The sequence below is a fragment of the Pyrus communis genome, chromosome 15 (genome assembly GCF_041283825.1).
Source record: "Pyrus communis isolate YQ-2024b chromosome 15, ASM4128382v1, whole genome shotgun sequence".
NCBI classification, from domain to species: Eukaryota; Viridiplantae; Streptophyta; class Magnoliopsida; order Rosales; family Rosaceae; genus Pyrus; species Pyrus communis.
Window position 1 is genome coordinate 9450635 of NC_142579.1, and position 66330 is coordinate 9516964.

The 66330-nt window shown below is 35.4% G+C and overlaps 4 protein-coding genes and 1 pseudogene across 10 annotated transcripts; 3 read left to right on the forward strand and 2 right to left on the reverse strand.

Moving 5' to 3' along the window:
* Nucleotides 1–16155: 16155 nt before the first annotated feature.
* LOC137718049 (WAT1-related protein At1g21890-like) lies at nt 16156–18642 on the forward strand. The gene is made up of 7 exons (XM_068457564.2): nt 16156–16448; nt 16611–16673; nt 16821–16937; nt 17121–17355; nt 17552–17710; nt 17824–17975; nt 18116–18642. Exons 1-7 carry the CDS (start codon nt 16237–16239, stop codon nt 18348–18350), a joined length of 1173 nt encoding a protein of 390 aa, XP_068313665.1. The 5' UTR covers nt 16156–16236; the 3' UTR covers nt 18351–18642.
* A 22293-nt stretch (nt 18643–40935) lies between these two features.
* Nucleotides 40936–43049, forward strand: LOC137726173 (gamma-glutamylcyclotransferase 2-3-like; annotated as a pseudogene). Its single transcript, XR_015956103.1, has 4 exons — nt 40936–41227; nt 41322–41398; nt 41766–41841; nt 42734–43049. The product of XR_015956103.1 is annotated as a gamma-glutamylcyclotransferase 2-3-like (transcript).
* A 170-nt stretch (nt 43050–43219) lies between these two features.
* On the reverse strand, nt 43220–50397 carry LOC137712400 (DNA ligase). Its single transcript, XM_068451488.2, has 9 exons — nt 50132–50397; nt 49074–49179; nt 47175–47479; nt 46839–46944; nt 46255–46746; nt 46094–46173; nt 45887–46011; nt 44260–44529; nt 43220–43680 (listed from the first exon to the last, which is right to left on the reverse strand). Exons 1-9 carry the CDS (start codon nt 50242–50244, stop codon nt 43658–43660), a joined length of 1620 nt encoding a protein of 539 aa, XP_068307589.2. The 5' UTR covers nt 50245–50397; the 3' UTR covers nt 43220–43657.
* A 1379-nt stretch (nt 50398–51776) lies between these two features.
* LOC137745427 (elongation factor) lies at nt 51777–53764 on the forward strand. The gene is made up of 6 exons (XM_068485394.2): nt 51777–52102; nt 52225–52336; nt 52442–52653; nt 52739–52766; nt 53075–53183; nt 53454–53764. Exons 1-6 carry the CDS (start codon nt 51848–51850, stop codon nt 53533–53535), a joined length of 798 nt encoding a protein of 265 aa, XP_068341495.2. The 5' UTR covers nt 51777–51847; the 3' UTR covers nt 53536–53764.
* A 74-nt stretch (nt 53765–53838) lies between these two features.
* Nucleotides 53839–58393, reverse strand: LOC137745406 (basal transcription factor complex subunit-like protein). Of its 6 annotated transcripts, none has more exons than XM_068485366.2 (12): nt 58174–58393; nt 57992–58080; nt 57617–57890; nt 57315–57361; nt 56646–56683; nt 56503–56548; nt 55996–56049; nt 55814–55882; nt 55539–55615; nt 54785–54880; nt 54259–54363; nt 53839–54170 (listed from the first exon to the last, which is right to left on the reverse strand). In XM_068485366.2, the coding sequence occupies exons 1-11, from the start codon at nt 58202–58204 to the stop codon at nt 54291–54293; spliced, it is 894 nt and encodes a 297-aa protein (XP_068341467.1). In that variant the 5' UTR covers nt 58205–58393; the 3' UTR covers nt 53839–54170; nt 54259–54290. The 6 variants fall into 6 exon arrangements, with proteins under 6 accessions (XP_068341467.1, XP_068341461.1, XP_088541023.1 ...); XM_068485360.2 differs by having other exon boundaries at nt 54290–54363; nt 58174–58379; XM_088684897.1 differs by having other exon boundaries at nt 54290–54363; nt 57617–57842; nt 58174–58359.
* Nucleotides 58394–66330: the final 7937 nt, after the last annotated feature.

Below are 66330 nucleotides of genomic sequence, written 5' to 3' on the forward strand. Positions count from 1 at the left end.
TTGCTATATTAAGTGAATTGAATATGCGTAAATAAGCAAGAAAAAGAAAAAAAAAAAACCCTAGAGCTCGAGTTGTGCCTTGAAACATGAAAAATATGTTTAACATTGGGTCTGACCTAAAAGCCCAGCACTTGAGCATGCAATTAGCATTGGAACTGCTAACCTAAAGCTCGAGTCGAGCCACTTAAGCCACTGAGCCAAAATCATTCCAAACATTAGGTCTGGAAAACAAAGCCATTTTGCACGTCTTCCCCCCTAGACCACGAGCCGCCACTTGGGATAGCTTGCCGTCCACCCCAACCTATTGCCACTCATGGAAACTAGTGAAATCAGTCTCCCTCAACAAGTTAATGTCCTCATATGGCAAAATGTGATGATTAAAAGTCGTCTGTCAAGCCAACATCGTCATCTCTAACGAGAGACTTGAGTTTTCTGTCGAAACCCCGAATGATTCAGATTGGAAATCACTATTGCCAGTAGCTCCGTGTACTTCTTCCCTCGACGATTGCACACCTAGCCTTTAATAGAGAGTCTCTAACCCGACCCAATGCCTTGGGCCTCCTCTTGATACTCAGCCCGCTTGTGCTCAACTCACTGTCATGGGCCTAAGACGTGTTTTTATTTCAACTCGGCCATTTTTGGGCTAACACTGATAACATACCATAATAAGAAAATACAAAAATGCACAACACCTCAGTTTGGTTTTTTGTGTCGTTTTGGGCTTTCTCAGCTCACTTGTTTTCTCCCATTAGACCTGCAATCCAACGCATGTGTGAGAAAAACATTATTTTATTCGGGCAGCATTTATTTTAGCCCCCATGAAAAACAGACCCATTTAATAACAGTTGTTTTTCACTTTTTCTTTCTTACCCAATATTTAGGTTTGGGTTCTGTAAACCCGAATTTTCTCTCGTTAGCCCGCAACCAAGCCGATTAAATTAATAATTTATTTTTATACCTAAAGCTTCATGCTTTTTAAGGTCATTGCCTAAAGTTTCACACAAAGAGTCACGAAGCTATCCACTATTATTATATTTGTTTTCAATTGCTTTGTATCCTTTTCTTATATATAATGTGTTTGTTTGAAGGTATTATGAACCTGAAGTTCATAATTCCAAACTAGAAGCTTCGAAAAAATGCCATAGAAACCTGAAGTTTCTTACATGCACCACTTATGTTGAGATTCGAAGTTCTCTAAGATTAAACCGTTTAAGCCTAAACATGTCTAGAATCTGACTGGTCTAACTTGGAAGCTTATGGAAATTTTATTTTCCATAGCACCAATGACATTCATGTTCCTTTTATTCAGTGAAATGTTGAAAAATAACAAGTTCGATTTTCTTGGTTTGGACGTTTTGAACGTAAACTACTAGATACAAGATATACTGCTACACTTGACTATGAAAAGTTGCGAAACGATTGTAGCCAACTATGGTGTGGAAAAGAAAGCTTCCGCCATTATCTTCATTCCCAGACTTATGCTTGGAGTATTTCAAATGGAAGTATCTTACCAAAGAGTATTCCATGGTTCTTTGACCCACTCATCCGGACTATTCAAATCATGAAAAGATAGTTTCTTGCCTAAAGAGAGACAAGATTGAAACCTTTACGTCCATGAATAGGTACAATTCTGAAGTTTATATCCGATCGAATTTCTACCGGAAAATATTTTTTCCATGTCTTTAATTTGCTCATGAAGCAGTATTATAGAGAGAAGAAATTTCCACAACTGTGATTGCTATCACAACTGTGAGAGAATGATACCCTAGTGATTTAGCTAGGTGGTATCTGACAGTATAGATCCAATTTTTTGCTAGAGTCTACCAAATGGTGGTACCATGCTTCGACAAGGATACACCAACATGCATGCTTTGCTTCGGCAGAGGTGCACTAAAGGATATGCTTTGCTTCAACAAAAGTGTATCAAAGAGAACCTCCAACTTCATCTGGAACCTCCAAAAATCAAGTGTGGGTATGTCTCTCTCACACACTTAATTTTTTTTGTTTTACAACATATGGTAAAATCAAGGTCTGCCAAGATGTGGCATCATAATCAGAAGCGTGATCCTTAAGACCTAAGACCTAAACTTTAAGAATAAAGGACAATCTTCCTAGACCTCAACCTTATAGAATCCACTTCCGTTTTGATGGAAAAAATCATTGGTTATGCACTTATGTGTGCCTTTAGTAATGTTGTTGAGAAGTACCATTCATGTGATCAACCCGTGAGACTAATTTTACTCCACCCAACACATTTGGAAGAACAAAATTTTGACATGGAAGACCATGTTAGTTGACCCCCTAGTACATTTGGTTTACTTTGTGAACAATTTCCTATGCTCCCGAATTGAAGGCTGGCATTTGGAATACATTATTAATCTCAAATACGAGTTAATTAACGAAAACTAATACATGTGACAAATCCAATTACTCCTACTTAGGTATGTTTTGTGGGGAAGTTAGCTGTCTAGTTCTATATGCTAACTTGTTACCTAACCACCCCTTGACAATTCTTTCAGGCCTATCCAACCAGATTCTAGGGCATGACACTACTCTATGTTGTTTGATGGTACTAATTTCACCATAAGGAAGCTTTGTACTTACCTCATTCTAGAAGAAAGCTTTTGAGCTTAAGGATATTCAGATTATTATTACCATACTGAAACCACCGTAGAAAATGGAGTAAAAGTTCTTTTTTTGCATAACTTCCTACGAATATAGCCAGAAACACATTCTAGAGAAAATGGAACACCTTCAAAATGGATTACAACTATTCAGGCCCACTATGTCATCGACCAAAAACCCGAGATTCTATAGAAATTTTCACTATGGCACGAATGTTTAGGACATCTAGGATGATCAATGATGCGTCGTATAAGGCATCCCCTTACCAGAAGTAAGGATATCGTGCTTACTAGCGTACCTTGTTAAGCATGCTCATCGATCTTCACTGGGCAACCTATTTCCTAAGCTACCAAAATCATTAATAGCAAACCAATTACTCGATTATGTATCATAACGATCAAAGGTAGGTTGCTGCACTTAGTGGTCAATCTAATACTTCAACAGCTAACCAATCAATCTTTATGTCCATGGAAGCACGACGAGTCACTCGATTCTAATGATTCACCTCCTCGGAAGTGGATGAATAATGGCACAAACGAATCCCTTCTTTGATTGTTGTCTCAATCATTTCCATCTCATGAGATTAAAGCAGGATTACTCCTGAGACTTGAAGTTCTTGGTCTAGTATACTGGTTTGGATGAGATATGGAATTGGAGTGTACATAATTTGTTTTCACTCATATGGTAGCTACCGATATAAATGAAAAGTATCCATTTTGAAAAGCATTTCGCTAATTATTAACAATGTAGAACTGATTGGTCAACTGGAAAGAAATAATCCATGTTGAATGAGACAAATGAAATAGTGTGATATAACACCACCTTATGGCGCAAGGCTTATCTCATATGCCATGTGAATGATTCAAGCATTATAAACGTTGTTGTATCGTATTTCAGGGATCATGATACGAAATCTACATGTTAGTTCCCGAAGAATTACATGCATTGATTCAAATAGTTCTAGACTACAGAACACCCTTTTGATTTAGATGAGGCTTTCACTTTACGGATTCAAAACAATCCGGAGAGATGTGGTATACCAGTCTAAATGAATATATTTGACCAGGTAAAGATATATACACTTGCGTGTACAAAATCCAAAGTTGCTAGAGTTGCAGTTTATGTCAATAACATGAATCTCACTAAGACTCTGGAATAGCTTGAGAAAATGGACTCACACCTGAAGTCAGAATTTGAGATAAATTGGAGAAAACTCAAGATTATCTCGACCTAAAGTTTCAAGCATAGTTTTGACAGTATTCGGGCCCCTTGTCGAACTGCACCTAAAAGATGATGCTTCTGAGTATACCCTTGATTGTATGTACGCTAGATGCAAATGAGATCTTCGAGGCGGTTATGAATCTAATAGTTCCAGTTGGTGTTTATTGTACTTAGCTCAAAGCACTAGATCAGAAATCTCAATTGCTAATAATCTTTTGGCATAAAGCAGCAATACGCCTACACGCCACCACCAAATTGGTGTCAAAGATGTTTTTCTGTTAATAAGGATTTAGTCTTACTTTATCCCTATGCATCTTATAATGAATCACCCCTTTGGTTCCTAGAAAGATGCCTAAATTGTGGGCTTCATTGACACAGACTATCTGTTTGATCCGCTCAAGGTACATTCCCCAATGGTTATCTTTTCAACGTTAAGGAACATCGCAATATCTTGGAGGTCAACCAAATATATACATCTTAGTTATGAAATCTTCAAATTGTTCCAAGAATCACCATACCTCACTACGCCACATGTGAGAGACATGGTTGAGAGCACTTATTGAAGACATTTGAAGTACATGAAACTTTCATCCTTCGTTGAGTCCCAAAAATGATCTATTGAAGATAATGCCACATGTATCGACTAGATCATAACATGATACATCCAAGAAGTCAACGCCAAACATATTGTGTCTACATCGCATCATCATGAACATTAGAAGGTGAAGTTAGACAATCCTATCTGAAGACAACCTTGCCGACCTCTACACGACGTCACTGCCGAAGTCTACCTTTCATAAGCTTGTCCTAGGAATCAATATGCCTAACTATTTCTTTGTGATGCTTGCAGTTCTCATTTGGATGTTTTGTCAAACTCTGGGAGAGTATCCAAAACTATACTCATTTGGCCTTAGTATACTCATTTTCCCTACTATTAGGAGCATTTTCCCCCTTAGTTTTTGCTACCCGACTAGGTTTTAACTAAGCACCCATCCTAGGCTGGTTATACCCTTGTGAGCTTTTCTACTTGCATCCAAAAGACATTTAGTTTTGATTTAATGAAACTTCTTACTTTTCTCCTTAGTCTGAGTTTTTATCCCACTTTGGGTTTTGCTATAGCGAGATTTTGTGAGTTTTACCACCCATGCATTCTTTCGTTTGTTTTGAGACTCACATTCGTTACTTGTGCCGACTAGATGAGACAACTTCATCAACTGCTTCTACATTTGCCTGAAGATCTAATGCGTCATCTACTTGAGTATTTACTAATGCATCATCTACTTGAGTATTTACACTCAAGGGGGATGTTGTGAACATACTTCTAGCACATGTGTGATTGCGTAAACCATTAGTAGATTGAGTTTAGGATACTAAAAGATCATTTTTCTTTAGGATTGTGTTACTTGTAAGGCAAGGAATCATTCTTAGTTTAATATAAATAAAGGCACAAGGACTGGGGAGGAACACGCATAATTCCTCAAGCCGCCATAGCAACATCTTCCCTTATATAAATAATTTATAATCAATAGATTAGATTGACAGTGGGATCATATTGTTGTATAAAATTATGTTATAAGTTATAACATAACATTTATACCTCTTTTGTACACTTCACCTTTTATAGCATATTAGCCACCCTTATTTGCCAAATCACTGAGTTGAAAAACCTGAAGAAATACATCAGGCGATGGTGGAAATTGATGCTTGAATTTTGTCTTAATTGGCTGCAGCAGCTGGCTCCTTTTTGTGATACGAGATCATATCATTTTATTTTTCTGTTCCTCTTCGATCTTCTTACCTTTTCATTGTACCATATCAAATAAAGGGAGAGGTAGGTATCTTTCACTCGCATGGTGGGAAGTTTTCCCTTTTTCTATAACAAAAGAATTTGGTATGAAGTTTTCCCTTTTTCGTGTTATAAAAGAATTTTTCAATATTTTTCCCGCTAATGGCGGATAGTCTAACTGAGAATGCATCCCCTTATTTGAAAAAGCAACTTTGTCTCTAGTTATATAATATGTGGTAATAGCCAAAAAAATAATAATAATGATTAAATGAAGGAAAGCTAACCACTTTTGCACTGGCCCTTACGTTTTAATATTTTTACTTCGCATAATGCCATATTTCAATCCTCCTACACGTAAAATTATGTATTTAATGCGTGCTAAAAGTAATTTTCAGTTTCCTTCTCTGCCTTATAGTGTAGCAATTTGCTCTTTTAAGTTTAATTTTTAATTTTATTTGAATACAAAACTTAATTTATTTAGGCATTTAAAGCACGACATTCCGTGGTTTGGCATTCCCGTAACATTTTCGCCTTCCAAAAAAAAAAAACCATATTACGGTTTCCTAAATACTTCCCAATTGTGGTTTTATGTTGAATTTGTAGTATATTAACAATTTCACTCCTTAATTGATTAGTTGTATTACTTGAGAAATGTAGGGAGGATTTATGAAAATTAATCTTCTGACCGGTGGCTTTAGCAAAGTTTATGAAAATTGATTTATGAAAATTAATCTTCTGACCGGTGGATTTATCAAAACGTGTAGCGATGGTCCTTTTCATCAATTTTGTCAAAATTTTGTCAAAATGAGTTATGTTAGAAGGATTATTGCTACAATTGGGTTAAAGTTTGAGGGACAATTGCTACAATTGGGTTAAAGTTTGAGGGATCATTTCTGTAGTTGAATTAAAATTGAGGGACCAATGGTAATGAATTTTTAGTTAAAAATCCTACTCCAATTGAGTTAAAGTTAAAGAACCATTGTTATAATTTACTCTAAATCAAATAAATCATACTCATCCAGTATGTGTGGAATATATGACAAAAGTGGAATGTTATTCTATGTTTTTAAGTCCATGCAGTATGCACATGGTCTTCTAGGTGTTTTTAATAATCTTTTAGTTTTTAATTCTTTTTTGCAAGATAGAGTGAAAGTACCCGGGGGGAAGGACTGAAGGACATATGAAAAAGAATAGAGGTGGAGTGGGTGAAATGAAGAATGGAGAAATGAAAGAGAAGGTATGAAACAAAAAATTGTTAAATACAAACAAGGTGGGAAAATTTTAGCAATATCACCTAAAATTTACACCCTTGAGGCCAACTTCAACCCATGGCCTAAAAGCTATAATTTCCCTTCTATTCTTCCCCCAATCCATTCAAACCCAAGTTTTAATATAGACCTAAAACCTAAAAAAGAGCCAGATTTAGGCTAAGATTAGTGGTGGAGCCCCCACCCACATGGGTGTGTCTCCCACTTGTTTGCCAATAAAATTGAGCCAAACGGCTCTTTTGGTTGATCAACGGCTCACATTCAAATAGGCGGTTGGTTATTCAACGGTCCACATTTAATTTAGTTAATATTTTTGTTTTATATTTATAAATTTATTGAATCCAACGATTGAGATCGAATATGATCAAATCTAACGGTAAAAAAAGATCTAACGGCCTAAATTTAAATTCAACAATTAAAATAATTATAAAAATTATTTAACTCAAAATTCACTCGAAAACTCTATAAATACCTATATATTTGTTGAAACATTCACACGAAACTCACTTTTCTCTTACAATTCTTCCAATTTTTCTTTCTGCCATCTTCCAAAACATGTGTTTGCTCATGTGTCATGTGTTTATACATCTCTTATTATGTGTTTCATATTCTTCTATAGTGTTTCATGAGTTTCATATGTCGGTTTAGTGATTTTTCAATGTTTATCGGAATTTAAATATTTTTAGGTTAAAATTTTCATAAAATTAATTTAGGATACCCTACTTAATTTTTTTTTTTTAAAGTTAATTTAAAAAATAAAAAATAAAAACCTAAATTTACTCTTTAATAATATGGGGTTAAAATTTTAGACCATAAGGGTTGGAGCAGAAAACTATTTTTGGATGAAAACCTAAATTTTCAGGGCTAAAATTTTTAGTTTTTATGCCAAGTATTGGAGATGGTCTGAAAGTAATTTCGCCTGAATCTTTGTTTTGCGATATTTTACCACCTAAAATAAATTTTTGTGTCGTAATACCACACCAATCGTCAAGATCATTAGGATATACATTTAAAAAAGTCGTGTGCTACAAGTTTGCATTAAATTGTAACATGAACTTCCTTTTGTGCTAGCTAGATTGCCACATGAGACTTTTTAAGTGCCATATTGCATCAAGGTTGAAGTCGTATTCATATTCAATAAACTGTTTCGGGAGAATGTTTTCGAAAAATTGGGGCTTTACAATGATATATTTTATGAGTTTTCAAAAATTAGTTTTAATTTCAATTTCCCGGGCCCGCTCCACCACCGTAGCACGATATTGTCCGCTTTGGGCTTACCATTCCCTCATGATTTTGTTTTTGGGAACTCACGAGCAACTTCCTAGTGGGTCACCCATCATGGGGATTGCTCAAGCCTCATTCTCACTTAACTTCGGAGTTCCGATAGAACCCGAAGCCAGTGATCTCCCAAAAGGCCTCGTGCTAGGTAGGGGTGGGAATATACATTTAAGGATCACTCCCCTGGGCGATGTGGGATGTCACAGTGATGCTTCAAATATAACTAGGGTTTCATGCAAATTTGAGGAGAGATTTTCAATGTGTCCGGAACACGGCCCAAAACACTAAGTATAATACTACAACTGATTGGAAACTTGAAAAAAAAATAATTTTAACCAATTCTATTATGACACTTAAGGTACCAAGCCGTATTTCCAACACACTAAAAAATTTCTCAAATTTGAGGATTCTTTTATTTATTGTATGATGAATGAGTCTAAGCTATGTGAACAAAAGAATTCAGCTCTAGCTACGGAACACAATCATGATGTAATCTTTTAAGGGAAAATTAGAATCCTCTACAGTTTTTCTATATCATTTAAATTAAACATATGTACCTTTTTAAAATTTGATTAAAGTACTTTGACCAATAGTCACCTCTATTTTTTAAAATTAAAATAATTTTTGAATTTATCATTTTATCTGCATGATGCATTTTTCCTTATTAAGTGGAGATATTATTAATTAAAATATATTTTCTCTTCTTCCAAATATGTTTTTTCGATCACATTTTTTTTTTCTTTTGTTATGCAAACATTTAATATTATTTCTTTTTCCAAATGGTTTTTTTCTTTTTCAAATAGTTGGTGATCAATATAAAAGCTGTGTGTAATTTTTTCAATTTTTTTGTGAAATTCTATATATATATATATATATTTTTTTTTTTTTTTGCTGTTTTTTTTTTTAGGTATAGTTGTTGACGAATTATTATTAGGTACAATACATTATGTATATATTATCTGAGAGTACGTTTGAATTTACAAAAATCATTAATTGGTACGTTTATTTGCAATTTTAGTACGTTTGATTTGATACATATTGTTAATATTGATACATTATTTTTATTTTGGTATTTTGTACACATTGTGTATTGGTATGTTTATATTATTCTCAATCCTATTTTCTCTTAATGTACTAAAAGAAAAACTTATTTTGATACGTTTGATTTTGGGGGATTTAAAAATATTTTAAACTATTTTGGAAAGAAAATATCTTAAATCGTAGATAATTATTGCTAAATTGTAGCATTATTGTGAAAAATAATTTTGAATATAACCATTTTTATTTTTGACAATTATCTCTAACGGAGGAGAGTGTAATCGAAAGGTTAGATTATAGGAAATTTGTTACAATACAATGTGCATATAGCACCAAAATTATGACAAAAAAAAGTTTAATACAATCACTAAAAGGCATGAATGTTTGATCTCGAAAATTCAAAACTGGAGCGCCTATATCAAAAGATCCCATCTTTTAATTCTAGGTTCTTGGAAGAGAAATTCTAAACATGCTCCCAAATTCAACCATACCATCATTTTGTTTTCGAGGTGAAATTAAATCTTGTAGGCTGAAATTTTTGTATATAATCTCCGATTCTATTGTATATCATGCAATTAATTCAAGAATAAAAAGATTTGGATCGTGAAAAAAAAAAAAAAAACAAAAAAACAAAAAACAAAAAACAATTAATCATGAAATTTAGAATAGGTTTTTTTTTTTTTTTTTTTTTTTTATCACCATGCCTCGTCCCTCTCATTTCTCCTACTTATTTCTTCATTATGTCTAATAAAAATTTAAACACAATTCTAGTTAATAATACTCTATATATACCGTAAAACCTCTATATAGTCATAATACTAGGATCAAAGGTAAATTGCGTTTTATCTTCTCCGGTTTGGGTGCAATTGCAACTTCTTACAATATCTTTAAAACATTTCATTTCCATATAAAAACTTGTATTTTAATTGCAACTACATACATCCGTTAATCAAATTTCATGCAAAAACTTGTATTTTAATTGCAACTTCATACATCCGTTAAGCAAACCGTCAATTTGACCGTTAAGTGTTGACGTGACAAGCCTGGAGCCCACACTTTTTATTGTACGAATGTCATAAATATGCCACATATGAAAAAAAAAATGAAAATAGAATTGTTTTCGATTTTAATTTTAAAGTTATTTAAATTAAAATAAAAAATAAAAAAAATAAAAAGAAGAAGAAGAAGTAAATTTTATGCAGTTTTATTTACAACACAGCGACCCACCCCATCTACAACATCCCTTCTCCTTCTGTCGGAGATCTCACCCCGGAAACGACCTTTCAATGGAGAAGAGGTTTAGGATTTCATTGCAGAAGCATTTGTTGGAGAAGGCTTTACCGGATGCGGCGGCGTCGCGGAGAGTTGACCTAGATAGATAGATTCGAACCTGCCATTCTCGATTTTGCATTTCGGGTCGATTGGTTTGTTGAGGATCCGTGCTTTTCGCATGTGAAAACTAGGTCAAGGATTCTACGCGAAAAGAGTAGGTCGACGATTCGACGGAAAGAGGTGAAACTGGTTGCTCAAAGTTTGAATGGGCGGTGGTGATGAAGAAAGAAGGAGGAGATGGAAGTGGTTGCTTCGGTGGGAGGGGAAGAAGAACATGAAGTCTTTTCAAATTAATAAAATACTTTTCTCAACGTAATAATTAATTTTTTTTTCTTAATTTGTTTTTTCCACATAGCACAAAGGTGGCAGCCATTTCATCACTTAATGGTTAATTTAACAGATGTTTTAATAGATGCCTAAAATTGTAATTAAATACAAGTTTTGGTATGAATATTAATGTTTTAAAGATGACGTATGAATTTGCAATTGCGCCCAAACTTGATGGTTCAAAATGTTATCCATTTTATTACCATAAGGAGGTTATTACTTGATAGATGTGTAGTTATAAAACATTATTATTTACTGAGTTATCCTTAAGGGAATTGTTATTAACACTCCAAAATTCTCATTCTACACTCCAAACTTTCTATATTTAGAAAGAAAAATACACTTGTGAGGAGTGTAGAATGAGATTTTTGGAGTGCCAATAACACTTCCTATCCTTAATGAAAGTTGTATAGATACAAAGAACAACATTAGTAGCAAATTCCAAGATGTAAACATGAGAAAAAGAGTGACATCTAATCTCTAAAAGCATACTGAAAGTTTCATGCCAAGAAGTTGTATACATGCTTGAAAAGTTTGAAACATTTTGGCATCAACAAGAAAGTGCCTATGTGGAAGATCTATTATGTACCCTCAAGCTCAAATACATGACCTCATCTCTAAAAAATAATATTGTCCTAAACAAATTGAGAGAAATATTTTAGTTCATCTTAAACTTTTATTTGTGACATTGCATAGTTTTGGATTTGTTAACAAAGTATTACTATGTAGAAGCAAATTTCTTTAATAGGGACTTAGAAAAAATATAACTTATTATACTATGGAGTTTGTTTCTATACATAACGGAGCCCAAATTGGAACCTAAATATTTTATTATTATAAAGAGGTTATTCCCTTATAGAATATTACTACAAGAGATTTTACTTTACTAATAGCTCACACATGCTCAAAAGATTACTAGTGAACATATGTCATATAGCAAAGTTCACATACATCAACATTTCACGCGTCCATCCGCACACCCTACCATTCTTCTTCTACCTAAATTAATTACTCTATGTTGGATAAAGAAGTAATTACAATCTGATAAGACATGAGAATGCAACACCGAAATATATACATATTATGAAATGATTGGGAAAAGACAAAGGAGGCGCTCACCTAAGCAAACACTAATTGCATCACTTTGCATGCTTGATGCTTCCTTCCACCTTAATTGGTACTCTTTGTATGACTCATGAGGAACGGTAGGGTCGCATTCATTTGATGCGCCCCGTAGAGGACCCGTATAGTAAATCGTCATATAAAATTTTGTATTAATAATACAAGATGTATGTTAGTTTTTTGTATATGTTATTAGCACAGGATACCACCGTAGAGGTGAACTCATATATAGAAGCTGTTCTAGAAGCTTGAACGTTAAATAAATGCCACGAGTGTAAATCCGTAGTACGTACTACCTGCAACTGATTCCGTGCTTATAAACCCACGGAATGAAGCAGTCTTAGTCAACTTCTGTTCTGTAACCTGGCAACATCTCCATCGTTCTTTCCCTTTTAACCCTAAGATCAGGCCGATTCACTCAGAAGCTTTTGCAAGCCACTTCATCAGGTGTTCCCGTATAATGTGTCCCGAGCAAGTACTACATCAAAAGTCTTTGTGTTTTGTTGTATGGGATACAGCCCACAGCCTACAAACAAAGCTGGAACACACCCTCTCAGCCGAGTCAGAAATTCTGTGAATGATAGTAACTTGGCATAAGAAATTTTTCTGCACTGGTTTGCACAAAATTGGTGTCGCGGGTGAAATTATTATTTTTTTCTATGTTAAATTAACCCTAAACCTAACATATATGTATACATGACTGATTGTATACTAATTATAATCTCAATAAATTTTGTAACGATATCTTGATATGTCAAGTGATATAATCATCACAAATAATAATTTTGCTTTCTAATCGAGAGAGGCGCCCTCCATAGCTACTAGTTATTGTCCGTACAACTTGAGTTCTTGAATTTCCATGTGTGAGGTATGATTCCACTAACAAGAACTCAAGTTGGGATCCAAGTACGAAAGCACCCACTGGCCATTTGTTTACACTAATTGGTTTCCCCATTAGCTCATTTCGTGGCAATATGTCATGGTTCAATTCAATAGTACTCATGCATTTCACAAAACGTGCCATCCACACCTTTTATCATTATGTCATAATTCTGTTTCAACATATACTTGGTTGTCTTAGTTTTAGACACCAACCCACTCGTTCAAATAATATTATTATTAATGGAAATATTTTCCCTTTTTTAACTTTAAATTTCGTACCTTTCTTCTCACCTTCGTCATATTCTAGACATCTAGGTCATTAAAACAGTAAAAGAAGAAAAATGAAATAGTCTTTATGTTGAATATTTGTGGTAAGGAACTTTTTGAGCAAAATTATTTTATATAATTTTTTTCTTTTTCTTTTTGACCAAACAATATTATCTATACTAAGAGATGGAGGAATGAGTTTAAACCTCACAATGAACTAGTTATTTTATATAATATTTAAATCATGAAAACCATGTGAATATTCAGAAACTGGAGGCATGAGGGTTCGAACCTCTTCCCTTCAGGTTGAGAGTGTTTGCTTCAAGCCAATTCTTGACAACAGATTTTGTGTTATGCTGGCTTCAAAATCATAAAATGGAAAAGAAAATATTGATGAAAGTATGAAAGGAGAGGCTTCAGCTTCATCTTGCACGCAATGCTATGCTTGAAATACCACATTTTTTTCGCGTTTAAATACATGTGAGTTTGTTTATGTCTGCTTTATTGTACTTGTTATCTTAAAATAATTCATAAAATATGTTATTCATATCATATTTTTGTACCAAATTTTCATATCACCTTAGATGACATTTGATGTGGACAGCCACATCATTTGAATTAATCAGATTTTTAAATTTAGTTCATTATTTAATAAACTAATAATTAAGAAAAACTAGTTAATTAAATGATGATTGTAGTATACGAGAAGTCTTTCTCCTTCATTTCCTTGGGTTTTGCAAATTTTTCAAATGATGTGGCTATCCACATCAGATATCACCTAAGGTGGTATAGAAATATGGTATAAAAACATGGTATGAATAGATCACTCTTGTTGAAATACCTTCAAACTTTTCTCAAACAAATTCCATTAATGAAAGTTGCCTAAGAAACTGGACCAAGTCCCACGTCGGCAAGCTGCCGAAGTATAATTTCAAACAAGCTTACATTACATATATAACATATAATTACAACTTAAACTTATCATCCATTTGAAGCCATTCAAAGGGCTCTTATGTGATTATAAAAGAACGATGGAATATGGATACATAATATTATATATGTTAATTAACATACTATAGGAGTACCTTTTTTTTTATAAAAGGAATTGGATTGCATGTTTCGATTACCATTCATGATGTTTCAAGATGATTTGATCTCTTAAAAAACCTGATTAATTTAGTTACTGACATTTCGTATCGTCCACTGATCTTATGCCAAGTTACATTCACACTTAACTCCCAAGAAGATAGTGAGTTCTCTTGGCCACGTCTTTAAAGTGGTGGCCACTCTTATAAGCACCCATGTACAAACACCACCACACTATAAACCTCTTGCATACCTCATCATGCAACACCACTATACCTCATCATGCAACACCACTATACTCTATATTTGTTTGCTGACAATATTCAATTTGTACATCCAAACTTTTCTCAACTAAATTTTTGAAGTTAACAAACATATGAACAAACTAATTACAGTTCTAGTAACATATATAAGTATTTCCATAATTTTTGTTAAAAATAACAAAATATGTATATATATATATATATATATATATATATATATATATATATATATATCTATCTATCTATCTAAATAACAATCATATATAATGAACTTTCAACTTTAGATTGATTTTGATGTACAAAATATTGACTTCGTCTAAAATAAATTGTAAGAAAAGTGGAAACCATTGGAATTACTAGATATATTTCATTAACCCTCATTTAAGATGGATTGAACCGCGGTACTCTTAAATCCTCCCATCCCATGGATTGATTGGAGAAAAACTTGTGTGGGGCTTGGCGTGTCATTGGATTTTATTGAGTGGCATTACAATCCAATCAAAATTCACCACATGGTAAGTCTAAATATAATCTTTTATTTTTAAATTTAAAGCTCTTATAAAAAAATTTCTTACTAATTAATATACACCATAAGAATAATTTAATGGTTTTTTTTTCCTCTTCTCCTCTCTCTCTTTTTTCTTCCCAAATTTTCTCTACTGTCTTCTTCCCCACTCTGTCTTTCCCTTCTTCATATGAATATGGGAAAAAAACAATTAAGTCATCTTCTCCCACTATCATGAAATGGAAAAAATAAAAAATCCAACACATATTTCATATTTTACAAAAGCTGTATTTTTACAAGAGTTGTTCGTTCATTTAAAATTTAATTATATATTTTTAACAATATTATAAATAATAATGAACGTTTTGATATTTTAAACACAAAACTTCCTATAGTAATTAAGATTGCAAATGTTGGAAACCCAGTGACCAAAACCGGCTGTTGATACAAGGTGAGTTCACATACCTGAAGAAAACTATATTTTTATATATACATTGAGGAAGGTGAAAAGTAAAAAAGGAAAAATAGATTTTGAAAAATATTACACAACAAAGGAAAAAGGAACAAACTTCCATCTCCATTTTCCTTTTTCCCAGCAATAGAAAGGACTTGGGAAGAAAATTTGAATGGCTTAATTTTTTTTTATCATATTCTTATGAAGAAAGGAAAGGAAGACACGAGTAGGAAAAAAAAAACATTAGATTAATCTCATAGAAAAAATAATTATGAGAACTTTAAATATAAAAAAGTAATAAAAGTTTTATATTGTAGAATTGTCATGCGGTGAGTTTTGATTGGATTGTAGTGCCACTCAGCAAAATTCAGTGGCAAGACAAGCCCCACACAAGTTTTTCTCCATGGATTAGGAGTTCAGTGATTGAATAACGTACGTAGGCAACTTTTTCAGTTGGGGGATCCAAATTTCTACTTATTGGATGAATAGGCCCCCAATAAAAAAAAATAACCCCTCATTTCGTATAGGAGGAATCCACATAAGAGTCTACAATGACTTTAATTTCTTGAAATAGGGTTGTTTATTGCTAATGGATAAGATAATCCAAAGATTAGTGCTTGGACATGTAGACAGTAGAAACAGTTAGGTTTATTTTTGCCTTTTGCGTTCTCTATAAAAAGGCATCTCATTTTAGTGTTGACATGCAAGCATAGAAGAGAAGTACAAGTAAATCGTACAACAAGCTTAGAAAAAGAGTGTGTGTTCGACATAGAGAAATTAAGATGGGAGACCAAATTGCAAATGGAAAATTGAGTCTCTTTCTTTACAAGATAAAGCCTTACGTGGCTATGGTTTCTTTGCAATTTGGATATGCAGGAATGTATATTATCAGCATGGTTGGTTTGAAGCGTGGCATCAATCACTTTGTTCTTTCTGTGTACAGGCATTTGATTGCCTTTGCTGTTATTGCACCATTCGCACTTGTCCTTGAAAGGTCTCTCTATCTCACATATATGCATACATATATGCATGCATACATACATACATACATACATACATATATATATGTGTGTGTGTGAATTTTTTTACCTAATTAAATTAATTATATATGTTGTTACTACTTGAACTTATTGTTTAATTCCAACTCGTTTTACAGGAAAATAAGGCCAAAACTGACTCTGGGGATCTTCCTAAGAATAATGGTGCTTGGTTTTCTCGAGTAAGAATATGTCGATCTAATTTGTTATATATACGCAATACCCCGGAAACACAATGAATTTTGATTTTGCATGGCTAGATTTTAAGTTATTAGCTTTTGCATTTTGAAAGCTAATTATGATTTTCATGTAATGGTCACTTCCTGCAGGCCTGTTTTTGCTCAGAACTTGTACTTTGTGGGAATGACGTACACCTCAGCAACATTTGCATCGGCCACTGCTAATATCCTCCCTGCCATTACGTTCATTTTTGCACTTATTTTCAGGTAAATTTTCATAGCCGATCATTACATAATTCTTATCACAATCGTCTAGGGCATCACGCAGTAGCAATGTTAATTACATATACAACGTACATGTGTTGGAGCGTTTGTCGCAAGAAGAAATACAAGTAGTTATTTATTCAAATTATTAATATGCACTAACTTGGTCATTATCCCATTGTTTAGGTTAGAAAAAATCAATTTCAAGAAGCTGCCTAGTGTAGCAAAGGTGATCGGGACTGCAATCACAGTCGCAGGAGCGATGGTGATGACGTGGTACAAAGGGCCCATCATTGAACTTATAAGTGGACAATCACAAAGCCACCACACCAGTACCGCATCCGGTGAACAACATTGGGTCACCGGCACCATGATGCTCCTAGCCCGTTCTTGTGGTTGGTCCGGTTTCTTCATTGTACAAGTGAGTATACAGCAAGTCCAAATCCTTTGCTGATATTATACTTCAGTCATTTCATGGATAAACCCTAAACCGTAAAATATAAGCAGATATATATATATATTTATAGTACCCCATTATTGAGCTGGCCTAGCTGCAAGACTGAAATGTTTATCAAATGTGAGCTAATTTGAACATTATTGTTGTATGTTTGGTGCAGTCGTTCACACTAAAGCTATACCCAGCCGAGCTCTCTCTCACTGCTTTGATATGCTTAATGGGTGCATTGGAAGGTGCCGTTGCCACCTTCGTAGTGGAACACAGCATGAGTGTTTGGGTTATCGGATGGGACTCCAGGCTTCTAGCAGCTGCTTACTCTGTGAGGACCATATATCATCATATAATATAACTATTACAAGCTAATTACCAACTTTAATTCCTTGTTGGGATTGTTGCAAAGTTGTATGACAAAATGAATCTTATTGTGAATAGGGGATAGTTTGCTCCGGGATTGCATATTATGTGCAAGGTGTTGTGATGAAGGAACAAGGTCCAGTTTTCGTTACAGCTTTCAGCCCACTGGCCATGATCATCACGGCCGCTCTGGCCGCCATCATTTTAGCTGAGCAAGTGCGCCTCGGAAGGTATGATTACGTATGCTAGCTACAAATTAAATTAACGACATATTTTAACCAATAATTGTCGTTACGTACTCAGGATCTCTTCCAACAAAAAGAACCCCAAACCCTAATGGTGCATGTTCTTTTCTTTTGTTATATTGCAGCATACTTGGAACTATTCTCATAGTCATCGGCCTCTATGCTGTTGTTTGGGGTAAAAGCAAAGATCCTACGGCCTCTGCCTTATTGATCAAAGACGGGAAAGCTGTTGCTCATGAATTGCCAATCACGGACGACAGTAATAGGTCATCAATCACTGTGGGTAACAACACTAATGATAGTACTACTATTGGAGCTGCTGGGGACTTCAAGGTTCCAATCAAAGCACAAGAATCGTGAAAACTACTATATATGCCCAAGATTAATACAACAGAGGCTTTATTACAATTTTCAAGATCTTATTAAGTGAGAATATTTGTATTTTGTTTTGTTTTTTTCCTTTTTTCTTTTAGGAAATTTATGTAAGGGATAAAACTCGAATTTAAACACCTTGCAACATATTAAAGGTGAATTTAGTATCAAATCATGCATCCTCATGGAAACAAGTGAGACTTGATCAGAAAAATGTGTACTTTTTGGCTGTACCTTTGAGAATGAGGGAAGTATATGTACATCCTACTATGTTTGCGTACATCGTCTCTATTTTCCAATTTCTCTCTCTTTCTCTCTCTCTCTCTCTCTCTTTGTCAAATCTTTCTCTCTCTTCAGTTTGTTCATTTGTTTTTAATTTTATCGGGGAATATTGTTTTTCCTTATGAGACCTAAAAAGTCAACCTAGCTAGGTTTGGAATTGCAACAACACATCGTTAAGAAAATTTTTAAGAAGCAACATAGAAAATTTTCAAGATTAATTGGAATTTCAACCTAATGCGAATTCCTAATTAAAGTAAGATAGTCACTTTTCCCTAACAAACTACCAAAAAAAAAAAAAAATGTGTTATATGGCCTAACAAGAAAAGCTGACATATAACTCAAGACGGAAAAAATTACATAATTTATATGCTCATGGTTTGACATAAAGGTTTCACATGCTTACAAAGAAGCTAATTTTGCTACCGACTCTCTACTTAAACATGGTCAGTTTCCACTACTTGTTGGTCTCAAACCTACCTTCATTAATCATGAAGTTTTTTTGCTAACTTTAAGATTGTGATTTTTTTATTTTATATAATTTAACTTTAACGTCGAATTATGCAAAAGACTTATAATCATTACTACAATAAACACTTTGCGCAACGAGAGAGTATTTGCCTCGCAAAGCATTTCTTTATCACACAACACCTATGGTGACGCAAAAATCGTCGCACAGATTTGTTGAGCAAAGGTCGTGAATAAAAATCATGCGCGACGAAAAGACCAGATTCGTCGTGCGGAAAAAATATTGCGTGATGTTTTACTACTCGTCGCAAGAAACGTCTACGGACGAAGGCTTTCGTTGCACGATATAAGAGGGTACAAGTGGGCCTTGTAACGAGAAATTTCTAGGGACGTCTCTTTTTCGTCTCTAAACTATTTGCACGACGGATGAAGCAAAATTTCGAATTAATTTAATAACATACATATTGTCACCTTAATGTTTGTGTGATGAAACATTAAGGCGACAATATAAATAAAAATGTACGTACAACTACAAAGTTTAAAAACAAAGCGGGAAAAAAAACTATGAAAAAAATGTGGCGTAATCTATAGGCAAGTCGTTCGTAGGTGCTTGGTAGTCTTGCAGCTGGAAGGGGTTGGGGTTGGGGATGGGCTCAAGGTTGGGGACGGGCTTAGAGGTCGACGGGTTTGATTGCTGGGTATGCTTGGGTTGGAGGGGCTCTAATATCTGTGGTGCAGAAAAATCGGGGAGACAAATCCGGAAGAATTGAGGACATGTTCAATCAATGACATCTGAGTCTTGTACGATACGAGCTCCCTCCTCAGGCCAACGACTTCCTGCGTCAAAGTCGTAACCTCGCCCTTCGACAGTGACGATGAAGAGGCTCCACTCTCCCGCCGCCCATTATTCCCTATACCCCGGCAATGTCCCTCATCTCTGACTGAAAGTTTGGTCCAAGGTCTCTGTAAGGATGTGAAACCCCGCATCCTAAGGGGGATCCATATACTCGATTGGTGTGTCCGGGGGAAGCTGGGAGGCGGACTCCTGAATGACCGACTGGTACTTCTCCACCATAGTCACTTGTGAAATAAAATATGGAATATTAATAGCAAACAATTTGAATTAATTAGTATAATACTTTAATGCATAAGACATTAATTACATGAAGGGTCTCGGTCAACTCATCTTAGGCCGAACATAAACATTAGCAAAGACGTCGATCTCCGGGAATTTCTGACCCTCTGGAATAGAAAAAGATAAGGAAAATGTTAGTATGGAAACAAACAAAAAAAAAATATTACTGACATTTTAAATTTGGAAGTGAAAGTTTTAATATATACCTTCCGCCACGTCTCCATTCTATATGAGAAAGGTCTCGAACCCGAATGGTGGAGAAGAGTATTCTTCTCCCAATTGATCTTGTTTGCCTTCGCCTTCTTTTGTTATACACAAATTAAATGTATTAGTTGTAATATTTAAAGATAATATAAATTAAAAAAAAGTAATAAACATTAGTAAAAATTTAAAAAAGTAAAATGAAAGAAGTCCTATATTTAAAAATGGACCACAAAGGCTGGCTCCTAAAAATGATAGCAGAGCCAAACCCAACTATCTTCTCGGTCCTCGAACTCCTTCGGGCAACCCTCCTCGAGAGCGACCTGTGGATCATCAAACATCTTGAAATACTGGTGCAAGTCACTCTTCCACTGCTTGTACCATTCGGAGAAAAGCCGATTGAGGTATGCCAACATGTGCTCATTGATGATATCAAAATTGTAGTTTGTCTGCAATGTAACAAATATTACAAAAGTATTAGTAATTAAATACATTAATAAATATAAATATATAAATTTTATATGAAAACCATTAAAAAGGCAAGGATACTTACCGACAAATAATTACGCACCGTGTTCTTCACCTCGTCCTGCATCGCCTTCCAAGACTTCCACTATATAGGGCAAAAGGTCCAAATTACAAGCTCAATATCATGGGCCAATGCGCTATGTTGCTTTGCCATTGGTTCAGCCCGATGTCGTTCATCGTATCTAATTGTGATACGATTGTTGGTCACCCGAGTGACCTTCACCGGCTTCAATTGGCAACAAGGTCCCCGGGTGTTTTTCTTGGTTGCAAACAAATGAAAAATTAACGTTAAACCAAAACTAATAACAAATGCTACCAAAATTTCTGCAGAACCTCTCTAAAATTAAAACATTTCCCAAACCTTGAAAATAAAATAAACAATATATGTATCCAACAAAATGATCACAACAGTTTAATAATGGGTTGGGAACAATGACAACAATAAACAATATGCTATATATATATATATATATATATATATATATATATATGTAAAATAACTTTGTAATCCTTAAATGACATAACTTAACAAAACTAAGTTAACATAGGAATGAGGGAGTTTATTAGGATATTATACCTGGCTGTGAACCTGAGGCATCAGTTGTGGATCTCGACGACAACATCTGCCCTAGAGTGCGGGGGCGTTGGTGAGCACGCTGGGTGTTAACAGGTAATGCCACCGAAGAAGTCGAAGATGCTGGTGCATGTCAGACTCAAGGACCAACTGGGTCAACCGGACTCACCAGCCTGTGGTCCATCTCTGCCAGAGCAGTGACGGCAGTAGTAGGAGGTGTAGTTGTCGGACGAGGTGTAGTCGTCATCACCTTCTGACTTCTAATGAGCTGTGACATCTACAAAATTGGAAATAAATTTGTTAGACTACAAAGATAAAAATTATCGTACACATGCATAATAATTTCTACTTAAATTTAAAATGAATAAACCATTACAACCCTAAATCTAACTCACTGTCCTAATTCTAAAACCAAATTTAAGAATCCTAATTCTAACCCCTAATTCAAAATCAACTAACCCCTAACTTAAGAACCCTAAATATAACCTTGTAAATTAAGCACCCTAAAGCTAACCCCATTGCCCTAATTCTAACCCTTTACTTAAAATTAAAAAACCCCCAAATTTAAGAACCCTTATTCTAACCCCTAATTTAAGAACCCTAATTCTAATCCCAAATTTAAGAACCCTAATTGTAACCCCTAATTTAAAATCAACTAACCCCTTACTTAATAACCTTAAATCTAACCCCGTAAATTAAGCACCTTAAATCTAACCCCACTGCCCTAATTATAACCCTTTACTTCAAATTAAAAAACTACCAAATTTAAGAACCCTTATTCTAACCCCTAATTTAGGAACCCTAATTCTAACCCATTGCCCAATTCTAACCCCAAATTTAAGAACCCTAATTGTAACCCCTAATTTAAAATCAACTAACCCCTAATTTAAGAACCCTTATTCTAACCCCTAATTCTAACCCACTGCCCAATTCTAACCCCAAATTTAAGAACCCTAATTGTAACCCCTAATTTAAAATCAACTAACCCCTAACTTAAGAACCCTAAATCTAACCTCATAAATCTAATTCGCGACCATGAATGAAAAAACCTCCATTCCTTGTTACGAACAACGTATGGTTTAAGTATAAGCTCATAAAGAAAATAAAATAAAAAAGGTCCAATTCAAATTCCAATTTTTCAATTCAGATACCAGTTTTTCAAAGAAAAATTTAATTCTTACATAGGGGTGTGATGACACACCCCAACCGAAGTCGAGGTATGCTGGCCGTCACCCGAAGGTGACGTAACCAAAAGTATGAATGATGTAAAAATGTGAATAAATCATAATTGAACTAGAACTTATTTAAACTACTAAAGTGAGTGCACAGTAGTGGGTAGAACCCAAAGAATACAAATGTTCATAGCATAGATAACACAAGCAATGCAAACGAAACTAATTAAGTACTTAATACACAACGGTATAAGTTCCTACACTTAACAAGGATATGTTAGAATCGCCAGCTAATCCTCGTATACCACAGAGTAATTCAGCTATCTAGGACCTGGAGAAGTGAAAAACATAAGGGTGAGTGGGCACAAAAATAAAGATTTATAAAATCCATTTATTTTATGAAGATACAAACCCCTCGCTGTAAAACATGTATAGTTTCCAGAAAATCGTACTACGTATAAGTATGAAATCAAATGCATGCCAATAGTAAATCCAGAAGTATGCCACAGTAGAATATCTCAACAGCGATATAAATATAATCATGTGCTCAACAATCTATACTAGCACACAAGTCAGAGTCACCTAATACGACCTGTATGACTACACCTACTACACCTATTGCTGATCAATCTATGCTAGCACACGAGTCGAAGACGTGGAGACTAGTGTTATTCGTTGTCACATGCAAGTCGGAATTGCCTATTGCAATATGTACGATAGGATTAGCACCTACTTGGATCCAAGGCGAGCATGCGGTGTTGATGTGAACAACACGTGAAAGACTAGCGTGGCCCTGGGCTAAGCACTAACACCTGGGTGTAGCAATGATGAGCAGACTACATGAATATAAGCATGCCATAATGATTCAACAATTTCAATCAACATGATAACCTTACCTGGACTTACTTGCGCGTCTCGTAATTATTTTAGCTTTTCACAATAGTACAACATTTATGAGCAAGTAAAAAGCATATGAATATGCCATGATGATATATAAATCTCAACCACATAGCAACATTTTTAAAATTAATAAAACATGGCATAAAATGCATAAATCAATGTAAAAGCATTTCTTGAAACTATAAAGTTTATAAACATACACGAAAACAAAAATGCCCACTCACTGATATGTCGATGGATCGTAGCCCCCTAGTCTCGCTTGTCTTCATACATCCTCAGAGTAAGTCTCTTCTATATGTGAAACAACTAATACTAATTAGTTAATAAAGACATACAATAAAAGCTAGGAATAACTCCCCATAGTTTGCTCAAACGGAAGGTTTAAATATACGAAAATGTTCTACTTGAAATCACGGACCCGGACGTGTCAACCACTCACTGGTCGGAGGTCAGACGCACCCTCACATGCCACCCAACCCACGTCAAAATTGACAAAATATTCCGTTAAATAGCAACGGCGTTACCTGACGCCGTTAGTATATTCCATCAAGTCTAATGGAATATTCATCGTCTTCTCCGGTGGGTCGCCGTCAGAAACTAGGGATTTTCCCCGGTTTTTTGGAAAATTTTCAAACCTTTATAGCTTCTTCATTTTTCAACCATTTTCCATGAAATTTATATGGATTTGAAGCTTGTGATAAGGAGAACATCATTTTACCTCTTACAAGTCCAAAAGGTGGACAAAGGAGGACTGAAAAATCCTCAAAAGCTTTTGACCCTAAGCTCGACTCCTCGAAAACGTGAGTTCTCACGTCAACTTCACTCCAAACTTAGTCTAAGGACTCCAGGGAGTTGGCTAAATGCTTCCACAACCTTCAAAACATAAAAACTCAGCTGGGATCACGTTGGTTGAAACTCGTCTGAGTCGGAGCTTCCGAGTTAGCAAGTCAAAACTTAACCATTTAAGAATTGGTTGGTACGACTGGGTTCATGGGTTCGAGAGGAGTACAATGGTGGTGTTTGTGAGCTCAATCTGTGAAGTATGTGGTGTTGTATGAGTTTGCAGAGGAAAGGAGGTCGAGCGAGGGAGAGAGAAAGAGAGAAATAGGAAAGAAATAGTGAGTGAAGGAGCAATTTCTGATTGGGGAAGAGGTGTAAGGAGAGGTTCTAATTGGTTGTGAGGGTTTTGGAGAAAAATGAGTGAATGAGAGAGTTTGAGGGCACACGAGACAATTTTTAAAAGAAGAAAATGATAAGGTTTGTACACCTATCAGATTATGAAATATGTCCCTTTATCAAAAACAGTGTTTCTAGCACTAATAATTTAACACGCACTTGTACAATTCTACCCATTGTTTACGTACTTTAACGAAACGTAATTTTTTCGTTGCAAGTCTGATTCGAGCCTAACTCGTGCTCACGCATTCGTAACAATGAGTACTAAATAATTACGATAGCGAGAAAAATAATTTAAAGTTGCATAATCACATCCACATCACTTTGCCAACAAGGGCATAAATATCAATTTACACACTCGGGGAGAAATTACATAGAAAATTAGGGATGGGTCATCACATGTGATCACGATCGCAATTGCCAATGCTGCAAGGAACCCATGAAATTTTTCGTAAGGGAAATAGATTGGTGTTGATACATGATAATCATTAACTATGAATCAAAAACGGATTCCATTAGGCAAATTTAAGAACCCTAATTTAAGAACCCTAATTCTAACACATTGCCCTAATTCTAACCCCAAATTTAAGAACCCTAATTGTAACCCCTAATTTAAATTCAACAAACCCCACTGCTCTAATTCTAACCCTAACTTAAAATTCAAAAACCCCAAATTTAAGAACCCTAATTCTAATCCATATTTAAGGACCCTAATTGCAACCCACTGCCCTAAGTCTAACTCCTAATTTAAAATCAATAACCCTAATTTAAGAACCCTAATCTAACCCCAATGAAGCACCCTAAATCTAACCCCCAATTTAAGAAAACCATAATCTTACCTCACTACCCAAAATCGTTCCCCTAATTTAAGACCTAAATCTCATCCCAATTAAGAACCCTAAAAACTCTAATTTAACAACCTAAATGTAACCCCTAATTTACAAACCCTACATCTAACCCCGCTGCCCTAATTCTAACCCCCAATTTAAAAAATAAATAAATAAATCTATAAACCCTAATTAACATGGTAAATAAGGAAAATTGAAAAAAAAATTAAGAGGAAATTACCTCTTGGAAATGAAGACGCAAAGGACGGAGAGAAGGACGGAAAGACGAGGTGAGCAACGGAGAGAGGGGCGGAGAGACAATGTGAGCAATGGAGAGTTGTAGTGAGAGGGTGAGAGAGGGTCTAAGGGTGAGATAGGGTATCGGGGAAGAAGAACTAAGGGTGAGAGAGAAAAAGGAATAAGAGAGAAGGTATCGGGAAAAAAAAATGGAAAAAGAGAAAGGTGAGGGGAGGAAGACGATACATAGGATTAAATACATAAAAGGTTGTGCGACAGAGGCTTTGTTGCTTAATGTTTAAAACTTCATCGCGATGTTTTTTAAAATTTCCGCGAAAAAAAAAGGCGCCTTAATTTTCAGACACTTGCGCGACGAATACCTAGATTTCGTCGCGCAAGTGTCTGAAAATTAAATTTACCCACATAATATTAAAATGCTTGCGCGACAAAAAAGTGTTGTGCGTCGCGCAATTCTGTTTAAAAATGGGTTTTTTTATGTAGAATTTTGATTAAAATTTATTATAAAATACTAATAAAACAAATTTATTTACAAAGTACTTCACATATAAAATGCATTAACCATTTAATGTATTTTACAACAAAAATTACAAATAAACTGAACTATAATAACTTTCACTTTTGTCACTATCTTCATTTTCATTGTCCTATTCCTCATCATCAATAGGTATGTCACCATCGTCGTTTGTGCACACTAAACCATCGTATCGTGGAAGATTACTGAGGTCAATTGTGATTGATTGAATCGGTATTTCGATTGAAGATACTCCTTCTATCTGAAATGATTCTTGGATAAGATTAGTATCTCAGATTGTTTCCTCACCAATTTCCATCAAAGATTCTAGACGTTGGTCAGTGACATTAACGATGTCGTCGTCAGTAGGGTCTTGTTCTGGTATAGCATACACATTCTTATGATCCATCTTCTAAACAACTTTCAAACCCTTCCCTGTTTTAGGGTCATCTAGATACAAAATTCGTTTTGCCATGTTTGCTAAGATGTAAGGATCGTCGTTGTACCAAGTTTTGGTAGTGTTCACTAATAGTAATCCAAGATCTCTTTTAACACTTCCCTGCCTATTTGGGTTTGTATCAAACCATTGACACTTAAATAAGATCACTTGGCATCGGTCTTTGTAAAGCAATTGCACGACACTTGTTAATTTACCATAGAATTCAATGTCTATACTTTCACCTCCACCTGGGACATGAGCACTGCTATTTTTTTGTACACAACTTGTCATCCCATGCAGTCTCTAAGAACTTGACGCCATTAACATGGCATCCCGAGAATAATTTAATGCGAATCGGTACGAACGCCAAGTTATATAACTCTTCACTTTACGTTAGGGAATTCAATGCTTTCAATTGATTCACCTAATATTACACAAACACTTAAATTGTTTAGTTCGAGCAAAATAATTGGTACAATATATATGTCTAATACAAAACACTTCAAACTTATATATTCGAGAAACCACTGTGGAAACAATTCAAGGTATTTCTTGGTATACAAATGTGAAGGATGTGCCTGCTTCATCATATCTTCATGCTCGTCTAGGTATGACATTGTCTCGTCACAATTGTTGAGTACGAACCAATGTGTTACCTCCATGTGCTTTTTGAAAAACGATTCGCCTCGTATCGGGTCTCCGAATGGTTGAGTGATTTGGGCAAAAACTGAAAGTTTTCCCTTTCTCACATCCTCATCATTATTGCAAAGAGGATGATTGAAAGTTGTCTCCACATCCTTTAAATACATTCCACAAAATGTAAGCACCTCATATGCCACCCAAGCCTGTATAATTGATCATTCAGGCTTCGCTTTGTTTCGTACACTTTTCTTCAACTCTCTGAGAAGCCTGCTAAAGTAAAACGATATGATACAAATTTTAGTAACCGTCAAATATTGATTAATAAAAATAATAAGGATTGTATACCTTTCTATTGGATACCTCCAACGAAAGTTGATTGGTCCAACAAGCAATGCCACATTCAGTAAGTGAACAATCATGTGGATCATACTTGTGAAGAAAGCTGGAGGAAATATCATCTCAGACTTGACAATGTCATTGTGCAACAGATTAACGTCCATCTTTCGTAATGATCTTAACGTCAATTGTGAAAAAAATCTGGATAACAACATGATTGGTATCACTACATCGTCTAGCAAGAGATGTCGAATACCAACATGAAGTAGGCGTTGTAGAACCATATAACAATCATAACTATTTAGTCCAACTAACTTACCCCCATCAACGTTCACGCAACGTGCGATATTAGAAGCATACCCATCTTTATAGACGATAAAAACTTTAAAAACTTTTTTTTGTCATTCGGTTTCATGGAAAAAAAAACACAAAATCCCTTTTGGCTTTATCACTGTCCCTATTCATCCATAAACCGTGTCGTATTCCTATTCGTTTCAAATCAAGACGAGCCTTGATCATGTCTTTTGTTTTGCCCTTGATATCTAGAATTATGCCGACCAATGTGTCAAATACATTTTTCTCAACATGCATAACATCGAGGTTATGTCTCAATTTTAGTTTCGACCAATACGAGAGCTAAAAACACATAGATTTGTGCATCCAATTCATATGTGTAAAAGGTCTGGTCTTACTTACAGTTTTCGTCGAACAGAGCAAAATCCAAACGATTAAGTTGTTCCAAAATATGATCATCAGACCATTTTCTAAGTCTGAGGTGACACTGTATTTTCCCGTTGAACTCTTTTTCCTTTTCTCGCCACTCGGGGTCCTATGGCAACCATTTTTTATGACAAAAGTCATAAACTTTTCCAGCGTGCCAACTAGATGGTACGTCATCATTGCATATAGGGCATACTATATAACCCCTAGTGCTTTACCTGGAAACCATTGCATATGCGAGGAAATCGTTCACAGTCCACATCATTGCTGCTCACAAAGTGAACATCTTGCTAGTACACTTATTGTATGTGTGCACACCGTGTGTCCATAAACCATTTAGCTCATCCACCAACGGCCTTAAGTATACATCGATTGACCTACTAGCATCCTCAGTTATCAATAGAGTCATCATCATGTATTCGTTTTCATACATTTCCATGGTGACAAATTATACGGAAATACGAAAATCGGCCAAGTGATTTGGTGCAGGATTCCTCATTACATCGTCATCTACCCATTTTTCCTTATGTCATCTCATGTCGGTGGCAGTATGCATTGACATATACAATCGCTGCAACCTAGGCTTCAAAGGTAAATAATGCATGACTTTTTGTGGGATCTTCGTCGATCTATTCTGAGATGTCATTTTGAACCCCGACTTATTACATACAAGGCATTTATCCAACGCTTTATTCTCTTTATAGAACAATATACAATTGTTTTTGGAAGCATGATTTTTTTTTCATAATAGAATCTAAGACTTTTCAACATTTTTTGAGCGTTTCTATGGTCTTTCGGCAAACAATTGTCCTTTGGTAGCATTCTTTTGAAAACCCCCAAAAAGTAATCAAAACACTGGTTCGACATACGATACTTTATTTTGCCATGCATTAGTTCCACAATAGTTGTGAGAACCGAAAAGCCCTCACACCCAGCGTATAACTCTTGGTTAGCATTTTTTAATAGTTTTTTATAGTGTTCAAATTTTGCACTGTCCATTGGTGTATGCACGTCATCTTCCCCTTCCTGATTGGTATTTGTCAAACGCAAATGGAAAAACATCATTTAAGATTTCCATGACTTGTTCATTAGGATCCATATTAGGTTCAACACTGCCCACTCTTGTCACGTTTGAAGACGAAGCATTGTCTAATTGTTTCCCGTGATGGTTCCAAATATTATAGGTCTCTACCATTCCATTCCTTACTAAATGAAATCAAACATTTTTAATAGTGTCCCTTAATGTGTTGTTACACCTCCTACAAGGACACTAGATTCTAGTTGCACCCAAGGTTGTGTGTATATGCAAAGTCAATAAAATCATCGATTCTATCCAAGCATTCGTTGGCACATCTGTTTGGGTTCTGCATCCACATTCTCTCCATCATTCCTGCAACCACAATAAAAGTACAACAATCACAACAACTTCAATATGGTCTTGTCAACTTATGCCTCTGGTAAGGGCCCTATCCTATTAGGGAATGCAAAGTTATGTCACATAATTTACAACTACTTCATATTAGATTTCTATGTAGAGAAATTTTGGCAGCATCTCTGTACAGTTCTTCAAGTAGATATGAAATACCTATATGCCACCCGAAGAACGTACAGAGATGACACCCAAATCCCCACGACCAAAACCTAATCCTTTAACCATAAACTATGCGTCATAACTTTGCATTCCCAAACTGTCCAAATAATGGGACAATTCAAGAATCAATTGGATCGCAGTCATGCTTTCGCATCCATGCGCGAAATTCTTCAAACGGGAAACGAAGTTTTACTCAAAGAAAACACGTACGAAGTTAATTACAATTAACTCCGTACATCACAACACATATTTGTACGTCATGTACAAATTTGTACATATACAATTCAACATTATACATAATTATAACATAAAAAATTTAACAACATAATTTGAATATAATTGAACTATTTTTTTTTTAAATAAAACAAAGAAAATACCTTCCAAATCGTTATCCATGAAGTGCTAGTCACACACAATATCCCTATACATACACAACGAATTTTACGGTGTTAGTATGAATTGACGTTGATACTTTTAAATGAAAATAAAAAAATTCTTAGCAAACACACCGAAATAGCTCGATCAACCTAGAGAAGATAGAGATTTAGATGGACGGAGTATTAGGGGATGAAATTGAGAGAAAATGGGAACGACTGATGCCAAATTGAAGAAAAACAAAGGGAAAAGATGTGCAGAGGCGGATTTTGCAGTTTTTGCCTCTGCAGCTAAAGTCACCTTATAAAGATTACTTTTGGAAGAATTAATTTGCGAGACGAATATAGTATTCGTCGCGCAAGTTGTAAATTTAAATAATTTGCGCAACAAACACTATATTCGTCGCACAAGTTTCAATTTTTTTCCCCAAATTTTCTTTTTTGTTTTCTTTATAATTGAATAATGTAAACTATTTGCAACAAACATTATATTCGTTGCGCAAGTTGCATTTTTTTTGTTTTCTTACTATTGGGAAAAATCAACCAACGGTTCATCAAAATCAACTACATTGACACTACTTCAATGCTTGCAAATCCCTTGAATAAAGCATTGTTGGTTGTGCCTTTTAAACAACATATGGAAAACATGGGATTGATCTCGAGTTTAGATATGTTGAATTAGTGGGAGTGATGGTAATCTATAAGTATTGCAGTAAATAAGTGAGTTACTCTCACAAAGAGGATTGTAGTTTGTTGCTAAATTGGTTTGAATGTATGCATTTTATTTTGCTAATTCAGTGTGTTCACATAAGGTTAATGCCTTTAGTTAAATTGCTTGTTTGCATTGAGTTATATATTTTGTTATGCTTGTTTAAAATTGCAGAAAGCTGAGTTCATTCATTGAATGACAGTCACTTGCATTAACAAGTATCCAGGCTTGTTAGAAGAATAAAGTGTAACTAGTTGGTTACAATAAGGAGGACCTGAGATGTTATAAAGTAAGACAAAATTATAGTGAGGAAAACATCTCAAGATTATGATGATTCTAAGTTGTGACCACTGTACAACCTTATTAGTTCCATGTATTCAATGGATAGAAAATTGCATTAAGGATGAGATGAAATCATTTTACACGGCCACTAAAGTTATATTAGTCTTTAATCTCAAGTTAGACATGAATATTACATTTGTAGACCAAGTGGGAGAATGTTGGATTTATCCAATATAATTCAACCTTTAATATGGTCTACTATATGTAAAAGGAATGTATTCTTAAAGAATAATATTGATAGTGCTTTGATCTCTTCAAGATATCAATCTTGTATTATGTGTCTTATATTGGAAATAGAATTGATGAAATCCTTATATGAATATGACTATGACACTTAATTTAGAAGCCAAGAAAGTAGGTTTTACGTTTCCTTTATGGAAGGAACTTTAATCCTTTGGCCTATATAAATAAGAAAAACTAATGGAAATGGTTTGAAAACTTTGAGTTTTAATGAAAATGACAAAATAAAGGGTAAAGTGAATAGTACCAGGATTGACTTTTTAGTGTAAAAATTATTAACATATGAGATTATGAAGAATGGAAGAAAGGAACAATGGCAGAAAGATGAATTAACCAGGAAGATGAAAGCAAAAGCTCTGTGTATTTCTCAGAAAAGTCAAGTCCAACATACTCAGGAAAATGGCCTTACAGCTACCTTTTGTAATAACAACCATCTATTGCAAAAGACTCAAATACCCTCACTAACAACTTTATCCTAACTAACTCAATCTATTCAATCACTTAACCAATGATACTCTACCACATCATCATATGGTTATTACTCCCCCCCCCCTCAAACGAAGCTAAGCTATTGAAGCTGAGTTTGTTGTAGTTAGAATCCCTAATCTAAGCCTTATGCAATGCTTAAGGAAGATCGGACTATGTAGTCCCTTAGTAAAAACATCTGCCACTTGGTCATCAATTGGAATATAATGAACTGTAAGATCACATTTCTGAACCTTTTCTTGTACAAAATGATAATCAGTATCGAGATGTTTTATTTTTGAATGAAAGACAGGATTCGAACTCAATGCTAGAGCTGATAAGTTGTCACAATATAAAGAAGGTGGAGCTGATATATGTTGATGAATATCCTTGAAAACTGATCGAATCCAGAAGATATCAGTTGCACAGTGAGCCAAAGCTTTATATTCAACTTCTGTAGAACTGCGAGACACAGTAGACTGCTTCTTTAATTGCCACGAGATAGGATTGTCTCCAAGATAGACAAAAAAAACCCATAATTGATTTTCTGGTGGTAATATATGCTGCCCAATCAGAGTTTGAGAAAGCAGTGATATCAAAGTTCTTGTTCTTTGTATAGTGAAGACCATAGTCAACAGTACCTTGTATATATCTCAAAATTCTTTTAACCAATAACATGTGTATATCAGTTAGTAGTGTCATGAATTGACAAACCAAGTTCACTGAATGAGCTATATTGGGTCTAGTGAAAGTTAGGTACTGTAATGCTCCAACTATGCTTCTATAATGACTAGGTTCAGATAACAAACTCCATTCTCCTGCAAGAACCTGAGTATGAGGTTTGGATGGTGTTGAAGTAGGTTTACAACTGTCCATACCTGCTTTCTTTAATAGATCTTTAGCATATTTGGTTTGAGTGATAAACAAAGATCCATCATCTTGATATTGTATATGCAGTCTTAAGAAGTATGACAATCTCCCCATATCCTTGAGATCAAACACATTAGCAAGATTATCAATCACAACTTGTATTTTTACTGGATTTGAACCAGTAAGGATTATGTCATCAAGATAAAGTAATAGAAGAACAAGATCACCATCATCCATTTTCACAAAGAGACTAGCATCTGAAAGTGATGATTTAAAACCAATGGCTAGAAGATAGTTTGTAAACTTGGAATTCCAAGCTCTAGGAGCCTGTTTTAGGCCATAGAGTGACTTGACCAATCTGCACACATGATTTGGGCATGTAGGATCCACAAAGCCTTGTGGCTATTTCATATATACCTCTTCCTCCAACTCTCCATGAAGAAAGGCATTTTTAACGTCGAGTTGCCTTAATTGCCAACCAAATTAAGTAGCCAAAGCTAAGATTATCTTTACTGTAGTATGTCCTACTACCGGACTAAACGTCTTAGAATAATCTAAACCTTGTTCTTGAGTGTAGCCTTATGCGACCAACCGAGCTTTGTATCTCGAGACAGTACCATCTGGATCTTTCTTCACCTTGTACACCCATTTACTGCCAATAACTGATCGATTTGATGGTGGTGGGACCAACAACCAGGTTCCTTGGGTTTTCAATGCATCAAACTCCACTTGCATTGCAAGCTGCCATTCTGGTTTTGTTGAAGCAGTTTTAAATGTTTTAGGTTCTTCACCATCTGTGATATTAGCCAAGAATGAAAATCCCCCAGAAAAATGCTCACTAGTTGCACTAGATTGATCATCATTATATGACTCCTCAAGTTTAAATAAGACAACTGAGGTAATGAAGCAAGACACCCCACATAGCTCTTTCAAGGAATAGCACCAGTTTGTAGTCTGGTCTGAATACAATTTGAATATATTCATGTGATAATTGAATTATGACTTATAAAAGATGAGGTAAACGGGAGCATTACCTGTAACTGTGCAGGGTCCATGATAGGAAGCAAATGAGTAGTGTCTTATGGAGAGGAAAGAGTATGTGATGGCCGAGATCCCTGAATTTCTGACTCAATCGATCCACTATCTCCAGATTGTCTCTTAGATGGACTGTTGTGTACTCCAGTAAAATCAAACCCTATCAAATTCTCAGTACTTGTTGGAGAAGATACTTCTATTTCAGGTTGGGCTAATGAACTCTGTGAACCTGCATGTGTTCCACCTTGCTGATTTCTTAATATAGGTATAGATACAATAATAGGCACGATTCTTAATTCCTGATGATCCTTATGTCTCTGTGGAATTCCATTCCTAGTGTTATTAACCATTTTTGCAGGAAATAAACTTTCATCAAAATACACATGTCTGGAGATTATGATCTTCTTAGTTTGCATATGATAACACATATGGCCTTTATATCCTTGTGTATAACCCAAAAACACACATAACTATGACCTCGGTTGTAATTTATTCATATTGTATGGTCTCAGCCATGGAAATATAGCTGAACCAAACACCTGAAGAGACAGTAGATCAGGTGCTTTCTTATACAAACTGAAGTAAGGAGAACTAAAAGATAAACTTTTGCAAGGCATTCTGTTTATTAATAACACTACATATGCACACGCAAAATACCACAGCTCAAAAGGTAAACCCGCATCAATGAGAAGAGTACTTGCAATCTCTACAATATGTCTATGTTTCCTTTCTGCAACTTTATTCTGTTGTGGAGTGTAAGGACATGAAATCAACTGCTCAATACCTTTATCAGCAAGAAAAGAAGTAAAAAATTTGCTTGTATATTCACCCCCTCCATCTGTTTTGTAAAAACTTGATTGAATCACCAAACTGATCAGAAACATATCAGATTTATTACTCATCGGAAAAATCCATACAAATCTTGTATATTCTTCAACAAAAGTTACATAGTACCTATAGCCCTCTAAAGATCTTATAGGAGAAGGCCCCCAGATATCAGTGTGCACTTTTTCAAAAGGAAAAGTACATCTATCTGTTATAAGTGGACATGGAGTCCAAGACATCTTGCCTTTAATATAGGAAATACAAGTACTATGTGTATCATCTATTTGAGCTGAAATATTTGACTATTTCAACATTATAGCTACTATATCATGAGTTGGATGCCCGAGCCTTTTATGCCAAATGCTATTCTTCACTACATTTCCCAAATAAGCATCTAGATTCTTAATAGTAAACTGAGAACCTCTTGAACTTGTAACCACAGGAATCTAGAATAACTCATCAGGCCTACTCTTTCCTTGATACACTATCTCCTTTGTCTTCTTGTCCTGCACAAAAAATTCAGATTCATCACATATAAACCAGGTTTTGTTGTCAGTACACAATTGTTTCACTGAAAGTAAACTCGTAATGATAGTAGGCACATGTAAAACTTTATTAAGAGTTAGACAGTGTGTTGGTGTCTGAAGTATAGTTAACTAATATGTTTAATTGGTAAACCTGTACCATTCCCAATAGTTATTCTCTCAGGCCCTTCAAATGGTTTTACTTGAGATAGAGCATTGATATCAGAGGTTATATGATGTGAAGCCCCTGAATCAGCAACCCAAGCATTTTGAGGAACAAATGTTGAAGTCTGTTGTGCATTCATTGTAGACAATGATGAAGGTGGAGGCTGACCTTGATAAGCATAATTCCCCCTTTGATAACAATCCAATGCAGAATGACCTTTCTTGCTGCAAATCTGACACTCAATCACAAATCCAGTGGTTGGAACATTTGTATTCCTATGAAAACAATTAACCGCAGTGTGTCCTCTTTTATTGCATATCTGACATTCAATCACTACAGTAGCTCTAGTGTCAACATTTCCAGACCAATTATTATTTCCAGAACCAAACTGCCTTGAACCACCAGAGTAGGAATTAGATGTGTTCCTAGAATTAGTGTATCCCCTTCCTCTAAAGCCATTGTTATTTCTGTAACTATTTCCACCTCTGTAATTATGTCCTCCTCAATATTGATTGCCTTGAGTTAGAAATTGAACATTTGAAGATTGTGATCTTGGTACATTCTGGCCACCAAAATGAACATTAAATCCATAACCATAAAACTCAGCAGGAGAATAGTATGGCTGTTAATCTGCATGAGATGATGAAGTTGAACCATATGACATAGCAGTGATAGTACCTACAATTACAGCGGGAATATAACCATGACTTTGAGGATTTGAACTTGATGCAGATGAACTAGAACCAGAACTAGAACTTGAACCAAAACTAGATCCTTGAACATACAAAACAGAGATATTTTGAGTGATTGCATTCAATTCTCCCTCAATTTTTTTTCTCAGCACCAAGAAGTAGTGCTCTAAATTCTTTCAAAGTATAGATTCCCTGGCCAAAATAATAATACGAATAACCCCATACTCCTTTGGCAATCCAGTAAGACCAGCAATCATTATGTCATTATTCGAGACCATTTCACCCGCAGCACTAAGTTGTTCCCTAATATGTTTAAGTCTTATCATATATTTATCAATTGTATCTGACCCTTTTTGGATTGTATGTAATTCAATTTTCAGATGATTGACTCTTGATTTTGAAACAGAAGCAAATCGATCTACAAGATTAGTCCAGGCTTCATTTGTTGTTCTACAACCAATCACATATTCCATGGCTTCATCAGTTAAAGTAGCAAGTAAGAGACTCAATAACACCATATCAATTGCTTCCCATTCAAGATACTCCATTGTAATCTCCTTAGTGACACCAGTATCAAGACTTATAACAAACTTTGTTGGACACGGAGTTGAGCCATCAAAATGACCAACCAATTTATACCCTCGTAAGACAAACTGAAACTGAAATGCCCATTTTGCAAAATTATTCTCCCTAAGCCTGATAGTAATCATGCCCAAAACACCTTCAACTTGATTATAGGAGCAATCATGACTGAAAGATTGACACTTTCACAAAACAAGAAATTATATGGTCAACAGCTTTACTATAAAGAATAACATTCTATGCAAACAAATCTCGAACACAGAAAGATTGACACTTTCTTGAAACTGTAATTCCAGCACTTCAATCAACTATTTCAACACACCCATATCAAATTTCTACGACAAATTCAAGAAAGAATACAACAGAATCTCCAAAGCAATAGAAATATAACAGAATCTCAATCCAATCATAGTGCAGATACCCAGCCATCATTTGACAAATTATTGAACAACCTGGATGAAAATTTTGAACAATATCACCTGATACAACTTAATCCATCAGCAAATTGCAAAAACCCAGCGCTCTGAACTCCAGCAACAAACACCAGCAGCCCAATTGATCAAGAAATCATCAACCAATTCAACGAATACAGCGGAAGACCCTTCAGGACCAACTATGGCAGCGAGCCAAATCCTGACGATGATACCATATTAACATATGAGATTATGAAGAATGGAAGAAAGGAACAATGGCAGAATGATGAATTAACCAGAAAGATGAAAGAAAATGCTCTATGTATTTCTCAGAAAAGTCGAGTCCAACATATTAAGGAAAATGGCCTTACATCTACCTTTTGTAGTAACAACTATCTATTGCAAAAGACTCAAATACCCTCACTAACAACTTTATCCTAACTAACTCAATCTATTCAATCACTTAACCAATGATACTGTTATTAAAAATGTGGTTTTTTGTTAAAGTAAACAATACCGAGAGTTTTTCGTTAAAGTTCCCATATAAATATCGATCCCTGTGAACCCTAGAACACATGACAAAAAGGCTTTCGATAGAACATTGTCTTAAGGCTAGGAGTTCATCGAAGACTTGATGTTTTCTTCTCGATGTTGTCAACTTCCATGCTTGTTACTGGAGCTTCTTCAAGTTGTCGTTTATATGTTTTACGTATATTAGGTATATGCATGGTGTTTTAACTGTACAACCTCAAAGGATAAAATATTGGTGATTCCAAATTGGTCACGATCTTTTAAAACATTATTAATAATTACCTTAGGTTTTGAAAATTGGACATCTGTTAGATCAGTAGCATTAAGTGGTGGCATGGACAAATATTGAAATGTATTTTACCTCTCATGTCATCTATCGTGCAACTTTGGGTTACCAAATCAACTTCTTTTATCAACACAAATTTAGGTTTAAACTTAGTTGAAACGGGTCAATTTAAGTATGTAGGGCTCTAAGGATGACAATCAGTGGAAACCAGTTTTAGTATTTGTTTACGTCATCACTTAACATTGGTGACCTGACAAATATTTAATTTTTAACTCTTTAGGTTGTTATTTAGAACATTTCATAGGGGTGATCCAATTTTGAAAGTATTTGTTTACGTCATCACTTAACATTGGTGACCTGACAAATATTTAATTTTTAACTCTTTAGATTGTTATTTAGAACATTTCATAGGAGTGATCCAATTTGAAATCACTCTTAGAGCAGTTCCACCCCTTAGGGCAATAATTGCCCAAACAATTGGGCAAGAGGCCATTATTGCAATTGGACAAGAGGCATTATTGCCTTGAAGAATGCTAGTTACCTTCCCCATTTAGCTTTGCCTACTTACGTTTCCCACTCATCATTTGACCTGTGGACTCCACTACTACTTTTTTAAACTATGAAATTAATTCTCTGAAAACAAGAATTCTTTCTTTCCTCTTTTACCCATAATAAATTTGATAAAATAAATTAAAATAAAATAATAAATTCAAACTCTCTCTCGTCCCTTCCAATTCCCTTAGGCTGTGATGTTTTCTGATGGGAGAATTTCCAAGTCTTAACAATCAATCATCACCACAATCCACATTCATTGATAAATACTGAATTTACAAGCATTCAAAAAAGTTGTATGAAAAATTATTGTTAATGGCGGGAATAAAGGATTGATGTGGCTAATCATTGGCCATGGCGGCCGCCAGGTGTTCAAGAGGAAAGCTTTGAGAAGAAAAGTTGGGTAGAACGCGATTATGGGAGACGACAACAATGATTCTAACGTGATCATGGGGAGACGACGACAATGATGCTATTGGTTGTAACTCTACCACTGATTATGAGAGATTACAAATGTGGAAAGTAGGAGTAAAGTCTACTGCTACATGTATTAGGTTTGAAAATGAAAAAAAGATGTGAGGCTGGATATCAAAGGCAAGGCTGCTGCTGTGTGTGGAGGAAGTTAAAAATGTTATGGTTGGTGAGGTGAGAGATGGATAAGTGGTGGGCCCAAAATTGTATTTATGTTTTTTTTTTTTTTTTGTAAAGCTATTAAGGGTATATGTGAGAAAAACAAAAATTATGTTTTTAGAGAATTAATTGCATAGTTCAAAGTGGCAGTGAATTCCACATGTCAAATGATGAGTGAGAAAGTACATCTCCATCCCATAAATGAATTGACGGGGCGATGGGCATTAAAATTTTATTAATTTATAAAATTAATAAAAAGATGATATTATGTTTATTTTTCAATAGGATATTTAACCAATGTCATCACGTCAAGTGTTATTATCCCTAAATTACAATTTTTGTGGATATTTTTTATTAGATTTGTGACCAATCTCTTAGTCATGTGTAATGATCCATTAAGAATTTTGTTCATTTTTTAACATTTTTCTTCTAACCACATTTATATGGACCTTGGGATACAATCTTTTGTGCAATCCAACAAACCCAAGTTGTGCCATGTGGGCACAACGGCTAGTAGGATTTTTTTTTTTTTTTCCTTTTTTGATTATGTATTCCTAAAAAAGACGGATTAATATGGACTATTGGGTTATATGAGTTAGAAATCCAACTGCCTACGTCGCACCACATGTACTAGCTATTGAATTAGAAATGAAAAAAAAAAAAATTACTGTTGGAAATCCAACTATACATATATTTTATCGTTAGAATGCATAATCAATGCCGAGTGCACTGCAAGTTGGGCCCCATCAACCTTTTTTGTCTACCAACTTGCCCGCTACGAGCATGTGTTATGCACGTACCTTATGCAAAATAATAATAATAATAATAAGAATGTGGCTGACGTCAGCATAACATGAACTTACACTCAAGCATTGGTTCATACATCAATTGCTTGGTCCGGCAATTTTGGGCCTATTCATTGCCCGAGTTTTTGGAGTGGGTTGGAGCTAGTTTATTTGATTTTGGACAATAATTATCACGCAATTGGGTTTGGGATAGACGTGCTCTTAAAGGTTGAGTATTTAATACTACCCTAAAATAATATCCTCTATACAAAAATGATATGAATAACATGGTTCTATTTTTATGCACATTTTACCAAGGTTCTAAAAGACATTGAGCGCTAGTCAAGAGGAGGGCTGGGGCCTAGCGCCTAGGCGGGCGTCTAGGCGGACTAGACGGATTTAAGTAAATCTGTTGTGTTTCGTGTAAATAAGTGTCTGTTTATACTTAAAATATATATAATTTCATCATAAACTAGAAAATAGAATGACATATATATTATGAAGTATTAGAACATAATGAAAACATGAAGAGCAAACATATAATGTATGTTTATTTAAGTGTTCAATAAGTCTCTTACAATTTATTGGAAACAATATGCAAAGGGAAAGTTATATATTTTCTATCTAAGAGTATTGTAACCTAGACAAGTGTCTAGACAGGTTTGGACGGTTTAGACGTCATTTCTTAATTTACAAACGCTTAGGCATTAATGCATAGGCGGAGATTTTTAGAACAATGTATTTTGCATATGCAAAATTTGTATTGACATGGCAACTTTCCATTGGAAGCGAAAAATGAGATTGGAAACTACATGGCATAGGCGCTCATAACAATGCCCCTCTTTGTTCCTACTCCGCTCCGCTCTCCATAAACAAGGTTAAATCAGCGTTTTTACCCAACTCCCTGTAATCCACTTCTCCTCATGCTGTGGAAGAAGTGACGAGCTGGGGAATAATTTTGATCAGAAAAGCTAAAAATGACGATATGGGTATTTGGGTATGGCTTTCTTCTCTGGAAGGCTGGTTTTAACTACGACGAGCGGCTCGCCGGCTTTCAACAAAGACTATCGCCGTGTCTTCTACCAAGGTCTCTCTCTCTCTCTCTCTCTACATGCATACATATATACAAATATTGTATTCTGAAATCTGTTCAATTTGCTTGGTGGGTTTGTTGTTATTAGGCATTACGGACCATAGAGGGACGCCTGAGTATCCAGGAAGAACAGTCACATTGGAACCCGCAGAAGGAGAAATCTGTGTAAGTTACTGTTTCAAAATTTTCAATACTATTTGGAGTTATTGTCTTTCAATTTCATATTTTTCTGTTAGTCTTTTTTATTGAAGATACATAATTCCTTCTAATAGGTGCTTGTGTTTACATGTCTCCCTAAATTGGGTTACTTTTGTACTGTCATTATTGAATACACCAGAAATTCAGTTTCTTTCATATCCTAGTCCTAGTATTGCCTGAGTTCGAATTCCCCTTGGCATACATCAAATTAGTTTAGTATATCGCTTTGTCAACGAGGAGTGTGGTGCTGTAGTGATTTTGTTATGTTTTGAAATTATCAAATCAGATGGCATACAATTTTATTTGTAATCCCTTTTGGTTTTTGAGTTTGTAGTGGGGCGTTGCCTACAAGATCTCGAAGAAGGAAGATCAAGAAGTTGCTGTAACGGTAGATTCTTATATATCAAAAGGTTGTTTTCACTATAATTTGGTCTTTTTGCTGGTCATATGATTTGTTGCGCTCTGTGTTGTGCACATATTTTTCTATGACTGCATTGCTTTTCCTGAAATTGTTCAAGGTTCCAAAGTTTACATCTTTAGCCATTCGGCACTTTGTGTTACAGTAGAAGGGAACTCACAATACGTCAAATTTATCGCATCAAGCTCAGAACTTTTGGAACCCGAAATTGCTACAATATGTCAATTCATCCTTTTCACTGGTTGTTTTACTACTTCTAGTTGTGAGGTTTTGAAATGCTCAATTGCTCATTCACAATCTCGTTCCAGTGACTTTCGTCAACTTGCAATTAGTATCTTGTAACAGAACTTGATTTTATGGCATTGTAACACAGTATTTAGAAGTCAGGGAGAAGCAGTATGACAAGAAGGCTTATCTTGATTTCTTCACCGTAAGTATAAGAGCCCTTTGCATTCCCGTGGTGTGTTTTCTTGTATTTTTATTGTTTCTTGTCTGTTAAGCAAAATGTTGAAATTTCACTCAGGAGCCAATGGGGACAACTCAAGCTGTTTCAGGTGTACTGGTTTAAGTAGTGAAAATCAACAAGAACATTCCGCATCTTCATACATGTTTATTTGCGTTTAATGCAACCGGATCTGAACTGACGTTGTCACTATTTAGATACATTGCCTCTCCAGACAAGCAACATAATGTGAACTATTTGGGTCCTGCATCCACTGAAGGGATTGCCAAGTTTGTAAACTTGATCCCTTCAATGCCTATCTGGATTGATGTAGTAGAATATATCTGTAAAGCGTTATCGAATTAAACTTCAAATCTTAGTACTCAAGACCTACGATAGCTGTTTGCGTGAATTCTGCTTCGTTGAAATCTGAATTCTGCAGACAAATTGTTCAGGCTCAAGGTCCCTCGGGGCCTAACCAGTACAATGACAGGTTTAGCTTGAAGGTTCTGTTGGAGAATGAGAATGAACTTGCCCCGTTCAATGCTGTCGTCGTGGTTCGCTACTGAGTGTAAATTGACAGTCGTTATTCACAAAACTGCATTACTTGAACTGTATACAAGAAGACGAATGTTCCTAGGTGTGGATATTTGACGAAATTCAGGAAGGATTAACCATCACTAAGTAATTTCAGGCAAAGTTGAAACAATCACGGTGAACAGAAAATTTTGCACTGACACACAGCAATCCTGCAAAAAAATACATGATCGAATTGGTCCCTAGACTCTATTGAACCCATTTACATCCGGAACCATAAACAAACTAGTTTACGACGTCGGGATGTTAGATACAAACATTGATCTCAAACAGGTGAAAAGATCCTCTGCCTGAGTGATCACTCTTAATTTGCATCATGGAGAATCCTTAGTACATAACAACAGTTTGCATTTCACATTAACCGTGACCAACGACCAATCTTCCAGATACAGTAAATTGAACACTACAAAAATATCCTGGCATCGAAGGGGAACAATAAAGTCGCAATACATGTCACTAAAAGCAGAAAAAGTTCAGAAAAATGCTTGTCGGATGTTGCTCAATCCAATTTCAAAAGAAAGGTTTTATGCAAACTGCAGCAAGATGGGTGTCTGCTTTAACCACCCGAAGAAACCAATTTGTTGAGAGAACTATTATCCCTGCTTCTGATGTGCAAAGAGCTGTTATGGTGGCAAGAGTAACAAGATTATTCGGTAATATAACTGAAAGTTATTCGTCCAACTTCATCACTGCTATTTTGTCCCGCACCCATAAGAAATATCAGAATAAGGCTATTCTGACTCTACATTGTACATAAATAGTTTAAAACTTAATCACTGTCATCAGCTTCATCTGCATAAATTAAGGAAAGACTTCGTCAGAATCACTTCGTATGAATTCAGTGATTTTTAGTATACTTGCATTTGTACTAATACCACCAAGATGAACATTTGAACTTGTATTTACGACACCCCGTTACAAGCTTAATCTGCTCAAATTACTATATCCTAAAGTTCATTACTTCATTTTGCTGAAGTTTATTCTTTACACTGATATCACATAACTCTGATCAATGAATTAACTGAGGGCAGAGATTTCTTAAATTAAATGGAGGTTGAGCAAGCATTTAATGAAAAAAAAAAAAAAAAAAATTTATCTCTGTTTAGAGATTATATTAATTGACATCGAATACCTCCATTAGCTCCATATGTAGGATGTTACACAATCTTACCAGTTTTGATTAATATAAATGCTAGAATCGTTGGTAAAGCACGGAAGCCACAACCCGTAATGATTTGACCTTGTCAAATGCATAATGAATGCATATGTAACATTGCAGAAGCACCATAAATCATAAAATTCTTATCCTCATTGCCCTAGCTTTCATTTATAATAGGTAAATGACATTAAAGTTCATGAATTAACACTTACCCTCATCACTATGGTTGTCATCACTATTACCATTATCCTCAATGTCCTTGTCCTCAACCTCATTCTCTTCCTTGTCACTGTTGTCAGCTTCATCATTGTCATCATCTGAACTTTCAGCATCATCAGAATCACTTTCAACTGGTATTTTGGGCTTTGGAGGAGGCACAAAACTAGTTGTGGACCTTCTACGTGAGCTCGTTACAATGTTACTCATGTCAATGCCTTCGAGCTCTTTTGCCCTTTCCTTTTTCTTTTTGACTTCCTTTATTTCTGAAACAAGATAATAGATGGTAAGAATCCTTACAAGCGTGACAAAGTCAGGGTAAAAGATGTATGGTGAAACCACGCCCCCATGGAAGGTTATAAGACCCTTGACTGTAAGGGTGGGGTGGGTCTCTTGCCCTAATTCATGGAGAATGATTAACACTCGCAAGAATAATTTCTAAGGTATTTTCTGGCAAATAAGTAGGAAGACTCATAGAAAACCACATGACCCAATGAGGCCCCGTTTGGTATTCCTTTTTTTTCACCAAAAAATGCTTCCCCTTAAAGTTAGGCAACAAAAAGTGTTTGGTAAAATTAAAATATCATGCTTATTTTAAAAGCAACAACCTCCAAACAATAGTCTCTAAGGCAAGCTGCTTTTATAAAAAGCGGAGTTGAGCCTTTAATAAATATTTTCGATTCTTGTTACCCTCATTATTTTTGAAAAAGAAAATATTTATCCTTCTACACACATTTCATCCCTTTGAGAGAAAAAGTGACCGCTGCTACTACCATTACAGCCACTAACCTTACACCACCATTGTTGTCACCACCACCACCATAACCACCACTGCCTCCGTTGCACCCACCCTTACCACAATTGTCACTTCTGAACCCCAACCACCACACCCCACTATTGGCACCACCACCATACCCCCACCATTGCCATGCCATCACAACCGCCGCCCCCACTGCCACAGTCACGTCCATCATCTCCACCACCTACAACTACAATCACCAACCTACCACAAAATCCAGAGTTGCCACCGCCACCGCCTATACCACCACCATCACAATTGCAACCACTAGCATCGCCCCCACCCCATTACCATGTCCATTTTTGTCATTTTATACAATTATATCACTTATTGTATAATTTACCAAACACTTTTACACTACTTTTTATACTCACAACAGTTTTAAAAATACAGTTTATCAAACGCTCAATTGCTTTATTTTACAACTGAATATTCTTAAAGCTCAATTGCTTTATTGCATTCATTGTATTTCTTTGTATACTAAAGAATCAACATATGTGGGTCAACATATGTGACGCAATTAATGCTCTCAGTCTCTAACCCATTGAAAGCTCATCTGAATCCACATAATCCAATGCCATCCATGGGGATTGACATTGCCATGCATGTGAAGATGATAAGGACAAACTATGGATTATGATTTGGCATTCTCAAAGACTTCAAGTAACATTGTGCATCACAACTTCCATGTCAATCCTAAACCCAAATTCCCAGATCAAACCTAGCTAGGTTTCCCTTTTATAACATCTTGGTAAATTATATCAAATCATATCCACAGTTGATATTCCAAGTATCGCTATCAAAGGCTACATTTAAAAACTCACCTTTCTCAGAGGGATGTGCAGATAATCCTTCTCTAGAGAGTATCTCCTCTAACTCTTTTATCAAGTGAGCTTCACGTTTGTTCTCAGGCACCTGCTTGACTTTCTTGTAAACTGAGGGGGCCACGCTGTATAACAGACAATAAACATCATAATGTAACAATGACAAGGATGCAAGTCTATCTATGCATAGAGTCAAAGATGAAAAACCTCATTCCACATGCTTTGATAACTGATCGTAGATGCTCCACACGTTTCCCATATGCAGGTGTTGTTGAAACTTCTTTCTTCTACAATTTGATAAACAGTAAGATTCAATAATAGACAAAGCCTACTTTTATGGTGGTTTCAGAAACATACAAGGTAATTACCTTTATAGGTTTTTCAGCAGATGACTGAGAACGATCATCTTCAGAGACATTTCCAGTGTCTTCTGCGTCACTTTTGTCCTCTGGTTGTTTTTGAGGAGGCTTGATCCTCTTCTTTCCAGAGACGTTAGTCTCCTTGGCCATTCTTTTCCGTTTTTTATGCCCATCAGTATTCTGCATCTTTCCTTTTGAAGCACTTTTGCTTCTACGTTTTACTTCATGCTCTTCCTCACTACTTTCATTATCTGAAGAACCAGAACTATCATTGCTTCTGACCTTAGTGGATGCTTTTCTCTGAGCACTTTTCTGCATCTTTCCTTTTGGAGCACTTTTGCTTCTAGGTTTTATTTCATCTTTTTCCTCACTACCTTCATTATCTAAAGAACCAGAACTCTCATCGCTTCTGACCTTAGTGGATGCTTTTCTTTGAGCACTTTTCAGAACATTTTTCTTGGCAGTTGTAGCAGGTTCAGAAATTTCACAAGATTCTAGAACCTGAAAAAGAGAATATATGCAAAGTATGACCACCAGCGATAGACGTATTCACTTCTATAATTTCAAGATGCCTTGACACAAAATTATCTTACCTCGTCTAGTTGCTGACTTATAAACTTCTTAAAGGGGTCAAGAGTATATTTCTCAAGCTTAAGATCTTCCTCCAAAAGTCGGCGAAGTCCAGCCAGAGTAATCTTTCTGTAGTGAAAGGAAGGAATAAGTAATGAGTACTTCATTTACTCAACTGACAAAATTGAAAATTAACATCTAAAGACAAAAGTCAAATAGATTCCAATGCCAATCAAAAGGGGAGAAAGAATATACATGAAAATTAGTAAACTAATGCAATTGACAGCAATAACCGGTAATCTTTTTTCTTTTGTCAAAAGCAATAACCGATAATCAGTTCAAAGAAAGATGTAGCATACTCGGAATTAGCTTTGATATAAGAACCCCTTTTTCTAAGGGCTGACTTTATCACACTCTCAGTTGGAGCCTTATTTTGGTTGGTAGTTTTAGTTTCTTCAGTTCCAGTTTTCGCCACTTTATGCCCTGTCAGAAGCCCCATTACAGGAGAGTCTTCCATTTTCTCCTCATCTTCTGAACAGGTTTCCTTCGCGTCTTTATTTGACTTTCCTTTGAGTGATTCTGCTACTTCTCCTTTAACCAAACTTTTTCCATCCGTCTCCCCTGATGTCTTTGAGGTATTGTCATCACCAGCACCTTCTAAGACCTAGCATTTTGAAAAGAATAAATGCAATTAGGAGATGACATATTTCATGAGAAAACATTTGGACTCCAATTAATAAATAAATAAACTAAAAAATTAATACAACATAAAATGAAATAACACAAGAAATATAACATTCGCAGCAAAAGGGAAAGTGGCATGCTCCTAAATGATAAGTCATTGGGATAAGCTGGAGTGAGGACATTTTGGATATGGTGATTGAATGGACCAGTGGCACTTGACAAGCTCATGGCAGATGCCCTCAGGGTTATGGTGAAGCATCACTTGCTCTAAACCATATTGCTTGCCGGGTCTCCTATTCGGCTTGTTGGTTCAAAGATTTTTTTGTTAATTTGAAGCCCTGCTAGTACTTTGGACTAGGCACAGAAATTCTGCAGACGGGTATTAGATCTGGTAAACATGCATGCACCCCAGTTAAAAAATACATTGCAGTAACATCCAAGTTTCTCATAAATCTCATCCTGCATGATCACTTAAATGTTCAACCTTCATCTCTGGGAAAAATTAAAGCACCCAGACACCCAGTCACTCCCCAACCTTTAGATCTAATTTTCATAGTCTAACAAATGCACGGGTACAAACATGAAGTTCCAAGCCATAGCCAAGAGTCCCAGAGACCACACCCTATTAATTCAAAGTAATCAAGAAAATGCCAATATCAAAATACCCAGAACCATCAAATGGCAACTGTGGGAGACGTGTAAAACTAGCTTGGGTAAATGCATCAGCATATGGCCCTCAGGCTCGACACTTGATGGTGGCCTGCCCCTGCCCCCTCCATAGAGTCAAAGCCCAGCCCAAATCCAAGACCAGATGGGCCAGGGCTAGCCACATTAGATAGTTCAAAAGGAAATGTCTGGGTCAGAAATTTTTTTTAGTATTATCTCAATTAAATGAAATTCTCAAGAACAAGACAAGATAGTTTTTTTTTTTGTTGAGTTAAAGTCGCCAACAAAAACCAATGAGAAAAAAAAAAAAAAACAAATATGATCCAAAGGGTAGTTTTGTTCAATCCATCGAACATAAAACATATATGAAGAAAGCTTTTGAAATAAAAAGCCTTACCTTTTTGGAAACAAATTCACAAAAAACAAGTGGAGCCTTTGAAAATTTCTAAACTTTCACTTTAGGCAACTCTTTCTAGCATATCTTTTACTTGATTCTCATTTCATAAAGAAATCAATTTAATGATACGTATCTGTTTCCTCTAGAAGAAATTACTTGAGAAAAACTAAATGATCATGAATCTAGAAAATTTCCTGCAGAAGGAAAAAAGTTCCATTCAAAACAAATATAGAAGAAAACTTAACACGTAAGAATATTTCCAGTCCAGAAATCATTTGCGGGGAACTATTTTTGATTGACACACATAAAAACTACAATGAAAAAGTATTGAAGAAACAGTAAATGGCCCATACGAAATTTAACAAAGGGAACATAATAAGCTACCATGAAACTCTTCAATGCATAATTCAAAGTGCTTGAAATAAAACATAATAAAACTGATGATTTTATGACCAAGTACACTATAGTCATGCTAAATGAGAACAACGAGCTTCGATAATGAAAGATATACCTCCACCAAATGTTCCTTGACAAATCTTTTGTGCACATCCAACGCAAATGTCTCCAAGCCCAGGTCTTTCTCTAAGACTCTTCGGACGCCCTCAAAAGTCAAAGAACTGCATATGAAAATATAACTTTATAAAGTAATCCAACCTTGGATGGGGGTCCAACATGCTCAGCCCACAAGTGCATCTAAACTAACTTTACAATTTCAACTTTCTTGAGCTTCCCTATGAAATAATTTCAATCAAACTTTCAAACAATGAACCACTGCAATCAAGTTGCGATTGGGAAGAGAAATCTCGCAACATGGTCGCAAAAGTTGAGTGCATTGGCTTCATCCACCAAAGATTATTTTGAGAATTGTCGCTAAGCAGATACAAAATCATTGGGAAGTTGAATTCTTGGAACTCATTTTGCAGTTTCCAGGGTTAGGGTTTAAAATAGATAAAGAAAGTCAAGTATTACCATACAAATTAGAGCAAGGAATGCTAAAGAATAAATAATTCCCGTAGCAGGAAATGACTGGAACAATCCTAAGCTTCGGATTACTGAAAGGAATTCCCTGCCCTACATTCTTTTGCTTTGTTTTTCGAAAGAACAAATGCGGAGATATGACAGTGCAAGGTGTGCTTTACTTCACATAAATGTACAAAGTTCACCTACACCAAGCGCAAAAGGACTTATTCTGTCCGTTACGTTGTAATTCTGCGAACCCAAACGAAGCATAGAGCGTATAGAACACTCAGAAGCTTCAAAACCCTAAACAAAACAACTAAACACACCAATCCTAAGAACACAAAGCATATCAAAAACAGTTAACCACACTTGCATCTACACACTGGCCCTTAATTAAGTTATAATACGCATAATTAAACCCTAAAACACACAAATCAAAGTTACAAACTTTCAGTGCAAATCAATCCTATATGAATTTATATCACACATTCCGGCATAAAAGAAAAGAAAAACCACAACTAATATTTAAATTAAATTCATCAAAAGTACACAAATTCAGTAAGAAGAGAGAGAAAGAGAGAGAAAGAGTGAGAGAGAGAGAGAGATTACTCGGATTGTTCTTTGAAGTAAGGGACGCGTGAGCGCATAGCACTCTCAATCTGGGACTGGACATCGTGCGCCTCCTTCAGAGGGCTCTCGCTATCTTGCGCATCCTCCGCCATTACTGTGAACTCCCTCTTCCTCTAAGAAAGAAGCAGCTTCTTCTCACGTGGGAGCAGGGGGCCAAAGGAAACGGGGGAGAGTGATGGGGTTAATTTAATCTGTATACGCTCACATCGCAATACGCTGCACTTACGGTTCTACGGGTGGTGCTATATTAGGATATGGCACATACTGTGTGTGAGAAAATTTTTTATTTTTGTTTTTGAAATAAAAAAGAGAATTTTTTATTTTTGTTTTTGAAATAAAAAAAGAGAGTGATAAAGAATGTGGGAGTGTGACGGTTTTTGTTTTTTTTTAATTAGAGATATGTTAGAATTACATGTAAGTGAGGATTTGAAAAAAAAAAGAGTAAAATTTAGTAATGTAAAATTACATTTTTACCCCATATTTCTTATTTATATTATGTTTTAATTAGAAAGTTAAACCGGTAATTTCATAAGATTTTGGTTGATAATAATTGTTTTATTAATTAGTAAAGATATAGATCTATATTTTGTTTTGTTTTATATTTATAAATTTACTAAATTCAACGATTAAAAATTAATATGATCAAATTTAATGATAAAGAAAAAAAAATCTAAACGATTTAAATTTAAATCTAACGACTAAAATAATACAAAATATAATTTCATGTGTTTCATATGTATATATATTTTTTTTTAGTGTTCTAGAAGTTTTAAGATGTTGGTATAATTAAATTAAGATAGTCTACCTAATTTTTGTATTTAAATCAATTATTAAAAAAAATTATTCTGAATTTATTTTTTAATAATTTCAAACTAAAACTTTAAGCAGAAGAGTTAAAGCAGAAAAACTGTTTCTGAATTAAAATTTATGAGTTTAAAATTTAATATTAAATTTAATATGATCATATTTAATAATAAAGAAAAAAAGTCTAAATCATTGAAATTTAAATCTAACGACTAAAATAATACAAAATTTATTTTCATGTGTTTCATATTTTTTTTTCTTAGTGTTCTAGAAGCTTTAAGATGTCGGTTTAATTAAATTAAGATAGTATACCTAATTTTTGTATTTAAATAAATTATTAAAAAAATTATTCTGAATTTATTTTTTAATAAATTTAAACTAAAAATTTAAGCAGAATAGTTAAAGCAGAAAAATTGTTTCTGAATTAAAATTTAATAGTTTTAATGTAGAGTAATGCTATTCATATTATATTTTTATACCACATCTCTATACCATCTTAGGTGGCATCTGTCCATATCATTTGAAAAATTTACAAAACACAAGGAAATGAAAGAGAAAGACTCATCATATACCACAATCATTATTTAATTAACTAGTTTTTCTTAATTATTAATTTATTAAATAATGAACTAAATTTAAAAATCTGATTAATTCAAATGATGCAGTTGTCCGCATTAAATACCACCTAAGGTGGTATGAAAATGTGGGACAAAAACATGGTATAAATAGAATTACCCTTGGTCTAATAGTTCTTAGTTTAAATTACAAGTTTAACCTTTGCCTCCAAAATCCAGCAAAGATCCGGTTGCTTTCGTCTTCGGGTTCTGATATAATACAAACGAAGCAAGCAAGGCGACCCAAAACTTTTGAGAGAGAGAGAGAGAGAGAGCGATGGGAGGACATGGAGCGATAGAGGTGGCCAAGACGGTGATGGAGGTTGCCGACGTGGCGTGGACCGCCATGGAACACGGCCGCCATCACCTCCACCACGACGACCACGAGGGGACCAAGTGTGGGGTTTCCGACGAAGAACTGGAGGCTCTGCGGGCGGAGAATCGGCGGCTGAGGAACTCGCTGGAGCAGAACCTCAAGCTGCTTCAGAACCTGTCAGAGTCGCCTGCGGTGTTGGACGATTGCCCTCCTGATGTAAGCAATTTGGGGTCGATTGTTTTCCATTCGATTCGACACCCTTTTGTTGACTTTGTGTATTAGATTTCGAATTTTCATTCAAAAACTGAAATTGGCATTTGGGTTTTTTGAAATTTCAGCTGCATGCTCGGTTAGTGGCGACGGTGGAATCGAACAGCTTCTTGACTCGAATCGAAGCTCTTCAGAAGGAATCCATGGATGAATATCAGTTTCCTTTCAAGCCAGCCACAGGTACATAAATATATAGAAATATATATATATGTATGTGTGTATATACACTATTTGATTCCACGTAATAATTATTGGGTTTGTTTATAATTTATGTTTGGATTTTAGAAAGCGATTTGGAGAAAGCTGAAGTTCTAATCAAAATCGACAATGAAGAACCCAGTTGGTGGGTGTGGATCACGGATGACATGATTCCGGGTAAAGTCGAGGAGAGGAGTGGGATTGACAATGAGAACTATGTTGTTGTTAGTGAGGAGCATGTGGTGGATGGGGTTGCCAATTTTATGGCTAAGTGTATTGTGTCAAACCCCAAAGCTCGGGTACGTATCCACTCGAAAGCTTTTTGCTTCATGTTTGATGTTGCTCATTTTGGCCTCATGATTTTTTGCTTCCTTGGAATTGCAGAATTTGACGCCGGAGGAGCTGCAGAAAAGTAAGTTTTTATTCTTCTCTCTCAATTGATTCTCCATGTGCTTGTAATGTCTGCGGTTAGACAATTATCGCAGAGTATGATGAATCAGATAAGCTTGGATACATAAACCAAGAAAATGGAATTGAACTTCTGTTTCTTTCCTTCAAGAAATTTGATGTCTCTAATTTAGTCTTTAGGTCACAAACTAGATACTCATCTCTAAGTCTGATCTCTGTCGTTTAATGATTCTCGGGCTTGACTTTGAATATATAGTGGGCAATAGAGAATGCGTCTATTGAAACTCATCCTTGTGAATCTATAATTTGCAGTTGTAGCTAAAGCGATGGGTGGTGTCAGCAAAATGGAGAAGGTATTGGGTATTTGGCATGCGGGAAAGTTGTTCTATGCGTTGTCCACCTGGGGACTTGCTCTAGCCGGGTAAGTATTTCTTGCCCACCTACTTCCTATTGTGTTAGCAACTTAGCATTCTCTTAAGAATGTTAGCCTCGATTATCTTCAACATCCTTGGTAATAAATGGCATACAAATGGATGTCTTTTCCATCGCTTCTCTTAATTATCATCCAAGATATATCATGTACATTTTCCTAGAATATTTCATACGTGTTTCGTCGAAGTAGGAAAATCGTTTTGAATGAGGTTGCTCATCTCTTGCTAATTTAAGAATATCGTGTTGCTTTGTAATACAGATTGTATAGGAGCCGTGCGGTATTAAAATTTGCCGCAATGGGGCTGCACACAAGCAGCAAAGTGATTATGAGAGCAATGTGAGGCAGGGAGCCCTACTGCCGCGAAAAACTCAGATTGGAACTGTACAATAGCGTCACGCCTGTTTATAAGAATTCCTGTTCGATGTAAATAATTGTAAATAATGCTTGATCTTGTGTTTCTGCTATGTTTTCATTGAATGATTTATTGTATTGAACCATGGATTGTTTCCACATGTATATGGCGAACCCATGCCAGATGATATGTTCACCCGAAAGAGTCGTTTTCTAAATGCTTATTGAACAATTTTCTGTGACGAATTGCAATTGCTAAAAATGAAAAGGAAGAAAAGGTCAAATTTGCCTATAAAGAACAAAAACAAGTGTATAGAATGCAATTTGTAGTTTCTTATAATCATTCGGGACAAGCATGCACCGCTCTTTCTGGCGAGCAAATGACTACTTTAAGAACACAAGAAGAAAGTTTAAAGAGTCTTAACCACTATCAGCTCGCCATAAGTCGTATAATCAGCCCTGCCAGATTTCTCTCCACAAAAATGCTGCAGTTTGGCATCATAAAACACGGTGATGCAATTCGCTATGGTGGCCAAATTCTACAACAAGAAGGCATGCAAGAATCTCGGCAAAACTGGTTCCCAGACGGCTTTCACAAAACAAACACCAGACGGATAGAACTCACTGCCCGTAAATGTTAATGAAAGCAATTTTAGTATTACGCTAGCATTTAACTGGTATAGATGACATGGAAGATCCCGAAATCATTCACATAAATATCAAGCATGCTTTAGAGAACTAACATTATGTCTCTGGCGTCTTTCTTTTCCTGTTGGATGTTGAGGAAGCATCTAACTGGGCTTGACCAAATACTGACCTGCAGGAAGTCCAAAGCCGCAACTCAAGAGATGTAAGAAATGACAGTAGTACAAAGCATTTCTAGGTCCAGTGAATCTTTTGCTTATTAACAAAACAATCAGTTTCACTGCCATGTAAGAGAAACATTCGTTTGAGAGAGCAAAACGTAGTGACTTATTTCTTTTCCTCCTAGATCTCTCAAACTTACTAAAAATAAAAGCAAAATAAAATGAATACTTCCAATTATTTTTCACAAGTTTCATTACTCACTATAAACAAAAAATTTGTGGGTATCTTCAGCTAGAGTTTCTAACTAAAACAAGCAACAGGGTAAGCTGTACCATATTTCGTATCATTATGATATGAGCTCTTCTTGTCAATCAAAGGTTTGATTAATCCACTTTTAACAGTGTAGTCTATATATAGACGAGGTAACTTACCCACAAGTTGAACATTTCTTGTGATGCTTACAAAAAATGGACAAGCACACAGAACAAATGTAGCCCATGTCTATTGTCTTCTTATGGCAAAAACACCTGCAAAATTCAATCAATCAAAACATATGATACACAGAATATGTAGAGCCAAAAAAAAATTTCATTTGTTTTCTTGCTTCTTTTCCTATTTGCACAATAATCTAAGCACTGAAATTGAGCATCATGACGCAAAATCATTTAGCCGACCATCAGTTCGACCATGAATACGTTGGTGAAATTTTTTTCTCTACAAAAGAATTATATGATTACATCTAGTAATTTGGCTAGGTCAATTATTACCAAACATCTAAATATCACTATGAATCTCCGGAAAGTGGGAACCACCATCTGAGACAAACCCTTGTACAAAAGTTATACAGATTGACCAACTAAACTACACATTCAAACAATTAATTCGCATCAATATTTTGATCTCTGTAAACCATATGAGTTTCAGAAGGATAAGCCTAGAAACTTAGAATGTTCTTTTTAAAAAATATTATTTTTTCATCAAAGATCAGCAAATGGGTACAACCTTCCTCTTTGCTCCCAGAAATAGGGCATTAAATCTTAAAACTGATACTAGCCTACGGAAAAGGGCACTAAATCTTAAAAATTATCAGAAAATTATCAATTTTAGGTACATCCGTCGTCTTTTCTTTTCTATTAACAACCAAAATGAAGACAGTTAAATGATGAGCATAAGTGGTATACTTACGAGGCACGAAAATCCACACCGAGAGACTTAGGAAGCTGTAAAAATGCTCGAGAATGCAAATCAGTTGCAAAAACTGTCTGCATATCAGTGAAAAGAATACATTAGCCCAAGAAGTTGCAACAAAACAAGAAAAAAAATTGTGATTAACACAAGATGGAAAACAATGACACATTGACACCCAATCCAAATCAATTTTTTTTAGCCAAGCACCAGGTAAACAAGTGAACACAAGGTTAAGATGTATCAACATCACCAAATTTAAGTACTTAACCTACCGAGAGATACTGAAACAGTCCATTTGGTTGTTGGGGCTTCAGATACACACCACCAGTAATATATGAAGCCTGTTTCTCATCCATCAAAAGCATTCAGTAAAACTGACATAAGAATAAAGCTAATTATGTTTCAAATACTATAAAAAAGTATATATCAAAAAGACGCTCTAAAGACAAGCTACCTGCTGTAGGAAGGCAGAGTTGCTCGATCCCATATAGCAAGAATCTATAGGAACCTGCAGTGGAAGTAAATAAATGATAATTTGATATTCGTGACTTTTAAGCAACTATTGGATTTCTGGAAAGTTGAATTAACTATATATTTACTGAATGAACTGCGTAACGATGAGAGAGAAAGCAACTGGGAGAAACTGTCAAATGATTATTTGGCCATACAGCTACAGATATTGTTTATTGTACTCCAACAGGAGAGCAAATTTGGATTTCAAATCAGTTGATTGTATACATTCATCTTTTAGAAGAAAAATTAAAGATTGGCTATGGCAGTAAGTCAAAAATTTGTAACTTCCAAATAGCGCCTTGCCATTTGCAACCAAATATATAATTATTGAAGTACAGATTACTAGAAAGGACAATAATGATACAAATCAAGGTGCATTTGACATTGAAGAATAGTCCCCCGAAAAACATATGCTTTTGATAAACAGGAAAATGGATCAAATGCATACCATAGAACGCTGTGCAGAAAATATTGAATTCATGATTGCAACATATCTGAAAGGACATTAAAAAAAAAATTCTGATGTAAGAGGTTTGATGAGAAAGATAATAAGAAAAACGCATAAAGAAAATATTCAAAAGAAGAACGTACTGTTCAGGTCCATCCGATGATCCCTGCAAGCATAAAATCTGCATCGCATGCATAGTCACACTACTTAAAAGGTAACCCATTTGTGAAAGGAAAGTAAGACATGATAAGAGAAAAATAAATAACATACATCCATTTTGCAGACCTAAATGATAAAGGCTAACGAGTTTGGTTAATATATGGTGCCAAACATTGGATGCTTAGAAAATATCTCATTTTATTTTAATCCACCTCACTAAGGGTGCACTAATGTAGTGATAAAATAATCAAAAGATAGAGGAATTTATATCCTTGAAGGGGAGAGTGAAGATTGTCTCACAATACGGTTCTCCTAATATCTAGAGAACAGGTACATGCTTCCAACAGCAAACATCCACCAAAAATTGCATTTAACCCATGTTTTGGTTATTAACAATTCCACTTGCAAGTATGCTGGTCATTGCACCTAATCAGCTTAGAGAATTGCATACATTCCATATTACGTAGAAATGCACATCAATTTGATGGCTCATGAAACCTAAACAAGGCCATAAAAACTTAAGCTTGATTTGCAGCAAAGAAGTTATAACTATAGTACGTTATCAATGTCAAGGTATGGACAAGATTACAATGCCTGTGACCCAAAATAAACAGATATTGAACAATGACACAACAAACTACAATGATACTCACCCGAGGTTGAGGATGAAGTGGCCCTGATCGAAAAACTCTCTGTATATCTGTTCATCAACTACAGTTAAGCAAACTTTGCATGGATACGCTTAGATCTTCCAACAAAACAAAACATCTTTGCTATTATGTACTAGTTCTAACACAATTCCTCATATGCAACAAGTATTACCCCTAAGTTTTTTCGGTAACTCTACTTATATACTTAAACTGCATTATCAAATGCCAATGGAACACAAAGGGGTATTTTCAATGAGATACCAAAAAACCCCAAAAATTAAATAAGCACTGGCATAAAAGGATACAACAAAGAGCCATTGATAAAGACCCGGATAGCAGAGAAGAAGAAATCCCTTCTCTCGACCCTTCTTTGAACAATTGCTCGTCTTTGATCACGAATTCCTCCAGCTTCTGCAACAAGTTAGAGCACCGCGCCGGCATTATTCTTCCATGATCAGAGCCCTGGTTCGAGTCCGAAGAAGAATCGTAGATGTAGCTGCAGGAATTGTACCCCGTGGCAATAACCACCACCTGGTTGAGTTGATTGAGCAGCAGAATCGAGTTCAGAAACGTAAGTACCTAAACGAAAACGAATTCAAATTAAATTTCAATTCGAAAGAACGAACGAAACTAAGATTGTTATGAGAAACCCAAAAGAGGAATTAGGGTTTAGGGATCACGTGGGGGAGAAACTTGGAGAACGGGAGATTGGATGAGCTCCAGAAGAAAGGGTTCGTGTCCAGCAAAACCATCAGAAGGCTCACATCGTCTGCAACCACACAATCAAACGGTTAGAGGTTGAAGATGGAACGAGTCTCTGTGAATTTCTAGAGACGGAGAGAGAGTGAGAGGAGAGAGTGACCGGCGTAGAGCTTCGAAGGGGCCGAAGCCATAGCTGAGTTGTGATGTGGGCGTTTCTGAACTGCTCGATGAGCACTGGTCAGTGATCAGAGATGTTATGTTATTGGTTAATTCCTCGCGCGCCGGAGCTTGCGGTGGAACGACGCCGCTTGTTAAGTTTTGGCTGAATACTTAACCAGAACTCGGCGTCGCATTTGTGCTTGAGGAACGTATATTAGGACTAAGTAGATTGTTGCAATGATCCCACAATTTAACTCAATTAAAAAATTTGAGTAATGATTTTTTAATTAAAATTTCATGATTATTGATCTTTTAACTCACCAAAATATGCAGCTATTTGTCAACTCCGTTAGAACTTTCGTCAAAATAAATCATCTGTCACGCACGTGAGGCTAAATCAAAAGGAAAACATAGAAAACCAAATGAGAAAAATTGTAGTAATAGTCCCTCAACTTTAATTTAATCGGAGAAATGGTCACTTAATTTTAACTCAATTAAAGCAATACTCCCTCAACTTTAACCTAATTGTTGCGATGGTCCTTCCAACACAAGTCATTTTGATGAAATTCTAACGAAGTTGACAGAAACGGATATAGCTGCAGGTTTTGATGAGTTAATAGACCAATAATCATGGATTTTTATTTGAAGGAATATTGCTCCAATTTTCTCTATTAGAATTTTGATTAGAAATTAAATAATTTAATTAGGAAAAACTCCAAATTGAGAAAATACGTTGTTTTACAAAATTCTATCATCAATAGAAGGTAATTAGTGTTTGCTATCTTAAAAGTTATGTCAACTAACGGTTTTGAAAAACTAAATATTCGTTTACACGTACTTTTAATAGGGATGAAAGCGTATTTTGGTATAATTATATAATGTTAAGAATTTGCATAAAATGAGGGAAAATCGAAAAGAAATATAATGTTTTTTTTTTTTTTCAAGTGTTCATGTATCACGTACAGCTCCAATGTGCAATAGATGAGGAAGGCATAAATAGGGGGATACATATATTTATAAGTAATGTTAAACAGACCAACTTTTTAAATTAAATCTGCAAATCATATGATGTATCAGTAATAGAAAATAAGCATGTTTAACAACACTTAAATGTCTAATTATCAATAAGCACATCATATGATTTACCAAATTTGATCTAAAAATTTGACATCCCTAGCATCCTTAGGTAAAAACACAAATGAATGTAAAAAAATGGCAGTAAAAAACAGAATGTAGAATGGTAAAAAGATAAAAGAATCAAACCACCACTGGTTTGCCCATACAAATGAACTTCATGCTTAATGTTTCAATTCAATGACCCATCACCGCTTTTGCTTTTTTATTGTCCTTTTGCAATGTTTCTTGGAATAAAAATACCTTTCGATGGAATAAAAGTAGAGAAGAGAAAGATTTCTATAAAAAACGCTAGGCGCTAGTCGGGCGGTGAGCTGAAGCCTAGCGTCTAGGCGGTTAGACGGGGTTCAGGCAGATTTAAATAAATCCATTATATTTCGTGTAAATAAGTGTCTGCTTATACTTAAAATATTTATAATTTTGTCATAAACTACAAAATAGAATGACATATGTATTTTGAAGTATTGGAACATAATAAAAACATGGAGAACAAGCATATAATGTGTGGGCATATGTATTTTGAAGTATTGGAATATAATAAAAACATGAAGAACAAGCATATAATGTGTGCTTATTTAAATATTCAACAAGTCTCTTATAATTTATTGAAACAAATTATATGCAAACTAAAAGTTATCTATTTTCTATCTAAGTGAGTCGCAACCTATGCAGGTCTGGGTGGGCCATGCGGGTGCCTAGGCGGTCTAGGTGCCCTTTCTTAATTTTCGAACGCCTAGGCATTAATCGGGGCAGTGACCAGCCACCTAACGCCTAGGTGGCGCTAGGCAGGGATTTTTAGAACAGTGAGAAAAATATCAGACCTTACCTAAAACCAACTCCAGTAAACCAACTCTAGTGGTTGGGTTAAAGATAAAATTAACGTATATTATCTTAATTTATTTTTATAGTTATTTTAGCTAGAAAATATTTAAATTCATCGATAAGGAAAAATCACTAAACATACTTCATTCTTACGCATATGCACCACGTGAAAGAACATGTAAAACCATACAACCTACCCTCATTCTTAAACACAAATGCATAGGTGGATAAAAAGAAAAAATAAAGGAAGAATTGTTTGGCGAAAGTGGACTTTGTATGGATGTTTGAACAAATAATAGGTATTTATAGAGTTTTTTGGTGAATTTTGATTTAAATAAAATTTTAAATTATTTTAGCCGTTAGATTTAAGTTTGGGTTGTTAGATTTTCTTTTCACAGTCCAACCACGTGGGTCTGATAAAAAAAAATAGTCGTTGGTCTTTACGCAAGTGGCCGGCAAAGTTAGCAATTGGGTCCCAACCACTAATCTTGGCTCATTTTCTGGGTTAAATTTGTCCCAAAAGTAAGTTTAACAAAACCTTTTTGTAGCCCAATGATTGGAGAAGTTTGGGTGAATTTAATACTTAAATTTTGAGTTTTAACCCAATCATTAGAGTTAGTCTAATAAAATCACCAAAAAGGTGATCTAAAATTTTGCAAAGGCTACTATTATTCTCTAAAACCCAATCCTTCTTCATAATTCTGCACCAAAAGAAGAAAATGACCACTCAATCGAATTACTTGAGCATTGTGGTGCCAATAGAATGAAAAGGTAAACTTCATAATGGTGATTGAAGAACCCACCAATTTAGATTTGACTTTCAGCAAATTCCATGGAGTCTCTTCTTTTTTGCATGATTTGCAAGGTAGGTGTAATTACCCTGCACACATTAGAATCTAGATGAGATTGAAAATCAAATAAGAGTGAAATGCTTGAGATGGGATTTATGGAAGCTAAACAGCATGAGAGAAACTGGTTTGCATGGAATGTGGTGGAGTTTTCTCCTTTTTCCACGTTTGAATTTCTTTTATTTATTTTTCATTTTTGTTTTACTTATACAAATACCCTTGGAACAATCTACTTCAGTTGTAAGTTTTTTGTTTTAGGGTTCCTTTTTTTTTTTTTTTTTTTTTTTTTTGTGAAGCCTTTGTAAACCCAATGTAAGGTTTTGTGTAACGACCCATTCCCAATTATTATAATTTTAAAAAGGTGAATTTACAAAAATGCTCTCCGAGACAAAGTGTTGACTGTTGTGTCGTGTCACGTAAGGTTCATTTTCTTGGTGCATTCCTGTAGTACTCGTTGCTATGGACGTGTGGATGCAAACGGATCATGATTTGGAGTTATAGCGAAGGAGATATTAACGTTTAAAGTCAGGGGCATTTTAGTAAATTAGTTATTTTCTGGAATGCTCCAGATTTTTGGAGCAAAATCTAGTGGAGCCACGCTTGTGGCCCAGTTTAAAAGAAAGAAAAATGGTCAGTGGAGATGAAGGATAAAGGAGAGAAAGGAAGGAGGAACCGGACCAATGGGGAAGGGAGAAAAGGAGGAGAACCAATGGGAAAAGAGGAAAGGAGGAAAAATGAGAGAAGGGGAAAGGAGAGGAACCCGCTGGTTCCCCATTGACCCGCGAACCGACCTGCTTCCTCCATTTTTTCGACAGTTTCCGTCGGTTTTTCCGTCAAATCATCACCATCCATCACTTGGAAAACATTTCACTACCCTCCCTCTTCCTTTTCCACCTAAAATTATAATGAATTTGGATGTATTTTGGGGAAAACATCCTGACGGGAACCATAAGTGCCGTGAGGACCCTCAGTCGAGATCCACCAAACCTAAAACATTTCCATTCAATTAACACTACTAATAAACTCTCTATGAACCCAGAAACAAAAGCCCAATCATTGGTTGGAGCGTCAGAGTCGATTTGAAGACGAATCAAGAATCACCCTTTATAGGGTTTCAAACGGATTGAGGGGAATTTGAAGTGTTTCCTTGTCAAATTGGCCTTAGTCACAGGTATGAAAGTTGCTCTATTCACTGAGATCTTCATTTCTGTGAAGTTTGAGAATTTTTAGAAATAGTTAAATTTTTCGGCGAGTCGGGGTGGCTAACCGCCACTTGCTGCGGCGCATGGGCCGAGATGCCCCCTGACCTTCCTAGGCTAAATTTGAATACCCTGATTCCATTGGTGAAGTTTGATTGACGAATTTCCATCGTTTGAACTTAGTTCCATTAAGGTCCGCCACTTGATTATTATAGCAATTAACGATTCGACTGTTGGATCATCACCAAATTTTGATACGTTATAATACGTAATATTTGAGGATATTAGAAACTTACGGATCAGGAATTTGACCTACGAATCTTCCTGAATAGGATATGTAAGTTATATGTTCTATTGATAAAAATTCTAAGTCATGATTTGATAATTGTTCTAGGCGCCAATCGTTCGTGACGCCTTGATATTTGTGCTAGGGAGTTGTAACGCGGACTCCAGGTGAGTGGGCTTTTGGTTTTCTATATATACGTATATATATTTTTCATTTTCCCAGAAATTGTTTTAAATGGAATTACGTTTTCAAATGCCATGTCAATTGCATTACATTTTAGTATATGCATTAGTATAGATATGCATATTATTGCATGACGCTGCGGACGCCTATGTAAGTTTCAGGTGAGTACTATATGATGTTAGCGGTTGCATTGGTTATGGTTATATATAGAGGCATGTAGAGCTCATTATCCTGCACCCCAGTGTTAGTGCTCCCACCTGTGGCTAGGACACAGTCCTTCACGTGATGTTCACCCCCTGCACTGCACACTCACCTTAGATCCAAGTTTGGTGCACAGCCCTGTCGTACATACCACAATAGGTGATTCCAACTCGTGGGTGACCTGCGATTATTCGTACAGCCTTCACGTGAACGTAGCACTTGAGCGTACTTATTTACACCCAGCCCTGTCGTATATACCACATTAGGTGGTTTCGACTCGTGTGCAGGAATTGGTTAATGAGCTATATGTTCAGCCATACATGTCACGTTAGGTGACTCCAGCTGACATATCATTTTACATTGATTTATTTCACCTGGCTTACTTATTTTATTGCTAATATACTTGACATGGCATATACTCGATTTTCACTACTCTTGAGCATGATTTTTATATATGTATGTATTATTATTTTCTGAGAAATTATACGGGTTTTACGGCGAGGGGTTATAACATTTTCCAAAGGTTTTTATTAAAAATTTTATTTTCAGGCCCATTTACCCTTGTTTTTGCGCCCTTCTAGGTTTTAGCTGTTGAAAGCCTGTATCGACAAGGATTCTTGGAAAATCTCAATATAGGTGGCTACCTCTGAGGGTATGATCCTTACCCACACTACTGTACTTTATTTATGTTCTGACGTTGCATGTGAAATGGGTTCAACCCCACTCACAATGCACTCTTGTCTTTAGGCACTTTTAGGTTTAAATTTATTCACATTTTCCACATCACTATACTTTATGGCTTCGTCACCCTCCGAGTATCGGCCAACACAGCTCGATTCGGAGTCCTAGTGGACATTCCGAGTCGGGGTGTGTCATTTTGGCTTTCTAACAATAAAGATAAAAAAAAATTAGTTTCTGTGTTTAGTTTTTTTTTTCCTTGCACCTCTTCTCCTCTTTCGTCACCCTTTTTGACATCTCTTATGTTTCCAATACATATATATTCTTAATATAGATGTTTATTTTATCAATGTTGGCTTCCAAAAGAGTCACAATGAAGCTACACAACATATCAAAACAAATGGAATCATCATTGTATCTCTCTATGTTGATGACATTATCTACAATGAAAGTTGTCCATCAATGCTTAAGGAATTTAAACATGATATGATAAACCACTACGAGATGACAAACCTTGGATTCCTACATCATTTCTTAGATATGGGGGTTGCTCAAATTGAGAATTGCATTTTCATTCATCAAAAGAAATATTGAAACTGCTTGAGAAATTTGGAAGGATTGTAAATTAGTGGGAATACCACTTACTGTGAATGATAGATTATAAAAGAATGATGGTAGCAAACTTGCAAATGAATCTGAAACAAAAAACTGGTTGGAAGTCTTTTGTACTTGAAAGCTACAAGGCCAGATATTGTGTTTGTTGCAAGTCTTCCTTTTAGATTCATGCATAATCCAACCAAAAGCATATGGGAACAACCAAAAGAGTATTGAGGTGCATTCAAGGAAGTCTAAATCATGGGAATGAATATACCAAAGACAAATCAGCTATGTTATTGGCTACTACGATAGTGATTGGGCGGGTAGTGAAGATGATATAAGGAGTACCTTTGGATATGCATTCAATCTTAGTTTAGGTGTGTTTTCTTAGGCTTCAATAAAAAAAATACTATTGCACTTTCAACTGCAAAGGTAGAATATGTTACTGTTGTAGAAGCAATATCACAAGCTAAATGGTTGAGATTTGTATTAGAGAACTTTGGTGAAGAACAAATTGAGCCTACTATGTTTCTGTGTGACAATACATCCACAATTGCCATTGCTAAGAGCCTTGTCTTTCACCAAAAGACAAGGCACATTCACATAAAGTTCCATTTCATCAGAGAAGTAATCCAACCAAATGAAATTGAGTTGGTGTATTACGAAAGTGTTAATGTCTAAACCTTTGCAGCCATGTTCATGAAGAAAGAAGGTTGTTTGATCTTTGTAACAACCTTTTGTATTTCAATTTATAAGTTTGTAAATGAACGGTCAAGATTAGAACAAGTTCATAGGCTTAATGAGTGCCATCTGTCATAATAGATCACTCACTTAAGTGACTCATATGCACTACACTTGTGGAAGTTCAACGACTGTATGCTTGTAGCCTTCACACACTCATTTGATGCTAGTAATCCTCATTGAGATTTAACGAAAGTGCAGTAAAAATCTTCTTCAACCTTTCTCCCTCTCCATTGTTCTCCGCAACTTCACCATTTCAATTCCTTGTTCAAGATTATTGCAGCATAAATCATCCAAATACACCTAAACTTACATAAACGAACAGCTCGAACAAGGTTCTACATGTTTTTGGAATGTCACTCTTTTTCTTTTTTCGAATATATGTTCTCTTTTTTTTTTTTTTTTTTTTTATGTCACCTCTATTTATTTATATAAATTTGAGCTACCAAGGACATTAATCTTCACATGCCCATTGAATTAAATGTTTATGTTGATGCTGGTGTAAAGTTGGCATGGTCATATGACTTGGCATCACTAGTTTGTGTAGGCATGCAAGGCTTTTGATGAAAAATACATTTGAATGGACACAAAGTTTCTCTGTGAGTTAAATTCAGATGTTGACAGCTTCCAATTAAAGCTGTTGGTAAATCTTACTAGTCGTGCTCTTGCACTAATAATTGAAAGGAAAACACCTGAGAAGATAAGTGAAATATTTCATCTGACTAATGACCTTACAAAGGTCTCCGATGCTTGAGATATATGTGCTTGCTGAGCAAAAACATGCAGCTTTTTTGTTGTTTTTAACAACATTCAGAAATCGTCCAAGAAGAGATGTTGGAGCATTTGAAAAATTCAACTGATGATCCACATATTAGAAAAGTATCTTTCATTGAATGAATAGAGGATTACATTGAGATATTTATACACTTGTCAATAAATGATTAATGACTAGTAAAGACTAATTTAGGCTAAGATTAGTTACATTTCTATTGTAACAAACTATAACTAACTATAATAGCCTAGCTAAGATATTGCTGATTGTGTTGCTGACATAGGGCTATATTGTTGATATGTGTCTTTACACTTCCTTAAGCTAAACAAAAGGGAACCAAGAGAGATCTTAGACTGAAGAAACTAAAATATGGCATTTGACAGAGCTTTATTATGAATATCAGCCATTTGAAACTGACTAGGAACAAACTGAACTTTCAAAAAATAAGCAAGAACAAGTTCCCTAATATAGTGATAATCGATCTCGACATGCCTAGTATGAGCATGAAAGACTAGATTTGAAGCTAATGAAATAGAAGAAATATAGTCACATCGCAAAACTGATACCTGAGACAAGGGAAAGCCAATACCATTGAATATTTTGCAAATTCAAGTTAATTCAGCAGAAGTATATGCCAGAGATCGATATTCAGCTTTAGTGGAAGAACAAGCAACATTATGTTGCTTCTTTGCACTCC

Excerpts from the sequence above, each read along its gene's own strand:
- LOC137718049 (XM_068457564.2), top strand. The coding sequence starts at position 16,237 with ATGGGAGACCAAATTGCAAATGGAAAATTGAGTCTCTTTCTTTACAAG. Across the intron at positions 17,711-17,823 it reads TTCTAGCAGCTGCTTACTCT|GGGATAGTTTGCTCCGGGAT; the intron begins GTGAGGACCATA and ends TATTGTGAATAG. Across the intron at positions 17,976-18,115 it reads GAGCAAGTGCGCCTCGGAAG|CATACTTGGAACTATTCTCA; the intron begins GTATGATTACGT and ends GTTATATTGCAG.
- LOC137712400 (XM_068451488.2), bottom strand. The coding sequence starts at position 50,244 with ATGGCGGAGGATGCGCAAGATAGCGAGAGCCCTCTGAAGGAGGCGCAC. Across the intron at positions 49,180-50,131 it reads TACTTCAAAGAACAATCCGA|TTCTTTGACTTTTGAGGGCG; the intron begins GTAATCTCTCTC and ends TTTCATATGCAG. Across the intron at positions 44,530-45,886 it reads TGCACATCCCTCTGAGAAAG|AAATAAAGGAAGTCAAAAAG; the intron begins GTGAGTTTTTAA and ends ATCTTGTTTCAG.
- LOC137745427 (XM_068485394.2), top strand. The coding sequence starts at position 51,848 with ATGGGAGGACATGGAGCGATAGAGGTGGCCAAGACGGTGATGGAGGTT. Across the intron at positions 52,337-52,441 it reads TCCTTTCAAGCCAGCCACAG|AAAGCGATTTGGAGAAAGCT; the intron begins GTACATAAATAT and ends TTTGGATTTTAG. Across the intron at positions 52,654-52,738 it reads TGTCAAACCCCAAAGCTCGG|AATTTGACGCCGGAGGAGCT; the intron begins GTACGTATCCAC and ends TTGGAATTGCAG.
- LOC137745406 (XM_068485366.2), bottom strand. The coding sequence starts at position 58,204 with ATGGCTTCGGCCCCTTCGAAGCTCTACGCCG. Across the intron at positions 56,050-56,502 it reads TTTCTGCACAGCGTTCTATG|GTTCCTATAGATTCTTGCTA; the intron begins GTATGCATTTGA and ends CTTCCACTGCAG. Across the intron at positions 54,364-54,784 it reads AAGAAATGTTCAACTTGTGG|GTCAGTATTTGGTCAAGCCC; the intron begins GTAAGTTACCTC and ends GACTTCCTGCAG.